Below are 65,516 nucleotides of genomic sequence, written 5' to 3' on the forward strand. Positions count from 1 at the left end.
CCGCACACAATCCTAAGGTCCCCATGTGCAATGCCAAGCATCGGCAGTAGTGGTGTAAAGCTCACCACCATTAGACTCTAGAGCAGTGGAAACGTGTTCTCTGGAGGGATGAATCCAGTGCGGTCGGTGCCATTTAAGATGAGGGAGGCCAATTTTTTTTCTTGAGCATGTTTTACAGTACATTACAGTTTTTAATAGGACCGATGGTAAAGGCAAATTACCCACTCCCTGCCGGATCCTTACAAGGCACCCAACCTTCGTCCTCGATATCTCTGTCTCTTTCTCTTGCGAATGACAGGGATGAGGGCCTTGTCGGTTGTCTGGAGTAAATCCCTCATGTCCGACTCGTTAAAGAAATAATTGTCTTTCAATGCGAGGTGAGTAATCGCTGTCCTGATTTCTAGAAGCTCTTTTCGGTCATAAGTGACTGTGGCAGAAACATTATGTACGAAATAAGTTACAAATAACACGAAAAGACACACACAATAGCACAAAAAAGTGACAGTAAAACGGTAGCCTTTCTCTCCGGCTCCATCATGATTATTTTGTACATAATGTTTCTGCCACCATCTCTTATGACCGAAAAGAGTTCTAGAAATCATGACAGCGATTACTCCAAGCACGCAGGGCCAGACGGATTACCAGGACGTGTACTCCGTGCATGCGCTGACCAACTGGCATGTGTCTTTACTGACATTTTCAACCGCTCCCTGTCTGAGTCTGTAATACCAACATGTTTCAGGCAGACCACCATAGTCACTGTGCCCAAGAACACTAAAGGGAACCTGACTAAATGACCAGCGACCCATAGCACTCACGGCTGTAGCCATGAAGTGCTTTGAAAGGCTGGTCATGGCCCACATCAGCACCATTATCCCAGAAACCATAGACCCATACCAATTTGCATACAGCCCCAACAGATCCACAGATGATACAATGTCTATTGCACTCCACACTGCCCTTTCACACCTGGACATAAAGAACACCTATGTGAGAATGCTATTCATTGACTACAGCTCAGTGTTCAATACCATGGTGCCCTCAAAGCTCATCACTAAGCTAAGGACCCTGGGACTAAACACCTCCCTCTGCAACTGGATCCTAGACTTCCTGACGGGCCGCCCCCAGGTGGTAAGGGTAGGTAACAACACATCTATCACGCTGATCCTCAAAACAGGGCCCCTCAGGGGTGCGTGCTCAGTCCCCTCCTGTACTCCCTGTTCACTCATGATTGCATGGCCAGGCACATCTCCAACACCATCATTACGTTTTCTGATGACACAACAGTGGTAGGCCTGATCACCGACAATGATGAGACAGCCTATAGGGAGGAGGTCAGTGACCTTGTCGTGTGGTGCCAGGACAACAACCTCTCCCTCAATGTGATCAAGACAAAGGAGATGATTGTGGACTACAGGAAAAGGAGCACCGAGCACGCCCCCATTTTCATCGACGGGCTGTAGTGGAGCAAGTTGAGAGCTTCAAGTTCCTTGGTGTCCACATCAACAACAAACTATCATGGTCCAAGCACACCAAGACAATTGTGAAGAGGGCACAACAAAACCTATTCCCCCTCAGGGGACTGAAATGATTTGGCATGGGTCCTCAGATCTTCAAAAAGTTCTACAGCTGCACCATCGAGAGCATCCTGACTGAATGCATCACTGTCTCTCAAACATCTCAAGGATGATCAATGGAAACAAGATGCACCTGAACTCAATTTCGAGTGTCATAGCAAAGGGCCTGAATACTTATGTAAATGTGATATTTAATTTGTTCATGTTTAATACATTTGCAAAAATGCCTAAAAAACAGTTTTTGCTTTTTCATTATGGGGTATTGTGTGCAGATTGCTGAGGATTTGTTTTTATTTAATCAGCTTTAGAATATGGCTGTAATGTAACAAAATGTGGAAAAAGGAATGTGGTTTGAATACTTTCCGAAGGCACTGTACATAAACAAACAATCAAGTTACAGGAGATGTATCGCCACTCACTACCCTCAGAAGAGGTCAGGTTTACAGACTGCTTCTCACCTTATGGTTATACAGACTGGTTTCTCAGAGACAGCAGTGACTTACTTCAGATTTATGTGTGACCACGTGTGGAACATTGGAATTTAGATATTAACTCTGCGTTTGGACCATTGGGTTATGGACAGGGCTGTACTGGCCTTCTGGCATTTCAGGCAAATGCCATACGGGCTGGTCCATTTTTAGCCCAGTGGGCCTGTCAAACTTTATTTGTTCTTGTGCAAAATTATCATTAACTGGATAATAATGGGGGCCTCAAGGAAATAAATTGGCCAGTTTCAGGGCCTTGAGGAGGAATGGACCGGGTTTTAGATTTTTGGTCCCAGTCCGCCCCTGGTTATGGATGAAGGTCTACACGGTTCTATGAATACAGGGACTGAAGGTCCAACAGTAGGAAAGCAGTCATCTTTGTTCATCAGTGGTTCAGTACATAGAATCATAGAAAATAATAGTACTGGCCCAGGACTCAAACCTTTGGGCTACCATCATTGTGTATGCATGGGGTGAATGGGTCATATAAACTCAGCAAAAAAAAAATAATCCTCTTACTGTCAACTGTGTTTATTTTCAGCAAACTTAACATGTGTAAATATTTCTATGAACATAAGACTCAACAACTGAGACATAAACTGAACAAAGGGGGTCAAAATCAAAAGTAACAGTAAGTATATGGTGTGGCCACCAGCTGCATTAAGTACTGCAGTGCATATCCTCCTCATGGACTGCACCAGATTTGCCAGTTCTTGCTGTGAGATGTTACCCCACTCTTTCACCAAGGCACCTGCAAGTTCCCGGACATTTCTGGGGGGAATGGCCCTAGCCCTCCCTCTCTGATCCAAGAGGTCCCAGACATACTCAATGGGATTGAGATCCGGGCTCTTCGCTGGCCATGGCAGAACACTGACATTCCTTTCTTGCAGGAAATCACGCACAGAACGAGCAGTATGGTTGGTGGCATTGTCATGCTGCAGGGTCATGTCAGGATGAGCCTGCAGGAAGGGTACCACATGAGGGAGGAGGATGTCTTCCCTGTAACGCACAACGTTGAGATTGCTTGCAATGACAACAAGCTCAGTCCGATGATGTTGTGACACACCGCCCCAGACCATGACGGAACCTCCACCTCCAAATCGATCCCTCTCCAGAGTACAGGCCTCGGTATAACGCTCATTCCTTCAACGATAAACGCGAATCCGACCATCACCCCTGGTGAGACAAAACCTTGACTCGTCAGTGAAGAGCCCTTTTTGCCAGTCCTTTCTGGTCCACCGACGGTGAGTTTGTGCCCTAGGCGACATTTGTTGCCAGTGATGTCTGGTGAGGACCTGTCTTACAACAGGCCTACAAGCCCTCAGTCCAGCCTCTCTCAGCCTATTGTGGACAGTCTGAGCACTGATGGAGGGATTGTGTGTTCCTGGTGTAACTCGGGCAGTTGTTGTTGCCATCCTGTACCTGTCCCGCAGGTGTGATATTCAGATGTACCGATCCTGTGCAGGTGTTGTTACATGTGTTCTGCCACTGCAAGGACGATCAGCTGTCCATCCTGTCTCCCTGTATCGCTGTCTTAGGTGTCTCACAGTACGGACATTGCAATTTATTGCCCTGGCCACATCTGCAGTCCTCATGCCTCCTTGCAGCATGCCTAAGGCACGTTCACACAGATGAGCAGGGACCCTAGGCATCTTTCTTTTGGTGTTTTTCAGAGTCAGTAGAAAGGCCTCTTTAGTGTCCTAAGTTTTCATAACTGTGACCTTAATTGCCTAAGCTGTTAGTGTCTTAATGACCGTTCCACAGGTGCATGTTCATTAATTTGATAATAAAATAATTTGATAAATATAATTTTTGTTTACTATGAGCAATTCTGGTAAGGTGTCTAATATCTTTGCTATCATACACTGTTGTTGACCTGCCTTAATCTAGTTTTCTAAAAGAAAGATTAAAGCACTTAAGCAGAGCTAGGTTTTCAATTTTCTTAGCAATCTTCACAGGCAAAAGATTGTAGGGCGGTGTGACTAGAACACACACACATACACTACCGTTCAAAAGTTTGGTGTCACTTAGAGATTTCCTTGTTTTTGAAAGAAAACCACATTTTTTGCCCATTAAAATAACATCAAATTGATCAGAAATACAGTGTAGACATGGTTAATGTTGTAAATGACTATTGTAGCTGTAAACGGCTGTTTGTTAATGCAATATCTACTTAGGCGTATTGAGGTCCATTATCAGCAACCATCACTCCTGTGTTCCAATGGCACGTTGGGTTAGCTAATCCAAGTGTATCATTTTAAAAGGCTAATTAATCATTAGAAAATCCCTTTGCAATTATGTTAGCACAGCTGAAAACTGTTGTTTTGATTAAAGAAGCAATAAAACTAGCCTTCTTTAGACTAGACAGCATTTGTGGGTTCAATTACAGGATCAAAATGGCCAGAAACAAATAACTTTCTTCTGAAAGTTGTCAGTCTATTCTTGTTCTGAGAAATGAAGGCTTTTCCAAGCGAAAAATTGCCAAGAAACTGAAGATCTCGTACAACGCTGTGTACTACTCCCTTCACAGAACGGCGCAAACTGGCCCTAACCAGAATAGAAAGAGGAGTGGGAGGCCCCGGTGCACAACTGAGTAAGAGGACAAGTACATTGGAGTGTCTAGTTTGAGAAACAGACACTGCAGAAAGCAGTGTTTCACAAACTCTGTCCTGGGGACCCCAAGGGGCGCACTTTTTAGTTTTTTTGCCCTGCACTACACAGCTGATTCAAATTATCAAAGCTTAATGTTGAGTTGATTATTTGAATCAGCTGTGTGGTGCTAGGGCAAAAAAACAAACCGAGTTTGGGAAACACTGGCATAAAATGTGTTGAATAGTTGACTCAAAGAGAGAGAAAGACAATAGTTGAACAGATTTGAACAAAATAATTTGTGCTGAAATAAAGGAGATGCAGCAGAGAAAGAGAGTGAGAGAGAGAGAGAGAGAGAGAGAGAGAGAGTGAGAGTGAGAGAGAGAGAAAGAGAGAGAGAGAGAGAGAGAGAGAGAGAGAGAGAGAGAGAGAGAGAGAGGGAGAAAGAGCTATATTTTGTTGTATTTTTATCTTTCTTAGTTTACCTTTCAATTATCTTTCAATTCAATGCTATTTCTGTTAGCTTGCTTTCTATGGCTAACCAACACGCCAACTCTTCCAAGTCAAGGTAAGCTTTCGATTTTATTAATGTATTGACATTGGGGCCACCAGTGTAACTGCTAAACTGCTTGCTGCACACTTTACTGCGTGATTGTACACATGGATTGGATTGTGGGTATACTAACACCAGTATTCTGTTACATGTATTTGAAATACGTATTTTAATTTCTTCTGAGTATTTGTTATGTTGTGTTACACTGGGCTAAACTACACTCCACTGTATTTTGTAACAAGATACTTTCGAAAGCTGTCATTTGTATTTTCGACATACAAATTCTTTATAGCATTTCACAGTTTTGTGGCCCCCTTTCACCCTACAATGGTCTCAAAAATCTGATGGCACTATGGTATGATAAGAGCTTCTACTAAATGTACTAAATCCAAATGTAATGTAAAAATTAACAATTGCAAAGCATGCTGAGTATTACTCTAATGAGCTCTGCCCCGAAAACAAGGGCAATGACAATACCCAGTGTGCTTTGCAATTGTTCATTTTCACATCCATTTACATTTTGGTAATTTAGCAGATGCTCTTATCCAGACTGACAGTGTATTCAACTAAGTTAGATAAACAACAACATATCACAGTCATAGCAAGAAGTTTCTGTAACCATTCATGAGAATGTTGTTGCTGTTTGCAGGCCATTTGCAAATGTATTATTTGTGTTTTAAAATGCAAATTACATGTATTTGAATTAAAAACAATACTTTGCAAAAGCATTTTAGATTTGATTTTGATCCTCTTTAGGGTATTTTGTAGTTCTATTTTGTAATTGTAATTTCATTGGCTATAAAGTTAATATGGTCACAACGATGTAGGTTGTGTAGTGGTTAGCGGTTATGGTATGAAGGTTTAGCTTGGAGAGATTTATGCGCCTCGTCACAGACAGCTAGTTTGTTGTGCACTGAAGTCCACAAGCGAAGGGAAAAGGTGAGAGGAGGAGAGCACGTGGCTGCATTGAAAGTGAACCGTGTGTGCAGGTGATCAGCGGTGTATTCATTCCGCTGATTCTGTTGCAAAACATTTTTTAAACAGAGGCACATGAAACGAAACGGGACCTACCTGAATTTGTCCAATAGAAACTCTTGTTTAATGATTAAACTCAGCTAGATGCAGGCAGGAGTATGCAAGGCGGTATTGAATGGGTCACTGTCTGTCACCTTCATTACTAAGTCAAGTTGTCTCTTGACCTGTGCACCTACGTTTTAAACTTTAATTCATAGGCTAGGTTGCAGAAACGTCATGATGGGTATAGGGAAAATGTGAGTATCATGTAGTATTCTAAATCTATCGATGTTACATTGACCTGGGTGAATGGAATATGAATGACAGTCATCCAATATGCTGTAATAGAAATAAGGCCTTGCTCATTAAAAAATCATCCTCCCTAACATGTAACGGCACGAGCTGTCACTGACACACACACACACACACACACACACACACACACACACACACACACACACACACACACACACACACACACACACACACACACACACACACACACACACACACAAGGGTTAGTTTGGAGCTTGGGGTTTTGGCCCTTTGCTTTTGTCACTTCCGTATTCCCTATTCTGCACATCCTATTGGCACACAGCTCTGGCTATGACTGTTCCACTGCAGCTTTGGTACTGTCTGCGAGGAATAGGAACCGCCCCTCTCACCAAAATGTGTTTAAGGCTTACTTTTCACAACAGAAGTACTATTGTAAGAGGTATTTGGGCATATCCTGTGAACGAGAAACCTGGCTATCTTGAACTATATGTTACATGTGGTATTTAGTTAGTCACTGTGAAGTCAGCTTTTATTGTGACTGGAACGCTTGGTATTGGAGCAGAATACAGCCCATGAAGTCGGCATTTCCCATTGATGTAAACAAACCCCTTACACACTACACCACAGTAAATATGCAATGTGAGTCATTGGATCTATAAAATGATACAAGGTATGACTTGTTTGACATGGTTTAGAGACAATGAATTGCTTATTCCAATTAGCCATACATTCAAAATATTAGGCTGAGATTTTTCGTTAGGAGTCAAGAAACAGGCCACATTCCTCAAAATCCATGACAGGATTTTGTCAATTTGAACTGGGGAAGTAAACCACAACCTCGATGATAGCTATTGAATCACATAAGATTACACTTTGTTTGCCTTAGTTAATCGCATATGCGTCAGCTCAATAAATATTGGGTCTGAAACAGAAAAGAAACAACTGCCCAAAACTCAAATTATGTTCTAAAAGTTATTCAGTCATTCAACATGCTTTTTAAACATTCTAAACGGATACTTTACGATGCATTTGCTGTGTTGATATGTTTCTGTAAATCGAAATCAACTGAAGAAGGAGGATTATATTTTAAAGTGGGCCTATAGAGTAGACTACTCTTTTTAAAGAGGATCTTTACAAAGCTGTCGCATTTCTTTCTAGGATCAAATAAAATTCTCGAATGAAACAGCTATTGATTAAACTTACCCACATTTGAATTTTGAATCTATTCTCTCAAATCAGTGTCAAATCTTCTGGATTGTCCATTCCAAAAATATCACGATAATATAGGCCTATTGTTGTCTGAATTTTCCGTATCCTACTGCCTAAATGGCTAGTCCTTAAGTGAAGTTATTTTAAAACTATTTTTGCCTCCTTGTAGCTTATTAAAAATACAGAAAGTTTCCGTGCAATTAACAATTATCTGAAAGCGTTGACTGACCGTACGGCTTTTGTGTATACTTTTAACAGAGGGTTGACATTCTCGTTTAGGTTTAGTGTACCTGCTGTAAACTTTATTGGTGGTATAAACGGAGCTAGCCGTTTCCGGATACTCAGTGTTTCTCTTTTTATAGTGTGCAATGTCGACTCGTCCTGCTACACGGGTACACCCAGCCCAAACTGCTTACACCCAGTATGCATGTACAAGATGCAACTTGCCTCAGTGTATGTATATCATTTATTTATATCTTAATCATAGCTGTGGAATTCAAAATATGATCTATCTTTATCATATATCATAGAGAGACTAAATGATTGCCTACTTTGTCTATGCTTAAAGAGAGGATTCGACCGATTTGGAATGACAATAGGAGGACAGCACATTTGGGTATGAACTAGGCTATTACAACAGAAACATGGAAAATGTCGTAGGGGTTTTAGCCCTTGAATCTAATAATTGAATCTAATATTCAAAAGGAATAGGCTAGTAGACATACAAAACAAACATGTTTTTATCCGATATCAAGGCGTATTCTTTTGAATAGCGCTAGTAATTTAATTGAAGTGTCACAGCATCTGGGCTTGATCTTCCCTCGTCGCTCATCTTAATTCTAACCTTTTTTAAATGACAGTATCCTAATAAAAGAGGTTTGGCGACACTGCTTTTGCTGAAATATATCTAGCCCTGTCGGATTTGCAGTTGTGCGATTTATTGCAACGTTCTGTCTAACTTTTTCTCTCTAACTTTTGTCATTCATCTTTAAAGCTTTCCACGCATATATTATGTGTGTTGTTGGTGGATGAAAGGCTTAAATTAAACTCTTGGTGAGGGAAATCTGTAACATTTAGACTGTTTTCAGTATTCCTGAGAATATTAAAAAACGATAGGCTATTGTTTTCACACTACATAGGTCGTTGTCAAATAGCGTGGTTCCTTTCGAGGTATGAGGCCTATTGTTTCTCAACGTTGCTGACAATAACTGAAGGTGAACTGTTTCTATAACCACATATTTTCTTCAACCAAATTATAATAGAAATGTCTGCATGACATGAATTATAGTGTCGTCACAGTGTCGTTTCTGTAAATATGAAGTATTGTAGGCCTGCTCATATCTTTGAAAACATAGAGGAATCGAAAGAATTGAACCTGAGCATACACATTCATTCTAGTAGGCCTATGTTCTTATTATATTGAAGATGATGATGATTGAGGGGAAAATGGACTCAAATGATATCTATTCACCTAATGTGTGTGTGTGTGTGTGTGTGTGTGTGTGTGTGTGTGTGTGTGTGTGTGTGTGTGTGTGTGTGTGTGTGTGTGTGTGTGTGTGTGTGTGTGTGTGTGTGTGTGTGTGTGTGTGTGTGTGTGTGTGTGTGTGTGTGTGTGTGTGTGTGTGTATGTATGTGTGTGTGTGTGTGTGTGTGTGTGTGTGTGTGTGTGTGTGTGTGTGTGTGTGTGTGTGTGTGTGTGTGTGTGTGTGTGTGTGTGTGTGTGTGTGTTATTCATGGTCAACAGTCATATTGGTGGATCAATTGAGATATTGTTAGATAAAGTAACATATGGGGGAATGCTGTCATATCATTGCTTTCGTTTTGTTCTTTATAAAAACCAATATTTAGGCCTAGAGAATTGTATCCTCAAGAAGGAGAGAGACAAATTCTAGGGTGTGCAACACATTCCTAGTTGTTTAGGGGAGAAATTTACAGCTGAGTAATAAAAGTTTACGACTCAATCCATTCAGGGATTGGTTGCAGCGAGCCACGTGGCACACCCGCTCTGTGAACATGAACTTTATGCCTTTGTCTATTCCTCGGACCTCACGTAATATCAGCAGCTCTCTCAGCAGGGGCATAGAAATGATTTCGCCAATAGCGTATTTTCCTAGGGTATAGATTATACAATAGTTTAGCTTTTTGATATGGAACGCGTTTCGTCTAGGCTCCATCCTCTTCCCGACGTGCTCCTGCATGCTTCGCGGTCAGAAATGGCTTCACCACAGTCACCGTCTCTACCAGCCCCTGTCTAGAGTACACCCCAGAGGAAGCACAACCCAACGGTTGCAGAAAGAGAGATAGAGAAAGAGAAAGCAGCGGACTGTAAATTACGCGGTGTTTGCCTAATTGTTAAATTCAGCTTTTTGCTCTTCCATCAATTGGCAGATTTGGGGACGTTTGCTACGCCCGGTGTAGCGGTGTAGAGGTCTATTCGTCAGCATCACCCCCATACCTTTCCGATGGGCCAGCGAGCTTGCGTCACCGTCACTATAGACAACCGGGAGAACGCAGACGCGGGTAAGAAAGCGGTTCCTTCCGTGATCCTTCCTCACTGGCTTGACTGTTAATGAACTAAACCGTATCTGTGAGAAGGGGAATTTGATACGCAATGCCATGCATGTTATATAGGGTCAGATATCCTAAGTGAGGGCAAATACATTGAATATGAATGCTATTGATCAAATCAAAGTTTATTTGTCTCGTGCGCCGAACACAACAGGTGTAGGTAGACCTTACAGTGAAAAGCTTGATTTTGTGTAGTTTGGGTGTTCGTGACCTGACCTGTAGGCTATTGTAACCTCCGTTATTTCTATAGGCCTATAGTAGGCTACCTCCAAACTTTGACAGTGCGCTGTTCAGAAAATCACTGACACACCATCGAGAATTAGATTTAATCATCAATTGTTCTAAGGTTTGGTTTGTTTATCGAAGGTAGCTTGCCTTGAGTGGCTTAATAATGTGAGATTATCTACTGGGGGGGGGGGGGCGTGTTGATTTGTGCTAAACCGTTTTAATCTTTGTTTTCCATTCTTCCAGATTATTTATATATTACATTGAACCGTGTTTTGGGCCCTCCCCATTGGTCTAAGTGGCCTTTCTTCTATGATCTATAATAATAATTGCTGACTGCATATGTAATTATCTATAGGCAACATTAGTTGCAAAAAAAGATGGGTGAGAGTATATATATCTAATCAGTGTGAAAAGTCAATGTTAGATCTTGTAGTATTATACTATGTTACACGCACACGCACGCACACACACACACACACACACACACACACACAAACAAACACAATACTGTTGTTCACTGATACTAACAGTGCCCCCTTGTGCCCACCTCTTCCACAGCGGAGTTGAGAGGTTGTGTGGGGGGAGTGATGGGGTTTGGTGACCGTTGGTCGGTGGTTGGTAGTTATGCAGGCTATATGCTACATTAGTGCGGATACAGTTTAATACATAAATGAAATATGCGGATAGAAAGATGTCTGAACATGTCATCGGGCTCCCGAGTGACTCCCGAGTGGCGCAGCATTCTAAGGCACTGCCAGAGGAGTCACTATAGACCCTGGTTCGATTCCAGGCTGTATCACAACCGGCCGTGATTGGGAGTCCCATAGGGCGGCGCACAATTGGCCCAGCGTCGTCCGGGTTAGGATACACCCGGGTACACCCCTGGGTAGGCCATAATTGTGAACAATAAGTTGTTCTTAACTGACTTCATTAGTTAAATAAAAATAGTCAGGCACGAAGCTTGGTACATCGTCTGAAATATTTCAACTGTCACGTGTGGCATGGGAATCATGTTGAATTGATGTCTGTATTGTGAGATGGCTTAAACCTGTTATTTTCTCATACAATAATGAAAACAGCTGTACACAACAAATGTAAAAAATTGAATTATGTTTATTGGAGGAACAGCAGCAACAGCAAACATGGTCAAAATCATAATACTAATATAACTATAAATCATAATCACAATAATCATCATGATCATATTTCACAACAACAATAATTTGCACACATAGGGCAAGATCTTTAATTCAGAAATCCATGCTTAACTAGCCTAGAATTTGCGCGTCGATCGGATTGCTAAGGTTTATTTACGAGCTTTGTTACGCTTTATATACGATATTTTACGCATGAACATCATCATTGTTGGATTCGCCAATAGTGTATACTGTGGTGAATGGGACGTAGGCCCTTTCCTGTGCATATTTGGTTAAATATGGCAGACACGTGTACATTCATTTACACAAAATTAACATTGAATGCATGTTTAGTGATGGCAAAGCTGTGAAAGTGTTTGTCTGTCTGTGGGGGTGGGGGGGGGTACATATTGTGTATTTAACTACATTTTTCACTATAAGTTAGGCTATAGCCTAAAGTAAAAACATTAGCTGGCAAAAATGCATATTTGATTTTTCCAAATCACTTCAGATATTGTGTGAGGCTAATTGAAATGAGATGAAGTGAATAGGCCTGTCGCAGGTGCGTTTGAGTCGTACTAGCACCTCAATGAGCTTTTGCTGCAGGTCATTGTGCGGGAACCTTTTTCCAATGGTTTCTTTTTGCACTTTGTCGCGTGGGGTACACCTTTTGCAGCTCTTCAGGTTATCCTTGAATGAGAGAGAAAGAGATCAGTAAAATGAAACACAGAAGTCATGTGCTGCCAATATGCGAAACATGTTTCCCCAATCCATCGTAACAAACGTTGCACTTCAAAACCTTCGTACAATAACGAGTGACCCAACTCAAATCGTAAAAATCCTACGAATTTAGAATTTTCCAGATGTAAGTTTGCAGATACATAGGCCTCCACAAACACGCAAATTAAGGAGGAAATAAATGATGATTCTATGCTTTATTGATACACATGAAAATAATGGACATATCAAATGCCTGCAGTGTATTTTTTCCTGGGGTTTTGAAACTTGCAATAGGACCAAGCGCTGTTCATTCAAACTTTTAATGACTAATAAACATTGCTATTGAATCATAAATCAATTTTACAAGAAGATATTTGCTTATTAACATGATTTACGATGTGTTATTTTTTTGTTGGTCTCCTTAAAACAGCCTAGTCTCTGATTAGCGTAGTGCGTAACATGAATGCAGCATAGCGCCTAGACCTAATTTGTAAATTGGCCGGAAAAGATGAACATAATTTTATAAAAGTTTGTTCAGAGCCAGCAATAAGTATGAATTCCTCATGGTCAAGTAAGAAAAAGCTGATAACAGAAAACATTGCTTCCCGGCCCACATGATCGACACATGTTCATCTCTGCTTCAAATTGTTAAACGTGGCAAACTGAACAGTGTAGGCTAATGTAGCCTAGATATTATGTGTTAGCCTATGTTGTTACAGCTTCATATGTTCACAAATTATAATTCAACCCAGTGCAGTGATGGGCTAGGCTACCATTATTAGGTCTAATTGGATTGTTCTGGAATTTCTACAACTCCTGATAATAATAATAATAATAATATTGTGTTTGGTCAAAAATAGTATTATTGTTAGTAGTAGTAGCAGTAGTAGTAGTAGTCGTAGTAGTATTATAGTTAGCTACACGCATAGGGGTAGTCATAAAGTGCAACAGTGCAGATGTTCTTCTTCAAAGAAATAAAAGAATTACGGGCCAAACGGTCTCTTTCCTCTCTGCTTCAAAAGCTGAGATGAGTCCACGTCATTTGTCTTGAGGGCTGCCAAAACACTTATGCCTACAGCTCTTTCTCCCAGCTCACATCACTATACCGCATACCAACAGCTCTTGTGAATTATGCAATGGTACTACCACAAACTCCATGATATGAAAGTAGAAATAATCATAGTGGCTTTATAAACAACCATGTCGAATAAGGGATAAAACTAAGATGTTGTAGCCTACAGAGAGGTATAAAACGTGAAATACCAAAGAGAGCATATAGCGTATAGTCAATAGTCACTGTGGTTCGCTCTCAGTCATCTCATCCGTCACAGTTGACAACACGTTGAAGTACGTGATGGTGATACGTTATGAATATTGCTGATTTCAGAAGCGCGCTCGGCTATATGGTTCTCATCAAGTGCTAGAAACCCATACTTATTTTTTGGCTTAGTTGAGTGTCGGAGAAGAATCGTAATTCTATTCGCAAAATGGGGATACAATTTATGTAGGCTGGTGAAATGCAATGTTGTGAGCATAAGGAAAGCATCTTCACTACATTGAACATTTCAAGTGAAGGACATAGGCATGGGCCTATATACCTGGTTTCTGAGAGTTATGACGCACTTTCAACTGACTTAAATGTTGTCAAATGGTTAACACCATAACACACATGTAATAATGTTTACAATGAGGCCTACAGATTTTTTTGGGGTTTTCCTATTTGGTTTTCCTATTTGTGTCATTTTTGTCAGTCTGCGGATGTAAACATATGGCGGTTAATCCAGTGGGAAGCCTTTATTGCACAACAGACGTCCTCGTCTTTCTTTCCGTTCTAGCTTTTATTGTCTGTTTTAGAACCGACAACAGAAGCCCAGCAAAATAGACCTACTATGTGCAAGTTAAAAATTCGCTTTATTGTAGACTGCATAGGCCTACGCGTAGACATCCCCATGTCAAATACGTATGTCCTACATTTGTGGTTTCAATAATGTGAATTATGTCATTGTTTTCAATACTAGACGTTGTTACTATAGATTATTGAGGGGAAAAAATCAGATCTTTAGCTAATATCGTTCTCTAACCAACGTGTTGTTATCGAATAGCTTGACGGTTGTTTGAACAATCAAATGAATCAATCTGAATGGATTTACATGCAGCTGTGTGTTGAAGCTGAAGATAGTGGTAAAAGGGTTTGCAGTAGGCTATTGTTGACTGAGTTTTTCCACACATGGAGAACAAAAGGATTCAATGTGGAATATTCATTTTTGGAATAACAGTTTTGTCGGGTTTGTACCTCAAATTGAGTAGCCTACCTTATAGAAAGGAGCCCACTTTTTTTAATCCAGGTTGCCATTCATTGATAAATTACTCTTGTCAGTCATTTTAGACAATAGGATACCTAACGTTTCCACAGCTGACTCACGCACGAGCATATGTCCCAGGCCCCCATAGCACACAATTATAGATCTATAGCTAAAGCACTGGGCTATTTCAAAATATCCACCTCTGTGTACGATGTACAGCATACCGTCGACACTAAAATTCCATTACTACCATTAATCAATGTAATCATTTTGTGAAGTCAACTCACATAACTTATATTTAGCGCAATTTGGCACTAAACAAATACCTAACTCTACATTTCTAAGATGTGATTGTATCCGTAAAGATATCGCCTTACCATCTCCATAACAGTGCTTTGTGGATACATATCCTCTGACGTAGCCTGATCAATTCTCTACTCACGGTTGATTGCTGGGTTTTCAGGAAAAGTGTTCTAAACGGTTACCACTTAGGCTAGTAACTTCAAATACAATTAAACACTAATTATCTTTTTTTTACATTGTTATTCTTCTTGCGTTTATAATCCAACGCATTCGTTTCAGAGGCTCAGGGTGTATCGTTATGTAGGCTATACACAGAGGTATTTGTTGGTGAGCTGAGAAACTTCACTTGGTTTTATTGCCCTTCACAGAAGAGACCCTAAACGCATTCTTATCACCACCGCCCTTCCCCCTAGCAATCGGAATTACCCGTTAAGAGCCGAGGCACGATAATTACCTTCATGTCATGTAATGCTAATTCATACACGATGTAAAACATGGAAAGAATGTGAAAAATTCTTGCCCAGCAAAAACACAAGAACCAACAGAGCACGCGAGCTTTATTAGAGCGCTACCACTACATAAACATCTGATTTGGATACAACCTACACTGAATATGTACACAGCGGCGAGGACAAACGATACATGATCTTACATATTACATTGTACTCTTTATTGGCTTTCACAATTTTCAAATATGTGCGTGCGAACTACATTGCCCTTGTGTGTAAGTGTGTTACACACACACACGTGCACTCACACACACACACACACACACACACACACACACACACACACACACACACACACACACACACACACACACACACACACACACACACACGCCATGCCACATAAGCAGGTAAAACATATGTAGAGGTATCAATTTAGTTATCCCATTTATAAATTTACATTAAAAAAAACTAAAATGCCAATTCAGTGACGGGATTATTCTGGTTCTGGACAGCAGTTTGATATTGCAGACATATACACGTCGCTTATATATTTATATTGTCTTGTTTTCTTGCTCAGTCCAACTAACTTAATGCATGCGTTGCTATGCCCCACTAACTTAATGCATTCGTTTTCTGGCTGCATTTTTAGAGCTATAGCTGGTTAGCTAAAAGCTACAGTTTCCTTGCTCTCAATTGGTGGAGAATGGTCAGCTGACATTGTCATATTGCCTCTCTCTGGAGCTAAGCGATCAGCTATAACACTCGGGTTTGTGAGTCTTACCGGAGATTGGAAATTAATTATATTGAAACCTCAAGCAACCGTCTATTTATACAAGCAGCGAAAGGGTGAAAGGAAGGTTTTGCAAAGGTGTGTGAGCAGCCAGCAACATATCCAGAATAAGGGAAAGGGGAAGGGGGAGCTACTGAGAGGGGAAAGTGGAGAAAAAAAGACTGATTAAGAAGTGCGGAGAGTTGAAGAAGAAGGGTTACAGGCAAGGTATGAATTCGTATTTCGCAAACCCGTCACTCTCCTGCCATTTATCCGGTGGTCAAGATGTTTTGCCAAGCGTGCCACTAAATTCCACCACTTATGACACAGTGAGACATTTTTCGTCGTATGGGGCTGCTGTGACCCAGAATCGGATATACGCAAATCCTTTCTATTCTCCCCAAGACAATGTTGTTTTTGGGCCGAGCCGGGCATCCTATGAGTATCATGGATCTAATGTGTTTCTTCAAGACAAGGATGGAGGTCTTGCCAGTTGCAGACAAACAACAAGCATGGGACTGAATGCACAAAACCACATTGCTCAGGAGTACAGTTTGGATCAAGCCAGAGGTGGATCGCAGGAGCAGAAAGCTAACGTCCAGATATACCCGTGGATGCAGCGAATGAACTCTCACAGCGGTGAGTTTTACTACAACAAATAAATTAAGTAAATGAGCCAGTTTCACGATATATCTTAGCAACAGAGCATCTTCGTTTTTATGGCCCCATAAAACATCATTGTATCGTCTCGCCCTGTAGAAGGCCTCTTTTCTGAGTGTGCGTAACTATTCCAACAGTTTCCCAAAATAACGATGATATATTTAACTATTATACATTTAGTTTAGACAATTTGCATAGGCTACGTATATTTTACAAACAGATATTGGACATGCAGATTAAGTCTCATGCATGGTTTGGAGAATCGTGTTTTTTTTATATGCGTTTCTACCCTGACCAGAAATAGGCTATTTTCTACATGAATTGCTCCCATCACATTGTCAGTACCTTTGTCATGATGTCTAATCTAGATTATGGTAATTGCATCAATTTATGTCAGAACAATTCACATAATGGCTTGACATAGACATGTAATCCAGTACATTATGATTTCTTTTCTCTGCACAGGAGTTGGGTATGGGTCAGACAGACGCAGAGGACGCCAGATATACTCCCGTTACCAAACACTGGAACTGGAGAAAGAGTTCCATTTCAACCGCTATCTAACCAGACGTAGACGTATCGAAATAGCAAACGCCCTTTGTTTGACAGAACGTCAGATAAAAATTTGGTTCCAGAATCGTCGCATGAAATGGAAGAAAGAGAGCAGCCTGACGTCGACGGTGACGGGAAGTGAATCGACAGGGGCCACGGCGGAGAAGGAACGAGACGGCGTGGAAGAGGAGAAAGAGGAGGAAAAGAAAGAGAAAGAATGAAATACATTTTACAACGAAATCATGAAACTCCACTAAACTACCTAGCCATTCAAAGACCACAAACTCCCCTGCATGATATTATTCTGCTATTTGTCCCTCTCTCTCTCTCACAAACTCGTAGCCTTCGCGCGCGTAAAAACATGCAATATTCTGCAATTCGGATCATTTTAGGCTGGAAAAAGCATATAGTTAACTGATAGCTGTTTACTTCTGGTGGCATAATGTCCTTTGTCATAGTCATGCTATTTGTGTTGTGAAATGTGAAACATTCATCATTTCCCTCCAGAATTGCCCCATTTACACTGTCAAATATATCGTTCGGATTACTTCAGTCAATTCACATAGGTCAGTGTTGGGGATGGTTTACAAACACAATAGGGCATAAGCATTCCAAATGTGAAGGAAATGCTCAGGCATACATATTTCGTTTGTGTTAATGTACTTGAATCTTTACATTCCCATGAATCCCATCGCAATATGACTCCTGCAAAATATCCTGAAAGCTCTCACGGGGTGAACTACACTACCTAAATTGTAGATATGCCTGTATATATTCTATGTATTCCCATATATACTCTGTGAGGGCTTTGTGTGCATTATGCTGCTTAAACGGATGTTCTCTTAACGATGCACTTACCACTTTTTGGCATAATAACCGTTTATGGTTACCCAAGACTACCTAATAAAAAGGGAGAAATGATACAAGAGGAATCAATCACGTTGTTTAAGGTTGTGAATTTATGTTTTGTGTATCATTGAATAAAATGTTTTCAAAACAGTTCCGTCCGTGTGGTATGTAAAATCCACAATAGACTAAGTGGACACCTGAGTGACTTTACGTCATATCAATATAATCCAGAGAAAACATACGGTCTTTTGCACAAGTTGTGTGTTTGATTGGTCATTCGTCAAGGTATCTCATGTATGAATAACCTGTTACTTGACATATTACTGTTTAAGAAAGCACCCGTATTGTTTTTAGTCATATAGCCTATCCAATTTCCAAATGAAGTTGCAACTGAAACCAATTTGGCATACCAAAATAAACGTGACCACAAGCCAGGGAAATATGATATTGTGCTATAAAAGCTGATAGCTGGTAAAACATTTAGTCTATCGGCTTTGGTGACTGTTTATTTTGCGCAATACATTTTCATATAGACACTTTGGGCACGTGGATACTCCTGGGATGACTATAAAACTACATTTAAACCAAATTAAGACAAACCTAAATATAATAATGGCTCCTCGAATAGCAAACAGTTAATTTATTGTTATTATTATTATTACTATTAATATTATAGCCTACTATAGAGCATTTTACGTTTTTATTGCTTAACAATCACGTCATTGCTCGATCAGTGTTGCTCTTCATAGTGCCTCTATGGGGCACCCCGCACCCACCCTCAACAGAGGCTGGTATGCTATATGATGCATCAAGGCAAGGGCATTATGGAGGGGGCATAGATGAGATGACCGCCCTGGCCTGCCCTATATCAGACACCAGATGACGCTCTTGTCTTAGAGTCTCGCCCTTTTCCTCACAAAGACCCCACAAGGTCCCCAACAGCCCACAGCACAAAGTTTACCGGACACGTTCCTCCTATTCATCAATATACCCCCGGGGTATCAAGCCAATGTATGACTGGCCAACATCAGCACGTGATCCTATTCAGATGCCCCATATTTGGGCAGTGCGCGTCGAATCAAGAAAAAAATACCATTCCCCCACCTATAAATCGTGCTTATTTTTTTTTTTAGGAAAGATACCCCTTGAACTTCCAAAGAGCTTCATAGGAAAAGCAATAACCAATAAAAACAACAATACAAGAGCCAAATATCTAGCCCAGGCTACTCCCAGATAAAATATTTAGGCTATAGGCTATTGCAGTTTTTACTTCATGTATCTCTTCTGCAGCGTTTTTGTGTGTTTTGTTTTTCGTATAAGATGAGTTCCTATGTAGCAAATTCAATTTTTAAGCAGCAAACGCAAGAGGCATCCTCCTGTAGCGCCATGAATAGTTTAGGCAGTTATGGCTCTCTCTCTGACTTCGATCAAGCTAATTATGCCTATAACGGAGGTCTTCATGATTTCAACGGAACATTCACCTCCTCTGATGCCACTGTAAACTCTCTAAAACGAGAAGAGATGAACTCTAGCCTGCGAGGCAAAACGGACACTCAATCTCCAACACGACCACAGTCATACTCAGCCTTGAGCTCCCGGAACTCCGTGCAGAACTGCCTCAGTGACGGTATACTGAGCAAAGGGAATGAAATGCAAATGGAGGTGGTCGAAAACCCCAGAACTACGACCGAAGAAAGCGCGATCAAAGTCGAAACTATGCAACCTGTAAAACATCAAATCCATTCGAAGAAGCACCAAGACAATCAACAGCAACCGCAGATTTTTCCCTGGATGACAAAACTACACATGATCCACGGTAAACTTATTTGTAAAATGTATATAGCCTACTACTTCCCTCACTCACTCTCTCGCCTGCTATCCTGCTTTTGTCCATTCACAGTTTTTCCTCTTGAGTTTTATTGGCCAAACGCAGTAAATAATAAAACTGGCGGTCATAAATTTTGACAAAGGCATCTATTGCTCGTAAACCTGTTCTGTTACTGTGAAGAGATGATCTGCTGTTAGATTGATTGCTGCATAATTGGATAAGAGAAACAAACAATTGAAGAAAACGATGAACGAGTATTAATGAGAGTTCTGTTGGGCTGAAAGTACTTTTCGTTTCAAAACAGGTTATTTTAGTCTAAAATGAGAGTATAGGCTAGTCTAGTTGAACTCTCGGGGGGAAACCAGTGCCCTGACCTCCGTGTGAACTTTTCACCCTGGAAAGCTCCAGATATAACTGCGGAAAGGCATTCATGTTGCCATGTCCAACATCCACTAGCTGCTCATTGGGATTTAGCCACTAAATATTAGCACTGCATTTAGTGCTGTGTTCAAGACTTCAATTATAGTTCTGCAAGTGTTCTTGTAATAATGATCTGTATTTCCCTCAACTAGGGCAACTATTTATTTTGCCAAGTGGTATTTGAAATGAACAAGTGCCAGAATATAAAAGTTTTTGCTTTCAATGAAAAATAATTAGAATAAAATTGGTTGTCATCCCAGAGATATTATCCCTTGATTTCAATTCCATTATTTAGTTTTAAAAAACACAACAAAAACGAATTTAACCTGAATTTAAATCGTTTCACTTTTGGGGATTTAGTCACAAGGCCATTTTACCATTTGTTCATTATTTGAATGGTTTTGCATTCTGTAACTCACAGGAGTCTTCATTCTCAGGTCATCCAAACCGTTTGACCTCGAGCCATATTAAAATTTTTTACGTATAAGATGTATATAATGTTCGACAGCTCTGGATTTTTTACTTCAAATGTAGGCTAACACCTATTTGTTTTTCTCTAATGCCACTTCAGAATCATCTGACGGTAAACGCTCTCGAACCAGTTACACCCGCTACCAGACTCTGGAGTTGGAGAAAGAGTTCCATTTCAACCGTTACCTCGCCCGTCGCAGGCGCATTGAGATCGCCAATACCCTCTGTCTGAACGAGAGGCAAATAAAAATTTGGTTCCAGAATCGACGTATGAAGTGGAAGAAGGATTCGAAACTGAAATCAAAGGATTCAATATAAACATGGAGTTTATGACTGATCTGGAGACGAACAGCTAAAAGAAGTAGGGCCTAAGCCTACCCTAAATAGAGAAAGAGAGACCATGATTTGAAACGTGAAGGCCGTGTTCAGAATCAGACCCTATTATGTGTTATGGACTATTACATTATTTGCATATTTCGTGTTTGGCACTTTATATGTGGACTTGTATTCTTTGCTTAATGGTTGTACAACATTTAAGATTAAAAATATATATATAATAATAAAGTAATGTGTTGTCTTAATGTAAAGATTGTGTCAGGACCTTTGGAAGAATTAGGGAGAGCTGTGGACTATAAGGCCACTCCCTCTTTCATGTTACATTCAAAAATGGAATAGACACCAAATAAACATTCTATAGCCTATACCCTTAGCATTGAGATAATAATTATGATCATGTAAATGACTGATAAGCCTACTGAGGGGTACCAATGAGAACGAGGAGACTTTATCACGAAAATATTTGATTTTTCTAAATGTTTTAAAATTCATATTCGGCCAGAGTCTTACACACGAATAAGAAAAACAGACGATATAAACAGACGGTTGACTTTTTCAATAGCAAATAGATTGTCTACACGCATAGACCAGCAGGGTCAGGGATCTGCTTGTAATTATGTCCAACCAAATATTGAAGAGTTTCGTGATGGTATTTGAGGACAGCACCCATACCAATAGGCCTGAGATGTCCATGTCCATACCCTTCAACTGAAGAACCATCGACATGCGTTTCTCCAATTTCAGATTCTTACTGATTTTGTATCTTATTGTTCACTGTAATCAATGTCCAGAGTTGTCAACAGACATGGAAATGTGTTGTACATGTCGTCTATTTCTAGTCTCTATGTAATATCAAGACTTTGGATGATTCTATAGAACTATAGAAGTACAAATATACCCTAACACTAACATTTTCCAAAACGGAGATATCAACAGTGTAGGCTACATATTGGATTATCTGAATAGCTACAAGACCTATTGTATAATTCATGGTATGTTAAAGCTTGTGATTCAATCAAAACGCTTACAGGTGTTGAGAGACCTTTTGAATAAACCTCCCATACCATATACCAGCACATTCGTGTCGCTTTTTTAAAAATCATTACATGTGTAGACACACTTGGTATTGAAAAACAGATTCGAGTCCCCGCACCGTCTATTTCAATAATTTACAGTATCCCTGTCAGACAAACGCATGCACATAAAAGTTTAAGGCCCCAATAAAACGTTATGACTAGGTATCCACCTTTCAACCACAGATAGGGAAATGGTCCCTGTTTTAACAGGATATAGAGGCACATAGCCAGCTGCTACTAAATTCTCATGGGTTGAAATGCAGACTAACTTTCTTCTCTATAGAGGCTGGCGACCTACATACGTTGATGTTTCTATGGCATTCTGGATCAAATGTAAAAGATACGGTTATGAAATGTAGGATCTTCATTTGAGCCTAGTTTGCTACCGCATGAAAATAGTCCTGCAGCAACAGGAAATGTGAATTATTATGTGGATTATAATGAATGGACATTTTTGTTCAAAGTGGAAAAATAATAAACGGTTGACTTAATGTCTTTATGTCTTGTGCTTTGAGTAGATATTCATTTCATCACGTGGGTCAATATTGTAAGCTATATTGGAGCTGCAGGCTGTGTATATAGACAAAACCATACATTGAAACAAAACTATGCATTGACCTGAATTTGACCCACTGCTGGCCTAGTGACACGTGGAACTATAATTTTAACAATAGCTTAATGAAATGGCTTAACCAAAACAATCAGGTTAACAGGGACAACAATTGTTCAGATGCCATGTCCTGTCGCAAATATCGTCTCAAATGAAAAAAATATAATTTTCACTCACCTCGCAGACAGGTAGCCTTTTTACTGCTAGGTCTATAAATGCAACAGAGCATGGACTGCTTTCTCAATGGCACTGTCGGGCCTAACCGTGCTACGTTAGCCTATGTAGGGCTATCAAATTCCCCTTTATGGTATCTCTTTCTTTTAGTATTTTAAAGTTTGGAAGGTTATTTATGCCAATTGCCTCTAGCGGGGCCTGTGAATGGTGCATACGGAGCACGTGGTGCCATTAAAGTGGGTTTTATGGCCTGGAAGAGCTGACAAACCCTCGATATATACACATCATATATAATCTTAACTGTCCGGAATCGCAGCTGCTGGCTCCTCTTATCCGAGGAAGAAAGGGCTGTGTGGCAGTTAGTGTGGATTACCTTGGCCCGGACTAGTCTGCCTGTAATGGTGGTGCTGTGCTCTCTCAGTCACAAATGGATCCTTAAACGCTCCAGTAAGTTTACAATATTTGTACTTTCCAGCATGTTGTGTCAAACTATAGCCTTTCGTTTGTATTTGGTGCTGTGGTTGGGTTTGCTTGATGTTTCCGACGAAACGGGATTTGTTTTAAAATGGTTGTGATATTCATCCCTTGTAATTTGTACACTCAATCGTTATTTTATATATCTGACTCTGTTTGCTGTTTGTTGGTCCTTAGAGGCTAAATGTATTCCAATAGATTACAAACGTGTGTCATCCATGCATGTTCCCCTTACCACTGGCAAAATGAAGCTATGGGATTAGAGTTGGGAAAGAGAGATCTGTTCCAGCTTCACTTGAGTGTGTTCTACTTATGCTACTCTTATTCATTAGGCATGCACCTTTATACAGAACGGAGTATATACTTCTTTAGATAAAGGCCAACTCCACTTTGCTGCACAATGGTCAGATGCTTTATGCTATAATATGTTACATAGTTGTCAGAGACTCAAGAGAGAGACTCTGTAGGTGTGTGTGTGAGTGTGAGTGTGTGTGTGTGTGTGTGTGTGTGTGTGTGTGTGTGTGTGTGTGTGTGTGTGTGTGTGTGTGTGTGTGTGTGTGTGTGTGTGTTGATGAGCCTATACATAGGCAACAGCTGCTATCCAAACCATTGCAGTCAGGTTCCAGAGCTTGGCCATGTGCATAACTAACTCGTTGCTACTTGAATAAATATAACAATCCGCCTTGCAGGTTTGGCTTGGTTGGGATAGGGAAGGAGGTACTGCTGAAGCAATCATACTGATGACTCAGAGACTGAAGAGTGTGTCATCATCGTCCCTGCTCAATGCTTCATCTGTCTTTAATATCTTTGCAGGGCAGCCCAGTTGATGCCTGTGACGTTAGAAGTTCAGTGGATAAACATCATCCATCCCTTAATCAATGCATGTTTGTGATTTTATGTTTGTTTTTGTAGTTGAGGAATGGATTAGGTAGTGGAAGGTGTGGAAAACGTTTCTGAAGCCAAACTGGATGTTTAGTCCCGATTGTAATATTGTATCCATCACTATTTACTTGGGAAAGTTGTGTGGTTGATATTGGTAAGATCCTCTGCTGCCTTGAGTTTTCCATGTTTGTGTGACCTGCCAATGAACTCTGGGCCCCATGTTGTAGCTTGTAATTATGGCCCAGAGTATTTCCTGGTCAGTTCACAGATGGGTCAAGGAGGAACTCTGGGCCCTGATGATGCAGTGAGTTGATGGGTTCATGTTGAGTATTTTCCCAATAATTCCTGTTAGATGAAGAGAGAGGAAGCCAATAGGGGGTGCTATTTAACATGCTCCACCTCCATATAGCGCATAAGGATGTTAAAGAGGGGATTCACCTGCATTATATTAATTGGAATGGAGTTAAGTTCTTCACTGTTCTTAAACTCAGTTATTATTTACTGTTCCGGTTCCGGTTGACTGTATTCCATCACAGTGATTGGCCAATACTCATCCAATAAGAAAACCACTGTCAAGTTTAGATAATATAAGAGTTGTGAGGCATTGAGAACGTTGCCTCATTTTTTTGTTTGTTTAGAGGAACCCACCTCCAGAAGCCAACAAATATGTATCGATGAACAGAAAACTATATTATTATGTTGTATTTGTTTGCGTACTTAACTTAATGGTTTGTTATATTGTAATATTTTCACATTACATGAATCTCACTTTATGAAATTAATTTGTTTCATTATGAGATTGAATTAAACACAATTGAGCATGCAGGCCTATGCCATTAATTGGATTTCTTAGTGTGTTCATTTCAGTGCCAAAAACAGCCCAATGTAAGACAGATGCAAAACAGAAAAAAAACGGACCCTTTTTCAACAAAGGGTCCGAATTCCAGTTGTAGAGTTTGCAAGTTTTATGATGTACAATCAAATTCGTTTATGCTTCAGGCTTGAATATACCCAATACGGTGACAAAATCTTCATTTTGACAATTGAACATTAATCAGCATGGTCTGAATCGAAGTCGAGGGATTTCTATAAATATAACTTTTGCCCAAGGAAATGCCAAATGTATAAATCCAGTTTAACGACCCCAAACCGACCTGTCCTTAATATCTCTCCTCGGCCCCAATTCTAGAAGATCACACACTTGTTATAGCTTTTTCTGGGACACCTCACCTCAATTAGAAATTAACTGGAAGGAGGGGGATGTGAGAGAAGGGGTTGGGAGGATAAAGTGGCAATGGAGAGAAAAGGATACAACAAGCAATGCAAAGTCAAGGACACTGACATTGTTGTTGTTAATGGGGAAAGTTGTAGCCTAAGCCTATGTGGCTTAGGCCACATATATATTGGACATTTCAGGGAGATTTCAGAGAGAAGAGAAATTGTCGTTAGAAAAAGGGGGACATATGACTTAATTGGTATCGATTGCTTTTCTATGACATAAAAATATTGTAATTCACAGTATTTTAGCCTTTTCAAACCTGCTAATTTATTAGATAATTCCCTCTTTTTTTATTGCGACAAAAGAACATTTCTAAACGAAAATGTCCATTGTGTTTTTTAGTTATGAAATTTGAAAATACAATACTACTATACTATCTTGACCGTCCGTGTTGTTTTTCAGGACATCATAGGCTACACTTTTTTAGGGCAGTTATTAAAACCATTCCGAATAATTTGGGATTAAATAATATATATACTTGTACAGGTTTTTTATTTAGCTAGGCAAGCCAGTTAAGACCAAATTCTTACTTACAATAACGGCCTACCCCGGTCAAACACTAACGACGGTGGGCCAATTGTGCGCTGCCCAATGGGACTCCCCATCACGGCCGGTTGTGACACAGCCTGGAATCGAACCAGGGACTGTAGTGACGCCTCTAGCGCTGAAATGCAGTGCCTTAGAGCACCGCGCCAATCGGGAGTTTGAACTCTAGTATCTCATCCCGCTCATTATCTTGTTTTTTATTGTTATTTTATTTTGCAGACAACGAAATGAGGACCGATACAGAATGAAGGGGATATGTACAGTATCGGTAAGTTGTTTATTATTTTTGCACAAACAATAGGCTACCTGCCCCATTCGGTCCCTTCCTGCAGAGCCAACAGAGAGGGCAGTGTTCCCTGATAATAGCCAAGCCAGTGAAATGCACTGGGCGAGGTGATATTAGCAAAAATATGCTATTTGCTTTCATGCTAAGAAATTAGTTTTAACTAGGCCTATGTACACAAATTCCATTCTACAACAATTACTCGTTATTACCCTATATAAACATCATAAAGATTATTTCACACATGTTGGGTTCTAATTTTCTGAAAGATATCTATTTATAACAATCAGTCAGTGAAAGAACAACGAATCTTATGTTATCCTACTATCAATGTTGTAGCCTACAGAATTTGTGTTGCATGCATATCATGTGTTACAGATATGCACTATAAAAAGGGTTATTATGAATTTGACAGTAGTTTACAGGCATCTACTGTAATATAAACCAAGTATCAAAGCAAGTACTGTGTAAGGACACACAGTACATTACCGTAAAAGAAAATGCTACCATAATCGAAATGAATGACTGAAAGAATGAGTGAATGGATGAATGAAATTAATTGAGGGGAGGAGATCGTATTTCAGAGTATTTTACTGTAATTACAAGGGATTGGTACAAGCAGGTTGACTGCTAAGTAAATTGTTTACACGTTATAGTAGACCAATTCATATCTGGGTTTTTATATTACGTACACTTCTAGAGGCCTTAACAACGGTTTCTAAACTGGCAGCAACTGCATGGAAAAACAGATCAAAATGACATGGCAAAATGCTCAACCATTTGAGGTTTAAGACTGACCGCCTCTGGGGCCCTATAACCACATTGGAGTTCAATTGGTACCGCATTCTCACTCATGGGTGCAACAAATATGGCCTCTTACAATGCACGCCTCAAAATATGTAAATGAGACAGAAACTACATTACCATGCAACCACACTAGTGGTCAAAGGGTTTTTAGTGCTCCAAAGATACGGTATGGCATACTGAGTGCCATTCGAAATACAGCAATTCTTTCCCCAACTACAACATTTTCCCACAATGCACCATAATTGACAGTATGCTGCAGTAAAACGTTTCAGAATATATTACTGTTGATAATAGCCACAATTACAGTATCATTTACAGTTTTCTGTTACAGTGTGCAGCCTATGTTTGTGAAAGAGAACATGCTGCAAGGTGTTCATGTGACGGAAAAGAAAGGTTCACCATTTTTCCCATTAACAAATGAAACATCAAATGAGTTTGCCTAAGGGCCTCATTTTTCTGTAGTTCTACATTATAACTAGTTATTGAACTAGGGGAGAGATCTGAAATCCATTTGTGGGGAGAAAGAATTCATTGCTTTTCGCCCATCAATAATCCTTGGCAGTGAACTATTGGAAGTCAAACGTGAGGGGTGAAACGCAGGTCAGGCTGTCTAACGAATATTAAAAAGCGTCCACAACACTGGAGCTGGGGTGAGATGGGAACTGGGGGCGTGCACGGGCCTGTGAAGGCGGGGGCGGGTGGTAGGGGTAGTGCGAAAACTCTAATTATAAACTGAGTGGGTCGAACCCTAAATGCTGATTGGCTGAAAGCTGGTATATCAGACCGTATACCATGGGTATGGCAAAACATGTATTTTTACTGCTCTAATTGTGTTGGTAAGCAGTTTATAATAGCAATAAGGCTCTTCGGGGGTTTGTGATATGTGTCAAAGCACTCTGCGTTGCGTCGTACGTATTAATGATTTGACCATATACCACACCCCCTCGGGCCTTATTGCTTAATCATATGCCGAGATTTGCAGATGCTAATGTTAGATAAGCAAGAAAGTGTGTATGTTTTCTTCTTCTCTTGTCTATCCTAAATGGTTACCGATTCTATTCCATTCCATTCAATGTAGGATATTATATTATATCTATAACATGATCTTGTTCACAAGTCATCTGAACATGTTCATCTTTTAATTGTGCATCAATAAAAACGTGAAGATTAAATTGGCGTTTTCCAGGCTATTCGGTTGAATATACCTATTCACCATTTCAGTAGACTATTAGATTCTTGAAACAGGTCACACTCACACCATGCACGATACATTTTTCATCTCCGTCTTCTCATTAACTTCTAGGATGGCAGCCAGAGAGGTTACCGAGCGGTCAGTATGGTAATAGCGAGGCAGGCGAGCACAAGAAATCGTTGGGGACAATAGAAACTTATTTTTCATCTGTGCTGTCACGCCGGCGCTTTGCAGGCTACCCACCGTGCACCGTGTTTGTGGCTGAATATTCATAGTTCAGAGGAGCGACTAACCTGAAAGGCAGGCTACTCTTTTCGTGTGTGTGTGTGTGTGTGTGTGTGTGTGAGAGAGAGAGAGAGAGAGAGAGAGAGAGAGAGAGAGAGAGAGAGAGAGAGAGAGAGAGAGAGAGAGAGAGAGAGAGAGAGAGAGAGAGAGAGAGAGAGAGAGAGAGAAAATAGCTACTGCAGATATTTTATTGACAGATTTTCACCTAACTGAATTCTGGCAGTTCGATATTTTATTTTCATGCTACAATGGAAAATACTCATTAGTTGTCTATATGTACCCTGTAGAACCGAATTTGTGTTAATATATTACAATCGCAAGTACGTCTCTACAGGAATACATGGGCTACTGAAATCCCACGTCTGTCAAGATAATCGTCTGCTTCAACTGTCGCTTCTATTCAGTAGGTTATAGCTGCGTTGTGTCACGTGTTAGCATGAATAATAGGGCACGAATAGCCATAAATCTCAGAAGAAGTCTGTGCAAAATATGTGTCTAACTTACAAACAATCTAAGATTGTCTAGAAGAAGCCCAGGCCCAGGCATTGTAATGACGTTCAAAGGCATATATTTGTACAGTAGGCTATCTGGAAGCAAAGGTATACTACTACAAGTCTGCCTGTACTAGTAAAACATGTAAGCAACCAGCGATCGTTTAAAGCGGACTGATTTAGGCCTACGGCGTTCTATAGCCCCATAAAACGCCTCAAACATCGCTGCCGAAAGTAATAAAAATGGCGGGCGCGCTCTACACATAAACAAACCATAAACATCTGCCCTGCTATGTTATTTTCACCAGATCATGTTGACAAATGACTAAAAGAAGACCACTACCTCGAATTTAGACGCTGATTAGCAAGCAGGTGATTGACCTCGTGTTCTGATCCTTCTCATGTTCTTATAATCCATCCCTGTCGTAGTAGGCTAGATTTATTCTAGATGTATTTTATTATTATTATTATTCGTTTTTATTATTAGTCTATTGAGCCATAAAGTTCACAGACTGATTATGTGTAGGCCTACTGTCCTGTGATAATGTGGTCTCGTGCATAATTTAAAGGATGGAATACAAAACACGAATACATTTGGCCAACAGTTAATTACAGTATAATTGCGCCTGTAACGCATCTGTGGCAAGTGATACCACTCAAAATGGACAGCTTTATCTGCAATGATTTACTTTTCTGAACACAACAGTGTATGGGGGGGGGGGGGGGGGGGTTGTAATGGATGATGTTATTTGCTCCGCATGCTAGGGCTGATGTCAAATGAATAACCTATACACGTGCACTTAGACAGCCACTTGTGTTGAAGAAGATGAAGCCACGATGGACAAAACACCTCCCTGAGACTCATTTCAGAGTAACGTAACACTGATTTGTTTACTAGTTGGATCACCATGTCATACTTATGTAGTGTCTTATTCAAATGTATGGACCTGTACATACCCAGAGAGAGAAAGAGAACGCGACGGAGAAAGGTATAAATTCATACTGCAATAATTCAACCATAATGTCAGTGATAATTGCATTATCATTAGCATCTACGTAATACTATTTTAAAGCAGTGAGATGTGTTTGACCGTGTTTGAAAGTAATTCAAATGCAAAGTATTACATGTGTACTTGTACTTCAGTATACTTCGTGATGTTGTTGTTACCTAAAAAGCTCATGTATACTGGTATACTAATTTGGTGTACCTCTGGTGTCCTCTTTCTCCTGAGTTAGGCCCAATTCTAATTTCAAAAACTCTCGCTTAGTTGGAACTGGAACGTCTGCATAACATGTACGATTTACGCGAACGTTCATGGACTGTTTGAAGGCAGCAGCCGGATATTCTTAGATAGGGTTGCCTTTATTTTTGTGAATGAGGTAATCCTGCCGCTGTTTTACTTGCAGTAAGCAACCCAATTGTTATTGAGATTTTGCGTGCGATTATCCGTTCACATATATCACTCTACCTCCATTTCTATTTCTGGATAATAATGATACTGATGATCACAATAATAATAATAGAACTGTAATGACAGGGTACACTTCACATAAGAGGTGTTTGTTTTGATCATTTGCATTGGTGACACAAATGGCGTGAGAGAGAGAGAGACAGCGAGAGAAAGAGAGAGAGAGAGCGAGAGAGAGAGAGAGAGAGAGATGATGCCCACAATGGCGACCAAAGGTACGTTCGAAAACCTTTGGTTCCTTATCCGGGGACTACCTCTCACTCTGCTATTGGGCCGTGGGGTCACGTGGTAAAAGTAACTTTACAGGGCTGCTCGCAAGTAGGAGGGCTTTATGGAGCAGAAAAACGACAAAGCTAGAAAAATTATTTTCCACTCCAGAAATTAATGATCATGAGCTCGTATTTGATGGACTCTACCTACATTGATCCGAAATTTCCTCCATGCGAGGAATATTCACAAAACAGCTATATCCCCGACCACAGCCCCGAATATTACAGCCGCGCAAGGGACCCTGGCTCTGGTTACCAGCATCACCATCAGGAGTTATACCCTCCGCGGGCGAGCTACCAAGAGCGCCAATATAACTGTGCAAGCATCCCTGAACCTGACACGCAAAGTGGACATGGACTACCCCATACTGCGCACCTGCTTGCAGGGAAAGGGCAGCCAGCCTCATGTGAGACCCCACAGCTACCCATGTCCCCCACCACCCCACCGGCTGCATCCTCCGCCTGCAACCAAGCTACACCGGAGCATCCAAACAGCTCAGCCTCCTCCAAGCAGCCCGTGGTATACCCATGGATGAAGAAAATTCACATCAGCACTGGTAGGCAACTTGTCTCTGTGTTTGTCTTTTCTCTCTCTCTCTCCACTCTCTCCTCCTCTCTCCTCCGTTCCTTCCCTTTATCGGTGCCTCTAACTCCCATCTCCTTCCCAGCCCCTGCTACGATAGGGGAGAAGCTTTTGAAATGGCACAATTGAGGCGGATTTACGACTCCGCGTCGGTAATTACACCCACCATAAATTTTATAGCCGAGGTATACTCTTGGCAGCCGTATCACCATGTGGCTTCTGCTGTTATGTAGCCTATGTGCGCGATGGAGAGAAGAGGGGGAGAGATTAAACGAAAGAAAAAAGACTGCGCTTTGTAATCTTGCATTAATAATTTAGCGCATACTTGGATGTGAGTGTCCCCTAATTACAGAGAGATAGACAAGTTCTTAACTTCCCATTTAGATTCTTTCTCACACCAGAACTACCATATCTAGCCATTTATTCTGCCCATTCCCATCATATATCCCAGTTGAGGACACTCTTGTTTACTCCCTCCTTCCCTGCTTTTCTTTCTTTCTATATACTTCTCCCCTTTTCCAGCGAACCCGAATTACAATGGAGCGGATTCCAAGCGGTCTAGGACAGCCTACACTCGACAGCAGGTCTTAGAATTGGAGAAGGAGTTCCACTATAACCGCTATTTAACTCGGCGGAGGCGCATTGAGATAGCTCATACATTGGTTCTCTCCGAACGACAAATCAAAATTTGGTTTCAGAACCGCAGGATGAAGTGGAAAAAAGACCATAGGCTTCCTAACACCAAAGTGAGATCCTCCACCACGGGCGTATCCTCCGGGTCCAACACAACCTCATCAACCGGCGCTGTCGCCACTTCCTCGGCCACTGGTGCCATTATTCCAAATGAACTTTCCGGAGGAGAGGATGGCGAGGATATTACAACGTTATAAGGCGAACAAAACAAAACACAAAAACACTTCAAGAAGGGAGATAGAGAAATGACTGATTATTTATAGAATAAAATAATCAGTCATATAGAATATATTTTGTTTTCGTAGCTATTTGTGTGGTTTCATTTAAGTCCAAAGTTATATAAAATGCATGTTATATAGCATGGATTTATGCGAATACCGATGGATTCTTTTTACGCGACACAGGGTTTAAGTTATTTCATGCTGAATCAAAATGATGTTTTTATGAGAAAATGTTTTGAATGAAGGAAAACAAATGTAGGCCTACATTTGATCTAAATGTTATGGTGGGCCATTCGTTTGCCCTGCTGCCCAAGGTGAAATGCACAATTTATTTATTTTAAGCGGAACACTGGAAGAATATCATTATTATCATAGTTATTTTTGGTAAAAATGCTGGAACATCCCGATGGGAACATCGATCTTGCAAGGTGAATTACCTCGTGTGTTTCAAAAACAGGATTTTGAATTACAATTTAGTTTGTGGTGTTTACGTTGTGTTTAGCAGGTTATTGTAAAATGCAATAAACAGAGTTTAGTGTATTTGTGATAATCATATTGGTCAATAAAACAGTGAATGTCTACTAGTTTTTTTTTCATGTTTGGATGGATTTTATTCATGACCAATCGAGGCCAAGTGTAATTTATTTTGATAACAGAAGCTCATCCTATGATGTGGTGAACGTTATTTCAAAATGTTATGAAAGTCACAATTGACCAAGTACTGTATTTCTTTTATAGTTCAGCCTAACAAAGAATTAAACATTTGTTTGGCAAAGTTGTCCGTTTGCAACGATCTCGAGGTTGGCATGTGTATCAGATTCACCATTCATATTCCCCCTTAATTTCTAATACTCCACAATAGACCTAATCCCTAATCCAATCATAATCAATGATTCTATTCCAAATAAAGGGTTATAGCCTGGCTGCATGCGTCCTACCCTACATGCTAGCTCATTAGTCTCAAGGACATTCAATTAACATGGCAAGCCATTCAACCAGGCCCTCAACCAGACTCCCTCTGTAGAATAGGCCAGTGCCTGACTTTCTGGAGCCCTGTTTCCTGCTCATTACTGAACCTATTGCTGCATATAACTCTGCAAATCAGTATCATATTGTCAAAATATGACCAAATAATCATTTGTGTTGATGGTATGGGTTGCTATTAATTCCCCCTTTGCCCCAATTACAGGTTGTTTTTCTTGTCTTCTAATAAAGTCAATAACTTGAAGTCAGATTATGGGGCCTTATCGTGGACAATAAAGTATACTATAGTTTACACAATATCATACTAGGATCATATCCACGAGCATTGCCTCAGATTTTCATAGAATATCTTGTAAAAAACAAACAATAATTTGATAATAGTTTTTTATATGCATGCACACAGGCCTTCTCAATATGCAATCAGTTCTACAGATATAAAATGGAATGTTAGTTTTCTGAGATTGTCATTATAAAAATAGCCTATGTCTGTTGGGCCCTGAGACCTCCCCGGTCAAAGTGAAGAGTATGCTTTTAAAAAGTGGCGCTCGAGCAACGTCATCGTCACCTCTGCGCTTGGTAAGTAGCCGACACTGCAAAAGTATCGTGGCGGGATTTTCCATAGGCCTATATGGCAGTGTTGTGGATTTATTGTCACCATGCAACTCTAGTAATACATAGGCTACTCATATTGTGCAATTTCTCATATTGTGCAATGATGAAAAAGACCGTTCAGTTAACAGTTTTCCAAAAAATTCTTTCATTTTGTGGAATAACTTTTTCTTATCCTGCTCAAAATGTGGTGTAAAACATGCCACGTTTGAAAAGAGCGCAAGCATTTGATAGATTATTAAAATGTGTGACTTGAATAGAAATTATAAAACGGCTTGCTAGATGGGGGGGCAGACGATCACAAAGGGGAGATGTAGTCTATTCTGAACCATCAATCTTAACGCCGCAGAGTAAAATGATTTGGGACTGAATATATTAATTTGGCAACAGCCTCCCTCACAAAGAAATAAACCCAACTCACTAACTAGCAACTTTACGAAATAAAACTACCAGGGACAAAAATGAAACTTAACACCTTGCCGAATTCCAGGAGCCTTTATGTAGCTGCCAGGGCCCGTTTTCCCAAAAGCATTTTAAGGATAATTATGAACTTAGCCTTAAAATGCTTTGAGAAACCGGGCCCTTGACAGTTGAGAGAATGTGTAGCTACTCCACAGTCTCAGCATCCCTCCAATCTCTTTCTAAAACCTGTCGCCTCCATGTCGCGAGGCTGAAAAGGTACTTTATTGAAGTTGGGGACGAACCGCGAGAAGGCCGAGTTCAGTCGGAGGGCACATTTTCTGTCCCATTAGGTCCGTTTCAGCCGGGATGGCCGACCTTTGCAACCCCTGTGACCTGACTGGCTCTCTATACGTGTACCTTCTGTGTGTGCCCTCGTAGGTGGTACCCCGTCCTTACGTGGCTTCGTCAGTGCGCTGGCCTTTGTGGGTTTTTCTGCTCGGGGCCCATTGAGGGGCCGGTGGAAGGGCACCTCTGAATGTGTTACTCTTTTGTTGCTCTCAGTGGTGACCCGAGAGTGCGGTGAACTGTCGGCCACTTCTCTTCCATTGTGTAGGACCTAGCCCCCTTGGACATCTTACACATTTGAGGGACTTCCAAGTGGTGACTTTGGAGCTTCTGATCCGTATGCATGTGAGTGTTAGGCCTGCTCATGTCGAATGCATTATTACAATTTATAGGATTCTGCATGGGAAAACGTTGTATATTTGTGAAAATGCATCCATCTTGGTGCATAACAGCTTCAATATCATTACGGGTAAACGTTACTTTTGGAATGAATATTATATAGACAAATATATAGGCTACGTTTATGTGGACATTTGCTCTTGCATTGTAGGCCTAAATTAACCATTTAATGTATTTCAATCCAAGTCATGTATTTGATTCATGCTCCCAAAAATTTAAATAAACGTTCTTAAGTTCTTAAGTCAGTTAATCACAAAATTAAGTACATGTGTTAACAGTGTGAGGCTACGAACAACCACGAACGAAAGCATTGATTTACAAAACTGATTCTGCAAGAGATCAGTCCAGGCATCTAGCCTAATTTGAGCGTATAATATTTCATCTACATTTTAACACCTACCTTGATAAAGCTCAAATAATGACAATATTATACAAGAAATGCACGTCTTCAACTTGTGGGCATTCATGGAGACAATGATAGAATGCTCCACCAGGACAGGACTGAATCCCCCAATATATACGATGGACGACGGTCTGAAGTGAATGGTCACGCAGTGCACTGTGCAGGTGTGTGAAGTTATACAGCCACATGGTGTATTTTATTAGAAGCTTTTGTACCTCGTGTACCTCTCTTTGCAGTTCACTGATTTACTATGTACTGGTCTGTTACGACCTGTCGTCGAAGTGGGGCCTATACGAATACATGAATTAAACCACACCACGGCAGCATGCATCACACTCAGTAGAGATTCTTCAACCTGTGCTGGTTAGATGTTATATGGGTTAGGTGTAGATGTGTACGAGAGTGGTCACTTGTAATTACACCATTTGTAACTATATTTAGATCATTGACGTTCAGTCGGACCTCTTAGAATTATTCGACATTGAAACCGTTTTAAAATGGCTTGTGATCATAACATGTAATTCACGATTTTAGATATAGGCCTATGCCTTGATTTGCCCCTAAAACATATATCAAACCTATGCAGTTACTGTGGTCCATGGCACAAATATGTTGTAGCAAACAGGACGCTTACACACAACAGTTCTGTAAGCGATGAACAGCTTTCACGTGCTATCGAACAGTAATTGTACCATTTATCAGCATCTCCATAAAGCCACCTCACCTGACATTTTGTGCCCTGGAGATATTTGAGAGTAGGGGTTGCACAGAGGTTATGTGTGACAGTACGTTTATTTTCACGTTGTTCAATATTATTTGAGTAAACACAAGCAGCAACACAAAAAAAACCGTTATATCTGATTGTAATTTTCATTAATCGGACATAGCCCATAGGGTGCTCCAATAGGCCGAGGACGAAAACACGTACAGTACACGGTCATTGAAAGAAAATATTATTGATACAGCACAGAAATTATGGAGGAAATGAACTTTTTCAAGTTATTTTCTTGTGATTTAAACAATCGAAGTTGTCAATTCACAGACCTTAGCCGCAACCTAATGTATTTTCAACTTGATTTGAAAGCTTACTTACGAGTTGCAGCTTTCAATCCAATCTACATGTTTATGTCATTACGAAGAATGCTAGTTTGAAAGTAGATTATATAGCCAGATACTGGTCATATAAATACATCTGAAAGTAGATTAAACACTATGGGTTTAAATGTAAAGCAATTACGCACTAGTTCAGATGTAATGTTTTATTTGTAGCTACAGGCTAAGACCTGTCTTTTCAGAATTATTTTGTATTTGTTGAATTGTTTAATTGTTTAGCTTCGTGTATTTCAATTGGTGTGATGAATTCCCAAAAAGTAAATAAAGAATATGCTGCATTTTGTACAAATGTCGCCTATATTTTTGGAGTGTAAGGCCTAATTATTTGATAACATTCCTGCAAAAGCTAAGCCATTGTGAATCTTGTCTCTTCGAAGTCTTTAGAGAATATTGAGAATGTTTCTCTCCATATGATTCCGGGGAATGCAGGCGAACATTCCACTTTGCAACATTGATTTATGGCAGGCCTCTGGCAAGGCATCTTTCTCTCTCACACTCTCTTGGCGGACGGAACCACGAAAATAAACTTGTTAAAAGAAGTGGAAATCATATATCCGAAATCCCCACCCCAAAAAACTGTTATGATGATCTTTGTGGTAATATTTGTAGATTTATATTCGTAAATTACTATGGCTACAAAAACATCTCTCCCTTGTTCAAGATGAGTGTCTTCTTCAACCAATTAATTTTTTAATGAAAGGTCTGACTCCAGGCTATTGTGATGGGGATGGTGTAGTATTTTTTGACAACTTTGACTTTCACTTCACTTACATGCCTAAAGAAAATAATGTTCTTTTTACGCCATATATTCTCCCTGACACCCACAAGTACTCTTTACATTTTGAATGCTTAGCAGGACAGAAAATGGTCCAATTCGCACACTTATCAAGAGAACATCCCAGGTCATCCCCACTGCCTCTGATCTGGAGGACTCACTAATAACAAATGCTTTGTTTTTAAATGTTGTCTTGGTGTTGGAGTGTGAAAATTGTGCATCTGGTTTGCTTAATATAATGCATTTCTACTTATTCCTACTTTTACTTTTACTTTTGATACTTAAGTATATTTTAGCAACTACATTTACTTTCGATACTTAAGTAGATTTAAAACCAAATACTTTTAGACTTTTACTCAAGTAGTATTTTACTGTGTGACTTTCACTTCTACTTGAGTCATTTTCTATTAAGGTTTCTTTACTTTTACTCAAGTATGAAAACGGAGTACTTTTTCCACCACTGATAGTCTGTTTATACAGCAGTCATGGCAGCTGCATGAAGGCGCTGAGTTGAAACAGGGGTGAAATCTCATGTTCCAGGGATAAGGGAAATAAGGCTGCTCACTCTCACATTGACCAGACTTAATTAAGGAGGGTGTGTAATAAATCCGTAAATCTAGTCTGTCCGTTCACCCCCAGAGGGGCAGATGCACCATGTCTGGCCTGTGTGCTTATGGGCATCTATGTGTGTGTGTGTGTGTGTGTGTGTGTGTGTGTGTGTGTGTGTGTGTGTGTGTGTGTGTGTGTGTGTGTGTGTGTGTGTGTGTGTGTGTGTGTGTGTGCGTGCGTGTGTGTGTGGTGAATTGATTCTCAAATCTATTATTAATTAATTATTTACAAGTAGAAAAGTTGCCATCCAAGGCTCAATATTTAAAAAGTATAGGGACTTAAAAGTTGTCAATACAATTATGGTTATTCCTTTATAAACATCATAACATATGCTACATTTAACAGTTGTAATTAGGCCTACTGCAGTTACTTATAAAGTATTTATAGATATTAGTATAACGTAATATAGCATTTTACCTAAGTTTCAGTCCCTGGTAGACAAGTGTCCAAGTATTGGTCTATATGAGACATGGATCAATGTCAGAGATGGACTGAATGCACTGGACTGCTGCCTAAATGATAAAGGGAGAGTGATTAGTTGCAATACCAAGTGAGCTACTCATAACTTCTTGTCTTCACTAGTATACCCAACAGACGTTTAATATGAATTTGATTAAATGTATTTCTCTGGACAAGTAACATACATTTCCAAGGTATTGTATAATTCTCAGCAGCCATCTGTTCTTGTCAGCTCTCCAAGTCTATGCAGGTCCATTAAATCAGGTGAGAGGTTGAGGCTTTGGATTGGGTTAAAACGTTCAATTCAGGCATTCATTCCGAATGGTTCAGTTAAGGGTTAAGGTTTGATATAGGGTTAAAACAAATATAAAATAAAATGATTGTCTACCACTGGGATTGGACACAAGACCATCTGATCCGAAGTCATGGGATTATGCCCATCCGCCACGCCTGTCCATAACACCAAGCCTATGGTAATAGCGCTCCGTGTTGCCCCTAGTGGCCGGTTTAGAAGGCATTTACCGATGTCTTCGGGACAAGTCCATCTTGAACAATCTGCCTGGTTGGACTACAAGGTTGCATTTGCTGAGTGTAGGCGAAAATGTATTTCTGTAGGATCAAAACTATGGCATTATTGCAGAACTCGATGGGTCCAATTGCATTGTAGCAGATACAGGAATCATGAAAATATTCCATAACAAATGTAGTCATTATTGATGCACAGTATATTGCCCCACCTGGACATTTTAGGGAATAATGAGATTGTGATGCTCAGATGCAAACTGGTAACAGTTCACTGCAGTATACTGTGTAGGTATCATGTGTTTTGAGAAATGGAACATAACAGTTTTAGAAGTTATATTAGCCTACTGTTGGAACGTATTGGCAGAGAATCAATCCAAAAATACTACGTAATATAGAACTTCCATCCGTTCTAGAGATTGGAGGTCCTTTGGCCATGGCCGATATCCAAGTGCATGGGGTTATTGTAACAATATTTCACTCCCAGAAGCACTCTTCTGAAATAACTGGTTGTTCAGTTTATGGTATAGGCCCTAGAGAGGGAGATACAACTGAAAAGTAGTGTTTTATGTCTATATTGGACACAAACCAACATGTTAATTTACTCAAATGTTCATGGAAATGTATGTCCAGAAACTAAGGATATATGTTGGCCAAGAAAGACAAAATAGCCAGTTTCACTTTTAATCTGTCGTTTTAATGGGTTATTATTGTTAGGAGTTGAAGCCAATGGCTATGGTTCAGTCTACAGTCTTAGAAAAAGCCTAGAACCTTTTGGTTCTTTGGACAAGATAAAATAACCTTTTACAAAAAAAGGTTCTACAGTGCCACACGGTAAAAGGTTCTACAGTGCCTTCAGAAAGTATTCAAACCCCTTGAGTTATTCTACATTTTGTTGTGTTACACACTGAATAAAACATTTATTCCATTTATTTTTTCCTCCCCACTCTACAAACAATACCCCATAATGAGAAAGTGAAAATGTAAAAAAAAAATAAACATGTATTCATTTACATAAGTATTCACACCCCTCAGTCAATGCATGTTAGAATCACCTTTGGCAGGAATTACAGCTGTAGGTCTTTCTGGGTAAGTCTATAAGATCTTTGCACATTATTATTTTTAGAATTCTTCAAGCTCTCCCTCGCCCTCCATTTGACAAATCGGACCATAATTCTATCCTACTGAATCCTGCATTACAAGCAAAATTGAAAGGAGGAAGCACCAGTGGCTCGTCAATAAAAAAGTGGTTAGATGAAGCCGATGCTAAACTACAGGACTGTTTTGGTAGCACCGACTGGAATATGTTCCGGGATTCTTCCAATGGTATTGAGGAGTACACCACATCAGTCACTGGCTTCATCAATAAGTGCATCGATGACATCATCCCCACAGTGACATACCCCCAACCAGAAGCCATGGATTACAGGCAACATCCGCGCTGAGCTAAAGGGTAGAGCTGCCGCTTTCAAGGAGCGGGACTCTAACCCGGAAGCTTATAAGAAATCCCGCTATTCCCTCCGACGAACCATCAAACAGGCAAAGTGTCAATACAGGACTAAGATTGAATCGTACTACACCGGCTCTGACGCTTGTCGGATGTGGCAGGGCTTGCAAACTAATACAGACTACAAAGGGAAGTGCAGCCAAGAGCTTCCCAGTGACATGAGCCTACCAGACAAGCTAAATTACTTCTATGCTCGCTTCGAGTCAAGAAACACTGAAACATGCATGAGAGCACCAGCTGTTCCGGACGACTGTGTGATCACACTCTCCGCAGCCGATGTGAGTAAGACCTTTAAACAGGTCAACATTCACAAGGCCGATGGGCCAGACAGATTAGCAGGACGTGTACTCCGAGCATCTGCTGACCAACTGTCAAGTGTCTTCACCGACATTTTCAACCTCTCCCTGTCTGAGTCTATAATACAAACATGTCTCAAGCAGACCACCATAGTCCCTGTGCCCAATAACACTAAGGTACAGTGGCTTACGAAAATATTCACCCCCCTTGGCATTTTTCCTATTTTGTTGCCTTACAACCTGGAATTAAAATAGATTTTTGGGGGGTTTGTATCATTTGATTTACACACTCACATGCCTACCACTTTGAAGATGCAAAATGTTTCTAATTGTGAAACAAACAAGAAATAAGACAAAAAAAAACGGAAAACTTGAGCGTGCATAACTATTTACCCCCCACCAAAATCAATACTTTGTAGAGCTATCTTTCTTAGCAATTACAGCTGAAAGTCTCTTGGGGTATGTCTCTATAAGCTTGGCACATCTAGCCACTGGGATTTTTTTCCCATTCTTCAAGGCAAAACTGCTCCAGCTCCTTCAGGTTGGATGGGTTCTGCTGGTGTTCAGCAATCTTTAAGTCATACCACAGATTCTCAAGTTGATTGAGGTCTGGGCTTTGACTAGGCCATTCCAAGACATTGTGTTTCCCCTTAAACCACTCAAGTGTTGCTTTAGCAGTATGCTTAGGGTCATTGTCCTGCTGGAAGGTGAACCTCCTTCCCAGTCTCAAATCTCTGGGAGACTGAAACAGGTTCCCCTCGTGGATTTCCCTGTATTTAGCGCCATCCATCATTGCTTCAATTCTGCCTCTCTGATTAATGCCCTCCTTGCCTGAGTTTTGGTGGGAGGCCTTCTCTTGGCAGGTTTGTTGTGGTGCCAGATTCTTTCCATTTTTTAATTAATGGATTTAATGGTGCTCCATGGGGTGTTTAAAGTTTTGGATATTTTCTCCGGCCTGTTTGAGAGCTCCTTGGTCTTCATGGTGTCGCTTGCTTGGTCTTGCCCCTTGCATAATGGTGTTGCAGACTCTGGGGCCCTTCAGAGCAGGTATATATATACTGAGATCATGTGACACTTAGATTGCACATAGGTGGACTTTACTTAACTAATTATGAGACTTATGAAGGTAATTGGTTGCACCAGATCTTATTTAGGGGCTTCATAGCAAAGGAGGTGAATACATATGCACGCACCACAATTCCGTTTGGAATTTTTTTAAATTTCACTTGACCAATTTGGACTATTTTGTGTTTGTCCAATACATGAACTCCAAATAAAAATCAATTTAAAAGACAGGTTGTATTGCAACAAAATAGGAAAAATAGCCAATGAATACTTTTGCAAGGCACTTGTAATCTGCCTAAATGACTACTGATTCATACACTCACGTCTGTAGGCATGAAGAGCTTTGAAAGGCTGGTCATGGCTCACATCAACACCATTATCCCAGAATCCTGAGACCCACTCCAATTTGCATACCGCCCCAACAGATTCACAGATGATGCAATCTCTAGTGTACTCCACACTACCCTTTCACACCTGGACAAAAGGAACACCTATGTGAGAATGCTATACCATTGACGACAGCTCAGCGCTCAGCGTTGCCCTCAAAGTTCATCACTAAGCTAAGGACCTTAGCACTAAGCACCTCCCTCTGCAACTGGGTCCTGGAAATTCTGATGGGCCGCCCCCAGGTGGTAAGGGTAGGTAACAACAAATCCGCCACGCTGATCCTCAACACGTGGGCCCCTCAGGAGTGTGTGCTCAGTCCCCTCCTGTACTCCCTGTTCACTCATGATTGCACGACCAGGCATGACTCCAACACCATCATTAAGTTTGCCGATGACACAACAGTGGTAGGCCTGGTCATCAATAACGACGAGACAGCATATAGGGAGGAGGACAGACACCTGACCGTGTGGTGCAAGGACAAAAACCTCTCCCTCAACGTGATTAAGACTAAGGCGATGATTGTGGACTACAGGAAAAGGAGGACCGAGCGCGCCCCCATTCACATCGACAGGGCTGTAGTGGAGCAGGTGCCTCCACTACAGAGCTTCAAGTTCTTTGGTGTCCACATCACCAGGACAGTCGTGAAGAGGCCACGACAAATCCCCTCAGGAGACTGAACAAATTTGGCATGGGTCCTTAGATCCTCAAAAGGTTCTACAGCTGCACCATCGAGGCCATCCAGACTGGTTGTATCACTGCCTGGTATGGCAACTGCTCGGCATCCGACTGCAAGGCACTACAGAGGGTAGTGCGCACAGTCCAGTACATCACTGTGGCCAAGCTTCCTGCCATCCAGGACCTCTATACCAGGCGGTGTCAGAGGAAGGCCATAAAACTTGTCAAAGACTCCAGCCACCCTAGTCATAGACTGTTCTCTCTGCTACCACACGGCAAGCGGTACCGGAGCGTCAAGTCTAGGTCCAAGAGGCTTCTAAGCAGCTTCTACCCCCAAGCCGTAAGACTACTGAACGTCTAATCAAATGGCTATCCAGGCTATGCCTCCCACCCTCTTTTACTCTGCTCCCCTCTGTTATTATCTATGCATAAGTCACTTTAATAACTCTACCTACATGTACAGTATATACAGATCAACTCGGAAGTTTACATGCACCTTAGCCAAATACATTTAAACTCAGTTTGTCACAATTCCTGACATTTAAAAAATTCCCTGTCTTAGGTCAGTTAGCATCGCCATTTTATTGTAAGAATGTGAAATGTCAGAATAATAGTAGAGAGAATGATTTATTTCAGCTTTTATTTCTTTCATCACATTCCCAGTGGGTCAGACGTTTCATACATGCAAATAGTAGGTGGTAGCATTGCCTTTAAATTGCTTAACTTGGGTCAAACATTTCGGGTTGCTTTCCACAAGCTTCCCACAATAAGTTGGGTGAATTTTTGCCCATTCTTCCTGACAGAGCTGGTGTAACTGAGTCAGGTTTGTAGGCCTCCTTGCTCACACACGCTTTTTCAGTTCTGCCCACAAATTTCCTATAGGATTGAGGTCAGGGCTTTGTGATGGCTGCTTCAATACCTTGACTTTGTTGTCCTTAAGCCATTTTGCCACAACTTTGGATATATGCTTGGGGTCATTGTCCATTTGGAAGACCCATTTGCGACCAAGCTTTAACTTCCTGACTGATGTCTTAGGATGTTGCTTCAATATATCCACGTAATTTTCCTTCTCATGATGCCATTTATTTTGTGAAGTGCACCAGTCCCTCCTACAGCAAAGCACCCCCATAACATGATGCTGCCACCCCTGTGCTTCACAGTTGGGGGGGGGGTGTTCTTCGGCTTGCAGGCCTCCCCCTTTTTACTCCAAACATAACAATGGTCATTATGGCCAAACAGTTCTATTTTTGTTTCATGAGACCAGAGGAAATTTCTCCAAAAAGTGCATTTGCAAACCGTAGTCTGGATTTTGTCTGGCGGTTTTGGAGCAGTGGCTGTTCCTTGCTGAGCGGCCTTTCAGGTTATGTTGATTTGGACTCGTTTTACTGTAGATATAGATACTTTCATACCTGTTTCCTCCAGCATCTTCACAAGGTTATTTGCTGTTGTTCTGGGATAGATTTGCACTCTTCGCCCCATAATACGTTCATCTCTAGGAGACAGAATGCGTCTCCTTCCTCAGCGGTATGACAGCTGTGTGGTCCCATGGTGTTTATACTTGCATGCTATTGTTTGTGCAGATGAATGTGGTACCTTCAGGCATTTGGAAATTGCTCCCAAGGATGAACCAGACTTGTGGAGTTCTACAATTTCTTTTCTGAGGTCTTGGCTGATTTCTTTTGATTTTCCCATGATGTCAAGCAAAGAGGCACTGAGTTTGAAGGTAGGCCTTGCAATACATCCACAGGTACACCTCCAATTGACTCAAATGATGTCAATTAGCCTATCAGAAGCTTCTAAAGCCTTGGCATCATTTTCTGGATTTTTCCAAGCAGTTTAAAGGCACAGTCAACTTAGTATGTAAACCTCTGACCCACTGGAATTGTGATACAGTGAATTATAAGTGAAATAATCTGTAAACAATTGTTGGAAAAATGACTTGTGTCATGTACAAAGTAGATGTCCTAACCGACTTGCCAAAACTATAGTTTGTTAACAAGAAATTTGTGGAGTGGTTGAAAAATAAGTTTTAATGACTCCAACCAAAGTGTATGTTAACTTCCGACTTCAAATGTATGTGTGAGGCTTGGGGGGGTTGAGAAAGGAGCAGACGACACATTTTTGATGTTTTATTGTATTGTTATTGTAAAGAAGTCAGCCAGAGTTGACTTAGGCCATCATTCAAACAAGGAGATACCTGCCTGGCCACCAATGCATATTTCCAAACTATGTTTGCAAATAATGACAATGCATTCTAAAAACTATGCTGGTATTCATTTGTGCTTTCATTAATTGTTTATTAAATTATATTCTGAGCTCAAAACATTGTTGGTTAATGGTAGTAGCCATAATTCATAAATGGCACCATGCAGGGTTCCATATGGTACCATTTTGTTTTAGTGAAGAAGAACCTCTAGGGTTCTGATAAAAGAACCCCATAAAATGGTTCTACATAGAACATTTAGGGGTTCCATACATAAAGCACGCAATAGAACCTTTTTGGTTCTATAAGGAACCGTTTTTTCTAAGTGTATTGCATGTACATGTCCTATTTATATAGGTCAAGACATTAACACGTGTTCTGGGAAGAAAGGAAATTGACAATGTGTGTCTTTTACTTTTCCTCATGTATAAAGTGTGCAGTGCTCAGCAAAGTCTCCGGTCCTTTCATTTCACTCTGAATTGTTTACAGCAATGTAGGGCACCGGGCCAATAAATCTCCCGCGTGCTCTGCCGAGACAGGTCCATTTGTATGCACCGTTTTAACCGACAACATCCTCTGCCCATTAACGTCCTTCCACGAGCTCTCTGTCTCCTCTTCTCTGCCCGACTCGAGCTCTGTCCGCCGAAAATACATTATGGGCATGGATGCTTTTTGTTGAGAAGAGCAGTGTGGAGAACAGTGTTTTTGGAACAAAGGGGTTCTGAATTTTGCTGCTAGTGCTAAGGCCTACATGGTAGCCATGTCAACACGAAAAAGTCCACATTAGTGGAAATGCTATATGCTGTGAGTTATGATATATTGTATGTTAAAATCCTCAATCGTTACGAAACTTTTTCAATGTTTCCTCGGCTGTTTGTGTCAGCCACCAAGCCGTGAAAAAGGGGTTGACACCCAGAGGGACTGGCGCGCGCTTTGTGCAGACAGAGAAAAATGATTTATTGCCACTTGGGCGGTTCAACCAGAGTTCACGGAGATTCGTGGTGTAGGCGCACGGATGAGCTAAATTATGTTCTTGCTGAGATAGTATATCACAGATTATATTCTATATCCAACACAGCCGAGTGTTCAACGATTTGAAACAAAGAAAACAAACGGAATTGAATTCCTTTCCTCTCATTTCTCATTTCCAGCTAAAATTAGTGATATGATGATGGTAATAATAACAATAATCATGTTATCCTTATAATTATCCTAATCCTAATACTGTACTGAGTATGTGTAGTCTATATATCGAAATTGATCATGGGTGAGTAAAATGAAAAAGTGGATTAAATGCACATGAAGCTGAAATAGGCCTATTGAGTTCCCTTATCGGCATCTGTATCTCAGGTTGGAATGAATCGTCTCGCATTCACCGCACACTCCCAACCAAGTCATATTTCATGTCGCCTAAATGGCACCAATGCGAACCCTGCTATGTGCACACTGAATGCCTCTCTCTGAAGAGCTCTGTGACAGCAATTCACTGTACTCTAAATAACAAATCGTTCTTAAAACAAGAATGATTTTGGGAAGAACAATTGAAAAAGTTAAGGGCATGAGGAGGAGTGTCTTCTGATGAGCTCCCTCTAATAGACGCAGTATAACCTGCCTGTTTAATTGTGCACAGTATACTAGGCATACCAGTTTCAAATGAAATGGCCAGAGGTAGCCTATTTGAATGTAGGCCTAATATGGTAAATAAATGCGAATATATGTCATTTTTGTATGTGCACACGTCTTATTGTTAACGTTTAATAAGAGATGGTCTGCTTATTTGTCCCAATCTCCTATATGATTCTGAAAAGGCTATGTTCTCTCTCATTACTATGAGGCTGTGAACATGACTAGGATAGGACTATGACCCATAACTCGATTTAGCTGAAATTCAAGTGGAGTATTTTGTTTATCCTGATGATCAACTGCATGCTCTCCGTGAACATTTGATGTTGCCGGAAATCCTATCTCTACCTGCGTGCTATTCTTGTTGTTCTATTATTCTAAATGATCCCGTCAAAAAAGGTCCTTTAAATAGTTTTAGCCAACAATATTGAGAACATGATATGCTCCTTCTTTATGTTCAAATAACGTATTGGCGTGAGTGTGTGACGTGTGAATGGAGGATATGAATCAGGGAGTGAGGTTACACTTGTGGCGGGGCTAGAAGGAGGGTAAACGGAAGAGGGATTAAATCAGAGCGGTGCTGTGAAGATGCTGGGTCGTCCCGGCTAGGCGATCCAGAGTGCATCATCCATCACGGTGCTGCTGGAAGACATCTATTGCGGATTCTCCTCAACAGATTTGTTATATTATATTATAGAAATACTAGTGAAAATATATTATTGTAGGCCTAGAATCTAATCAACATTTTCTGATAATATCATCCTTAGTCCACGTACACTTTAAAGCCACCAGAGCCCTAATCTCTACATGGCTCGTGCTGTAGACCATGCTCGTTTGGGTAGGGTATTTATAGCTAGCTATATAGTCAATTTTTTTATTGTAATATTTACATTGGCCTAAACATTATTGCAACAGCACACCTCCAAGTTAAATGACTAGCAAGTTCCTGAAGTCCATAGGCTATTGCTTTGGTGTTATAGCGTTGGGTTCGTATAACCCAGCCAGCCAGTCATTTTCCTCCCTCTTTGTCTGTCCGTCCATAAACACGGGTTTTATCAATGGAAAAATACCCTGTAATATGAATGTTGTTAGGCAGAGCAAAACACATCCACGTGGATATTGATTAGTAATCGCAGGTAGCCAGACATTTGAGGTAAAAAAAATAGTATTATTTTCGATATTCTTTTGTGGTCTTCTCATTCTCTTTGTGTGTGGCAATGATTGTCAAAAGCCTTTGTTTGACCACTCCCATTGACTCTATTCGAATCTATTCCAAGTCCTTTAATCTAAGTAGATAAGTGCACTGCTCACTTGGATGGTTCCCTCACTCAGTGTATTAGCATACAACCACTATGAACTGAATGCATATTCACAAGCAAATAGAATAAAGTAAATAGACAAAAGTATAGTTTTAAGCCCAAGCTTTGTATATCCAGAGAAATACCACTCACAATGGTTGGTCCTCATTTTTAATATAGTAATACCACTTCAACAAACAGCACACTCATGTTACAATAACACATTCACGAAAATTACACATTTTAGTCAAATGTCTTTTTTTTGTGTATATCTCGCGATAGCATTGATATTATCCAAGTAGGCTAACATACTACTTATTCGATAGTTTCCAACAAGGAGCATTGATATAACCTACCGGGGAAGTTTAAAAAAACGATGCAACTTTCATTGCGCTGGATTTCCATTCGAATTCTTCCCACCATCTGGTACTCTGTAAATAAAAAACGAATAGATATTTAGTTCCAAATGATACGTTCAGTTGCGTGCCTCTTTTTCTGTCTATCTCTTACTCACTTACTCTCTCTCTCTCTCTCTCTCCCTCCATCTTCCCCTCTCTCGCGTTCTAAAACTGCCTACATACACTGCTTGTCCTCTCTTACTTTTCATACACTAATTAGTTGTTTTCATCCATAGGTGAAGAAACCCGTGCTTATTGCAATGCTGCCTGAAGAATGGGAGCGGGTTCCTCCAGCGCGATTAAGTTCCTTTCGGACGGTTTGCAACTCCAGCGCGCGATTATTGGAGGACGGCCCCACGTGACTTCACGGTTTACCCCTCTGGTAATATTATTCAATACAGTCTTAAAGCTTATTTAAAGTCTTCTGCATAAAGCTTTTACATTTACGTTCGTTGTAAAAGCTATATATTTAACATGCAAAAGTGCATACCTTCCCAACATTCAGGGCGTACCCATAGTTATATTTATCAGAGTGAATTTGATGAAGTGCACCCTGCTAGGTCTATGGACCAGCACCAGTCCCTTCTCCCATGTCATCTACAGGGCGAACACAACACTGCAACCGAACCTGCTGGATGCGTCACCGGACACAGTGAGGGAGGCCACGCGCCACAATTCCGAGAGATTCCACTCTTCCAGCGTTCAGTCACCTCTTCTGCTTGTATCAGCTGTACGCCGTACCCGACTGACCCGTTATGGGGCACCCCGGACCCGGTGGATACCCGCCATGCCAAGGGCAAAGCAGTCGTCAGAGACAAGAGGTGCAGTGCATCCACTTACTTCCTCTCACCGAGGCATCTCTTCCCTTGGATGAGAGAAACTCGGCATGACCTACACCAGAGTGCATCGGACTCCAACGAATTAGGTAAATATAATGTCATATTTGAATATAGTACAGTGTCATAATGATGAATGTGCATATGACTAGCCTATATCTGCATTTACCTAGTCTTCAAACGTATTTTACAGAACATTGCACACCTTATAATTTTGGTGCCAAAAGGACATTTGTGAGTTATGACTTGCTCACATATTAACATAGAAAGAATAAGTATTAGGCAATAACTCTTGTTTTAACCTTTATTGACGTAATATAGAGTTTAGATGTTGTCTATATTTCTCTTTTTATTGACCAGAATTATGCTATGCCTACACTTTTAGAAAACAAGGGTGCTATTTAGAACCTAAAGGGGTTCATCAGCTGTCACCACAGGAGAACCCTTTGAAGAACCCTGTTTGGTTCCAGGTAGAACCCTTTTTGGTTCCAGGTAGAACTCTTTTTCACAGAGAGTTCCATGTAGAACCCTTTTTTCACAGAGGGTTTTACATGGAACCCAAAAGAGTTCTACCTGTAACCAAAACGGGTTCTACTTGGAACCAAAAATGGTTCTCCCACCCTCCTTTTCTAAGAGTGTATATACACATACATATGTTTGTGTTACATTTGAAGAAATTTGAATAATACGTTTGAACAACTCCTTATGTTAGTTCTCAATTCTAGCACACACGATCATTTCCTCCTAAGTAGGTCAGATATCCAGGTGTAAACGGGGACTTTAAACCCTGAATACAATAGTCACTGACAGGATTGTTGTGGCACATCTGACACTCTGACGGTGGTTGTTTCCAGTGGTGGTCCCAAGGCACTCTTTAAGTGATTGAGTTGACAGGTACACTACTGCCGTGTGTAGATGTGATTAATGCGGATGTAAGACGATTCCCTGAAAAACAACTTTCTCAAAACACTATCATCTGAGACAAGCTGTAACTGGTGTTAATGTCCCAGACACTTGCAGTGCATTATCAGCAAGGTATAGACGTCTTTCTCTCTTAGGCCCATGGGACAGGTCTCTCTTGGGCTAGTCATGAACACAAAGCAATTGATGCAATTAAGGAGAGATGGAAGCTTTGAAGGAAACACATGTAGCCCTTTCCTGCAGTCAATGACCAAAAGTGCCCTCTTTGGCGTTATGAGTGGAAAGTTATTCATATTCATCATCATTTCATCATTAATAAAAAAACGTTTTTTTTAAACAACGGAAATCTGGTGGTTTCTATGTCAAATAGTTTTGTTATATTTCAGGCTTCTGTGATGTATATGAAGTGTAATATTGGGATGCAACGTCACAATGTAATACATTTCAACTCTATATCTGACATGGTACAGGTGTCTTCTTTTCTTAAGTCCATGTGTGTGAGGTGTATACTTTTGTTTCAAAGTAGATTTGGTTAAGACTACCAAGAAACACTGTGTGACCCTGATTTAGCCCACTGCAGTAAAAGGTTAATTGACTCCAGAAAAAAACACTTTATCCCAGGACACTTTACAAGATGCCTATTAGGATTCCTAAGTCCCTCAGTTAAGCTTTTCCCTTTTTACGCAAGCTAGGCGGAAGCTCGCCTGGGTGCCCGCTAGCTGACTTTTAATTGACTGCTCCTTCACATGTTCCTTTTGTCATTTCCCCAGGTGATTCAGTGTGCAGTCGTAACGAGGCTGGTGGTCTCCCGAGTAGAGGAAGAGACGGAGGGCGAGACGGAGGGAGGCGAGCGAGGACGGCGTTCACCAGTACTCAGCTAGTGGAGCTGGAGAAGGAGTTTCACTTCAGCCCCTACCTATGTCGACCACGCAGGCTGGAGATGGCTGCAGGCCTGAGGCTCACAGACCGGCAGATCAAGATCTGGTTCCAGAACCGACGCATGAAATACAAGAAGGATCATAAGGAGGACAGAGGGACAGCGACTGAGACACCGTTGCCGTGCCTCTCTACCACCACACACATGCCATCCCTCAGCCCAAGGTCCTCTGTTGGAGTTGGGTACTCGGGATTCAGAAGTGCTGGTCTGGTGAGAGGGACTCGGTCTCCAAACCTTCTCCTCGTTAATTGTGATCGTACCCCGGCGTCGGGTTCTCACAGTAAGGCCAACACCAGTGACTGTTTACGTGTTACTCCCATGGACCTTCCCCAGCTCACCACCGGAACTGCGACTGACTCTGATAGTCTGCAGTCGGCCCTTACGGTTGTAGACAGCGGATGTTTGTGCCCGGGTCTCTCCAAACTCGCCCCAGGGCACCTATCCTCTTATGTTGACAGTGACATCAGTGCATATTTCAGATGTAGAGGATTCCTCTTAGACCTAGAACCCCCTACACTTACTCACCTGTAAGAGCAGGCCTATGCCACAAACCTAAACACCTAGACCTTCAAGTAATATGTGTGTGTGTAGGTGGTCAATTCAATCAAACCAGCATTGTGGAGGCTAGCTTTCGTTCAACTTTCTGATAGTGGCTCACTGAAGAATGCAGATTTATTACCTATAGGGTTTCCAGTATCCTTACAGGTTTCTAGTCCAAAAGCGACCACTACTGCCCCCTCTGTTCCTGTTACACCTTGTGGCAAAATGTTATCTTTTTGAATCAAAATGGACATGATTTATATTAGCAATAAAAAGACATCCTGCTACTGTTTTGCATGTCAAATGCATGTTTTCAACACATTCTCAATCCATTTTTGTATTTTCATGTGTCATGGCTTGTGCTTGTCGTCTATTTAAATCAGAGAGAAAGGAATTTGACTTTAAGGTATAGGTATCACGTGTTATGTTATGATCTCGTAATGATCCTGATGAAGAGAGTGTGTCTGTCGAAATGTCGGTTATTCAATTATTGCACCTGAGCTCCTAGAATGTGAGGCTCTCCTTTTCTTTTTCAAGTGTTTCTTTCGCCTCCAGAATGATCCTGTAAGTAGCGTTAACGTACTAGCGATCAGTTTTGTTTTTTCAAGAGCTCCTAATGTGTCAAATAATTGTGGCGGCCATATCTGTAAATCAGAGAGAAAGGAATTTGACTTCGGCTGTAGGTGTCCTGTGTTAGGCCATGTTTTGTGTTCTTATCATTAAATAGCTGTTCGTTCGTGTGAGTTTGTGTAAGTGTGAAAACACAGAAGCATATGTTCATATTGAATGAGGTTCTATTTTTAGTTATATATGTGTTTGTGTTGAAGCTAGAATCCCTTCGTTAAAACAATATCAACATGGCTCCCTGTCCCTGTTTCGCTAAAAAGCTAAGGGATGGGGCTGGAGAAATGTAACTACTCTCAAATTCATAGACAGCGCTATGGATGCAAGGACTGACCATCCATGATTTCAAATGTATCGTTTTAACCATGTTTTTCGAGGCTATACAGTGTTTGTTTACATTTACATTGTTGACAAACATTGGGGTAAAACAAGCTTTATGTTTGTGTTCTGATAGGGTACGACTGTTGAACTAAGCTCATGAGGCATTTATAAGTTATATTCTTCAAGAGTCAATGGGTATATGTCATTAATCTATAAATTAAAACTGGATGCAGAAACTAAGGATCATAGTTTTTTTTAAAACGTCTTTGATACTGTTCTTGATTAATGAGATGCTTAATAAATGCATTTGTGGAAAATCAATCTCAGTGGAATCATTATCTTTATTCATTTCTTATTAGAATGACTTCATTCTCCAGCAGCATTTTATTGAGATTAAAGAGTGCATTCTACTTCTGGAAAACAAGTTTTGTAATGAAATTAGCCCATACTGTGGAATAGATTCAATAAAAACTCTGTGATATTATGTTTTCATGTTACACAATCTCTGGGCACCACTTTCCCTGGCTCCTGCCTCCTGTTTACCCTACATTAATCATGGAGACAAGGCAGTGTTTCCAGCAGTCCAACCACAGGCTCTCAACCCACTAGACATCTTGACAAGAGCTGATGCCGCCTCCCTTTCATTCTAAACCCTCTCCTTTTCAATTGCTTATTTGAAGCAGGGTTGGAGCCCCTTCATTCTCAGAGGATGTGTTTGTCGCATGGCTCAGCACCCTAGTTTACAGCATCCAGTAGGACTATATGCCAAGCTTTCTACTTGTTATTACAGACAGACAGAGAGAGAGAGAGAGAGAGAGAGAGAGACGGAGAGAGAGAGAGAGAGAGAGAGAGAGAGAGAGAGAGAGAGAGAGACGAGAGAGAGAGAGCGAGAGAAAGACAGACAGACGGACAGACAGACAGACAGACAGACAGACAGACAGACACAGAGAGATAGACAGAGACAGAGAGATAGACAGAGACAGAGACAGAGACAGAGATACAGAGATTATACAGTAAATGCCAGCAGTGTTATCATCAGATATTTATGACCTGGAACCCTATGGCCTCGACAATGCAGTCTGTCTAAGATCAAAGGTACAGTATGATGAAAACGATTGAATCAGGACACAAAACAGAAGATGCATACTCAATATAAATCAGAGAAAGAGAGACAGAGACAGAGACAGAGAGACAGAGACAGAGACAGAGACAGAGAGACAGACAGAGAATAGATTAGAGAGGAGAGAGAAAACCAACTGGCGAGAGACTGAGAGAGAGAGCGAGAGAGAGAGAGAGAGAGAGAGAGACTAAATTGCAGACAGCAGTGTTGGATTCTTTGCATTCTTGTGTGTGCTGTGTGAGCAGACGTGATTTATGGTCGTAATACAGAGCATTAAATGAGGCCTGGCCCGGCATCTGAGGAGCTCTGCTTGTTCTGCTCTGCTCCATCCTAAACAGTCAGCTTTTAGACATTAAAAACCAGACACACCACACTAAACCATGCCACTACAAACACTCTCAGTGTCATTGCAGAATATGAAACAGAATCCAGGGTTGAGAATGCATCACATTATACATTCCGGAACATGAGGTCAGATCCCAGCAGACTTGCAATCCAAACCAGATCATAGATGATGTTTTTTGACAATTGGTGGTCAAATAAACAAAGACAGACTGCCCATAAAACTTTCAATGTGAGATCATTCTTGTTGACCCTTTCTTGTCTGTGTTGTTATATTTTCATTTGGCTTATTTTAGAGTAGGTATTATAAATGCATTATACTCTATTCATCTGACGATAAACAAGACACTGAACTTCACAGGTGGCCTTTAGCCAATCAAGTACAATTTACAACCGTTAACCTTATCATCCGCCTTTACACTCTCTCTTTCGCTCTCTCTCCCCCCTCCCCCCTTCCCTCTCTCCCTTCATCCCTCCACCCTCAGCAGTACGTCACACCGCTCATGCCCTTTTCCAGCAGCCTTTTTTCTTTATTTTTGTTAAGTATCAATTTCCTGTGTCAGCTTTTATGGGTTGTATTTCTATGTCCGCGCCGTGGTGCGGAACGGAGCGAGGGAGAGCATCACTCAGGTAGACGGATGACAACTCACCTGGTACTTCTCATCCATCTCCGGAATTTGACTTCCTGGTTAGCTAGACAACTGTTACCGTCATATTAAAGCATGCCGCCGTAAAGATCCATGACGTTTTAAATACATCCCAGTTAAGGGTGATCGGTGACAATGAAAAGGTGAGGCAACCGATAAAAGTGTGGCAGTCGAGGCAAGGACAGAGCAAACTGAGAGAGAGAGTCACTTACTGTACCTCGGTTGTGGTCCTGTGTGGCTCAGTTGGCACTACAGCAATGTTCAAGTCCTAGAGGAATCGCATGCTGTACAAATTGCCTTTGGTTAAGAGCGTATTCTAACTGACATTGACAGTATATCTGCCACTACAACAAATCTGACCGATTAAAGGAAATTGTAATCACACCAATCATCAAGGCTAAATGTCAACACGTTGATCGTCATTGATCGTTCAGAGAGGACAGGAGATACGATGGACAGACCCAATGGCTTTATTATACAGCTTCAATTGCATTCCACGGTAAAAACCTCAAAAAAGCACAGCCCTTAAAAGCACAGCCCTTTGTGTCACAAAAATTCTTTACCCTTATTTCATGTCCACGATAGAGGCTTTAAGCTCTAAAAACGTCTCAATGCCATGTGCTGTCTTCTCATTCTATTTCCCTGCATTCGTTGCGGTGTGAGACTGGAGACAGAGGCATATGGCAATGTGCTGCTGTGATGAACACACACACGACGCACTCACACTTCACGTTGAACCCTGCTCATTTCCCGCCAGTAAGAGCTCCGGAAGGAAACCGAGAAGTGTGCACAGCAGCTGGCGAGGAACGGTGATGACGGATGCTTTGTTGTCATGGTGTTTGGGAGACTGCCTGCTGAGCGCCTCGCTGGGCTCCTAGGATTTGTGAAGCATCATACACACATATTCTGGTGGCGCACCAGTATCTATATATTCTTTGGAAGCATGAGTATGCCAAGCTAGCGCTGTAGGCTGTATATCGCTCTATTATCCTCTCTGTGGGAATGTGGTTACATGCATCTTAGATGACCCCCTCCCCTGTCCCCCCAATCTCTCCCTCACTATAACGTGCCTCTGTCCCTTGACCTGGTAAAGTCCACAACTGAGGTTATGACTGCTGAGTGATCCCCACTGTACAGGTTGCTGAGGGCCTCACCACGTATATCGCCGAGCTGGCTTTTACTGCTCCTGTTTGTCATCTTGTGGACCCCACAGAGATCCCCGCCACTGTATAGGTTGCCCAGCTTTTACAGCTCAGCCCCACACTGCATTAATGGCCGACTGTGACCTCAGGTTGGTGGTGACAGTCATCTGTCATCGCACGGTTAATTCCCAGCGCTCCCAGGGTCGACAGATGACAAATAATGAGTCTGTGACGGTGTTCCTGGGTTAGACCAGGGCCTCATCGTGTCAGTGTCAGCACCGTCACCACGCTTCAGCCTGTAGCATCATTACCGCCACTGTCAGCAAGGTGTGTGTGTGTATGACCACTGTCAGTGTGTGTGTGTGTGTGTGTGTGTGTGTGTGTGTGTGTGTGTGTGTGTGTGTGTGTGTGTGTGTGTGTGTGTGTGTGTGTGTGTGTGTGTGTGTGTGTGTGTGTGTGTGTGTGTGTGTGTGTGTGTGTGTGTGTGTGCGTGTGTGTCCGTGTCAACAGGGTGAGGGGTCCATATAAACCCATAGGAGATAATCCCATCCATCCAGGCATGGCCACCATGATCACTGGGCCTCTGCAGCTCAGCTCCTCTATTGGCGACAGATCAGAGAGATCAGAGAATGGAGCAGAAAACAAATGAGCAGCATCAGTCAATCAATATTCTTTCTCCCTGCTGTCTGAGATAGACAACCTCACCAATAGCGTTGTTTACCTCACCTCCAATGACAACTATAGAGACAATGGGGCCATCAACAAGAGGATGGAGGGATGTGGAAATGTAATATGCATGTTATAAGGGAACATGGAATTGATTGTACAGGGTACAACAAGGTATTGTAGGTTACCCATCCAGAACAACACGTGGTGTTTGACTTTATCGCCAAATAGCATCTGAGAAGGGTTTTGTAGGAGTGCATAATTTTAATGAGGCATGTGAAGGCAAAGTCCAAATCTGACATCCATGCAGGATGTTAAATAATGCAGTGAGTTGGTTCATTTATTTTGCAGAGGGAGAGGAGATTTAGGATGGTGGTTATTGGCTGCTGGTTGGTTTCATTCCAGCTGTAAAAAAAAAGAAGGAAATGTTCTTTCTCCCTTCTTAACATTATCCCAGATTGTTTAGCATCATCTGCCCTGGTAAATGTGTCTGTTTTGGGGATACAAGCTGTTGAGAGGGAGACGAGCCAACTCAAGGTCCAGAGGACTTGTTTTACTTCCTAAGGTCAGCGTGATAATATCACTCCTGTTGCCAGGATGTTTACAACCAGGAGTGTGTTTAACATACTTATTTAAACTATATGCTAATCAAACATATGCCACTGACTGAATATATGCATGGTTGCATAGTTATTTATTTACCGATTTTTTATTCGTTGGAAACTGGGTTTATTAACTTTTTTTAATTAAAGAAGTACGTGTATTTCCATAAAGGGAGAGGAAATATTCTCATGCCAGTAGTTTTTTTATTTTTTTATTTTATTATACTGCATACCCCCCCCCCCCCCCCCCCCCCCCCCCCCCCTCTGCTGAAAGCCATTAGAGAAATACAATTTCTAATACCTCCACACAGGTCTTCGATCGACTGCAAACAAATTTATATTCAGGCGGTAAACAGAACGCTGCGGAGATTTATTTATTGAGTGTAGGGGAGAGAAACAAGCTAGCGCGTGAACCCTGGGTAACCTCGCAAGATGACAACAAGATGGATAAGTGTAGAATGCAAATGCACGGAGGGAAGGGATATATCGCACTCACTCATTCAGCACATCGCTGCCTGTAGAATTCCATTACCTCCCCCAGCTGCGACCGGGTTTCTGGGATGTTGCCTATAGAATGTTGTATGCTTTTATGAGGCCTAAATGGTTGATTATATATCATTGTTTTGTAATTACTATTGTGTAGTTGTGTGGATAAATATTGTGATCAGGTTAGTGATATGGTCTTTGATGGAAAATTATGTTACGGTGATAATAATTCAAACAAAAATTCAGACGCAAATAGAGGTTAGTTAAGAACAATAAAACATTATTCATAGCAATTTCTCTCCCCTACAATAATAATAATAGCAAAAATGATATGCCTAATAAAACGAAGTCATATAATAATAATAATAACAATAACAATAATAAATGCACGATATTTACTACAAACAATAATTACACCATTTTAAACGGATTACATTTACGCTTGTGAAACTAAAATATGTTGTCTATTGTGAAGTTGTGGCCCGGTATATGTAATATTACACTCTAATCGTATAGCAGTCAATACTACCCACAAATGTATTTGAAGAAGAACAAAACCAAAGGTCTTTGGATTCACCAACCACTTGTCTCACCCAACTCAATATCTGGACTCAACAGACATGCTACTGAATTAATAACGTTGTAATTACCTGTATCTCTAAACACGTGTAATTCCTTCAAATAATTCCTAATAAAACTGCACGCCTACCTGTAAATTCTGCTTCTTAAAAAAAATGTACGAGCTAATACTAACATTTTTTTCTCACGTTGTGTTATTTTGTTTCGTAACGTGTAGCCTCATCTGAATAGAATCAACTTTAATGTGGGCAATTAAACAGGTTTAGCTCTCCTTAAAGTGTAATAAAATGAGGATGAGCGTATAGGCCTATGCACGTAACTGGGAATTATAGCGGCCGACCAAAATGTAATTTAAAGGTTGTTGTTCAATTTGCACTGTCAACATTTCCTATGCCATCTAATTAAAAATGTAAATACAGTTTAATGGCAAGAAGAAGGCCGGCTGTATATATAATATACATGAAGATGGAAATATGCATCTGAAATCACATCGCTGAGCCTGCATTTGCAATATTGACATAGTTTGATCATTCATAGTTCTATTAGTTTATCTTCCCATTTCATAAAGCTAACTGCAGGGCTATATAATTGTCGATAAGTGGGTCCCTAAACGTGAACGTCCATCTGTCTCTCAAATGCAAAACTTTTGGGTTTTGTCCTCGGAGCTCTTTTCCTAGTTGTTCGGAGACTAATTACAGATATGCTGCCAGTGAACAGCTCAACAGCCACTGTCACGACCTTTGAACCCATTAAGTGTGCCTTTCACATGACCCTTAGCCCTGCACTGAACGCGGCCACTGCTGCTGAAGAAACCGTCATCGCAGGATAGTTGCGTAAGACCCTAACGCCAATGAATAGACTGTATCCACTTAAGCTTATAGTCGACCTTCCTACTAGTTTGTTTAGGCGTTTTACATTATGCAGGCCTATACTAATGAACGTCTTAGGCCAATATTGGCAAACATTTCAATCCAGGACCTGCAAACAAGTGTTGTTATGGTATTGGCTTGTACCTTAAAAGCAGTTATTAAATAACAGCTATAGGCCTAATCATTTTGGTAAATGATAACAACAAATCTGGCGTGATGTATATACAGAGTCACAAAGTTGGTAGATGGAGAAGGCCTGCAGCACTGTGCGCGTAAAGAGGAACACACCGATCTGCCGTCATTTTGCCTGTTTGAAATATGAGCGCGGACATTGTGATGAATGCAAGACTTCAGAAACGTTGGTCTATCGTCTCTGGGAACTTTCCTTAAATTAGGCCTACTTGCTCCTCCGTATTCCAGTCCTCCATATCCCAGTCCTCCATATCCCAGTCACAAAGTGCCACTTTATGTGTCCATTTTACGCGTAAATATTTAAACGGTCCTGTTTGAGAAAATAAAGTTACCACGAATGGTCTACACTGGCATTGCCTGCTGTACTGGAGTCCATTCATTTGGCCACCCCAAATGAGTCTACAACTTGCTTGGCTTGGCTAATCAGCGTTGTCCCGGATGGATGACAGAGATGTCCAGCTATTGGCCAAGACCAAGAGGGCACGTCATCTCCATCAATCAGAGATCGACTTTCTCCAGGGCATGCCCATCTGACTGTCCATGCATGGTCGCTGTCTTGGTCCATCCATGGGTTGTTGGGTGTTAGCTACAGCTACTTGTCTATGCGTTCTACGACCGTTTGACCGGTCCAACGATTATGGTAGGTGAATTCATATCAAGAGTTAGCGTGTAATGGGGAGGGTAACAGGGTCCGGTCAAACGGTCGTAGAACGTCGGTACGACCTGGGGAGGTCATGATACGGGACTTGGACCAGATAACTTCTCCTGAAGTTAGCGCTGGCAACTAAGGAAAAACTTCAGCAGAGATTGGCAGGGAATATTAATTGCAACACAGTTACCCATCTTTTTTCGAAACCAGTTCTGAAACAGACTGCACGGTAAGTCAGCTCCGGGTCTGCTCAGGCTCGAGCAGCCCTTCCCTTAACACAGAGTCAGGGCTTTTCCACCACGCCAGCGGCTTGCCTCCGCTACTCTCGTCTCCCCTCCTATCTCCTGGCTCACGAGCACGACTTCCCGGACTTGGATACTCCTCTTCCACACACAACACCGCGACTGAGGCGCTGGCGCGCTCCGAATTCGGGTGTGTAAATGCACACTTTCAAATCTACACTCATGATGGGCCTAAGATTCACTTTGCTGTTGTGGACAGTGGCTCTCACTCGGACCCCAAGTGTAAGGTACCTGAACTAAGTCACAGGAGCAAAACTTTTGAGTGGGTGAAAGTGAAGAGAACTCGACCTCGGACGGGTAAGTTTTGGACACGGTCGTTCACGTTCCCATTTGGAGAGACGACAGCTATCTTATTGACCAAATCATTTGTAAAAACGTTTTATTTGTTCTTGATACGAAAACCATTAGCAAGTCTTAAACGATGTATGAGTACTGTATCATTAGTTATCAATTCGTTTCTACATCTACATTTAACGTTTGGTAAACCGTTATTCATTACTCATCATATGTTGAAAAGTAGTCTGCAACAGATGTGCCATATTCTCAAATCGGCTACTGTAGGTAGGACAGTGCTGTGCTGTGCGAAAGTATAAGATAGGCTACTGTAGGCTACTGTACAACAGCCAAAACAAGTTTGACGTGCTTTTGTTCATAGCTGAAATTTCGCAAAAGTCGGTCAAAATGATCAACTACAAGACACGCATTTATTTGCATTCATGTAGCCTATTGCACCAAATGGCTTCAGAAATAAATACATCATTGTGAATGAACTTTTAACAAAAGGTAATAGGCTATAAAATATGAATAGTACAACTGAGCACTTGTAATTCCTGAATCAGTCAACCACAATAACCATACAGTAAGTGACATTTTACCTACGAATTCATCAATTCTACCCAGATTGGAAAAATTAGGATGTACTGGGGAAAAGGCAGGGGACGCTGGGCCAGGTGTAGTGGGTCTATACACAGGCATACACACATATGCCTGCCTCTCTGTACCTATTGGGGCACACAAAAGCATGGAGATATTTCTAGAAAAGAATAGAATAGTTTTTTTCTATCCACTTGTGCCTTTCTTTAATTTGCATCACTGTGCTCTGGAAAGGCAGTAGGACCTGAGGTTTCAGTGTGCACAGGTAAGTTTACTCCCAAAAACGTTAGAGCTCTCTGCCTATTGATTATCTGTCGGTATAGTAATGAGAGCCTTGTGTATTGATCTCAATGCCAAGCACCTTTACGTGTTCACCTTTTGATAGTCACATATCATCAGTCCACCAACAACACATCGGTCTTTACTGTGCATTCAGCGTATACTTTCTGATTTCGTAGAAATGAGATCGTACTTACTAAAAACTCCCGTAGAATACCTGCAGTTTCTTGACTTTGCCCATTGAAAGTAATTGATCATGTTTAAAACGACCAATAATCCTTCTGTGTGACCCCGATTTAGCCCACTGCAGTATATGGTTAATCAAAGATGGCATGCCTTCATTGTTACTTGTCTCAGAGACATCTACAATTACAACAATTTCTCATTCAAAATGTCTTGATTTAAATGGATTGTTTTTGTTGCTTGCCAGGACTAGTATCCATGTCCTCTAGCCAGCGTTTGTATATTACTGACTGATGGATTTAAGCTATCACACAAACAGCTGGGTAGATATAGGATAGACGTAGTATCATAAGAATGATTCTCGGGGTTGGAGTATATCTCATTAAGTGCTACATTCTTACCAGTAGTATGATTAGTGAAAGTAGCAGCAACGTTTTTTTTTCTGTAGGGTGTATTGTCTTGGCACGAAAACAAAGCATCCCTATATTCTCTCATGCATAAAGGCCTTCATACAACCCGTCTGCAAGTTGATCTGCTGGTACAGTGTATATACTCCCAGTGCCTCATTCTTCAATTATGCTCTGACAGCACCTGAATTACTGTGGGCAGGATGCCCAGATGGCTGAGGCAATGTGTATTGATCCTCTCTCTCTCTCTCTCTCTCTCTCTCTCTCTCTCTCTTTCTGTCTCTCCTTGGCTGGGAATACTTTCCCTCTTCGGCTTGCCCTGGCTTTGCTGGCTGGCTATTTTTAAAGCATGCGAGTCGTTAATATTCCCAGCCAAGGAGAATATTTTCAGTTTGATTCTTCATTCCTCCTGGCCAGCATCAGTTCTATTATCTTAGATGTCATTCATCAGAATGTACATGTGATGTTCTGTTCCTGAGAGCCCAGGTGCTTAATTACTTACTGTATTGTTTGGCCTGTGTGGCCTCTTCATAGTCACCAAAGGCTCTTAGTTTCTCCTAAGAGCTGACGTGTCTAAGAGGCCTCTTCTTCATAGCCTCTTTCTTCATAGCCTCTTCAATTCCTATACCTTTCCTATGAATTATGATAGAAGTTATTACATCCAATACCTGGCCTTATTGAGTCCATGGTACAGTATGGATACAGTACCAGTCAATTGACTTACCTATAATCACCATAGACAGACACCTTGATGGGGTTGGTGTCTCCATCACAAACAATCCAACACCTATAATCAGTGTTTCCAAATACTGGTCCCGAAGACCCAAAGCGGGGCACTATTTTTTTAAATGTATTCTAGCTGATCAAAATGATCAAGTCATCATTCATATGTTATGATGAAAATAAATAATTGTGCTCTACTTTAGGTCTCCAGGACCAGGATTAAGAAACACTCCAGACTAGGGATTTCATCACACCTACTCTAGCCTCAAGGATTTAGTGAGTCAGCTGTTTAAGTCTGGTTTAAGTCCAGTGTTCAGTGTGTGACTAGGGCAAAAGCCACGACGGCTACTTAATCTATCCATGTCTCAGAACCATAGCCGAATCTTGGGCACTGCAACAAAAATGTGCAACATTTTTTATTCCTCATTGCCATCCAGTGTATTGATCTCAACACAGATACACATAACCAATTCACTTAATTAATATATTGAATATGTGTTTTATAAGTCATTCTGTAATCACTTTAATCCCCCTGAAACCTTCATTCATCTCTTTCATTGGATAAGATGACTTTATGTTGCAGCCAGTGGGGTCTCCATGGTCAGTTTCAGAAACACTTTTATGCTCCTTATAATAATGATATACTTGTGTTTTAACTGTCTTTTCAGCCAAGATGCACATGGCCTGTGGATTGAGTATAGTTTCATGGGGGTCAGTATGGACAGAGGACGTGGAGGTAACCACCGATGGGCACCATCTTACTGCTAACCGGATACCAAGGACCAACTTCAAAGCAAAACAGCTCACGGAGCTTGAGAAGGAGTTCCGTGAAGGAGTACTTGACGCGGGCCAGAAGAGTGGACATCTCGAGCGCCCTGCAGCTGAGCGAGACGCAGGTGAAGATTTGGTTCCAGAACCGGCTCATGAAACACAATACATTTATGCGCGAGGGCCTTCTTCTCCCGGCGACCCATTCGGCGTCCTCGAAATGCTCAGAACGCTCACGCTCCAACAACTTGGACACCTGACCCGACCTCGTGCTCTCCCAAACACCAACTAGCAGAGGACCTGTCTCGTGCGTTACAAAACAAGGTGTGTAGGCCTAAAAATAGTGACAGTGTCACCAACCTGCAGCTGGTTTGATTCTCCGTTTGGAGGAATTTTAGTTAGCCTAATTGGTTAAATCAGGATCATGTTGTTTTGCACGAAAACCACGAAAGCAGGGTAAGTTTTGTGAACTCGAATAATTTATCGTAAAATGTTTGACTCGGTGATTCTTAGTTTTAGAGGCGCACATATTTATATTCTGTATTTATTGAACCATTATTTTACGAGGCAATATAAGCCTACCTGAGACTTTCGATTGGAGTAGGCTATTTGACTTGTTCTCCGGTGTCAGCTGTAGTAACATTAAGGCACTTTATGAGTTTATACCAAATAACATGAGTTTAATCAGACATAACTATTATTATAATATGTATTATATGTATTTGTTTATTTATTTATTGAGTTGTTAATTATTATACATTAGCCTACATGTCATTAAAGCAGCATTACAATCATTTTGTGGCCAGCTCTTTCTTCGGGAACAGCCTACCTGAAATGTTCTTGACTAAAAAGCATGTATATTTCTGTCAGGGTTTTCTCTTCGTTTAAAGGGTGACAGAACATCTAATTCATGTTTTAAAAAGCAGCATGGCTGAAATCTAATTCCAAAATAATTTACAATATTTTTGTCATTAGCCTATCTACAGTAATACATCTTCTGGTCACAAATTTGGAATAAATTAACAGTTATTTGAGTTATATTTATTATTCCGTTTAGATTTTTCATGTCCTTGAATATGAATCATTCTTGATTTTATCTTTCCACCTCTACTCAACATTGTTGTGCTCTTCTCTTCATCTTTCTGTATCTCCTGTTTCACTCTTTTTGTTTCTATCCGTTAATAGTTTGAATTATACCGCGAGCGCCGAGGGATTCATTTGGCAATTGACTGATAGATTTATTGACTAACAGGTTTAGTGTATTGATCAACGTCAATCCGAACATTTGAATCAAACATTTGAACGCGTTTCAACGGAACTGTAAATGCTAATTAATTGTAGAATCCTCTTTCCTTAACGAGTATGCTAATAGCCTCGCCATAAACATACATCAAAAAAATAAAAATCCACTTCTGAACACTTCAGTTTCAACATGTGTTCAACAATAAAACGCTATCTAAACTGTGGTGTTCCCCTGTAAATCAACCAATAGATTGACTGGGCACGACGCCACTATTCCACTGAAATGCGTTCGTTAACTGTTTGTTCACATGCCTCATAAAAACGTTATTGACGGAGTGACAGGTTATCCGTGGTGTTAATATAGGGTCTAAAGTTTGTCTCGTTTAAAGTTAAAACCATGGAAGGGATGAATCCATATTATTTTCGGAAATATCGAAAAGCCTAGTTAAGTTGAATAGCTTTTTGCATGCGTGTGTTAGGCCTATATATCACCAATAAATATGTCGCAGGGCTGAAAATTACAAAACATTTGGAAGCACGGAATTACTTCAGTTACTTATGC

At 41.0% G+C, this 65,516-nt stretch overlaps 5 protein-coding genes across 7 annotated transcripts; all 5 read left to right on the plus strand.

The window, feature by feature from the left end:
- Positions 1-9,747: 9,747 nt before the first annotated feature.
- On the plus strand, positions 9,748-53,204 carry hoxc3a (homeobox C3a). Of its 3 annotated transcripts, none has more exons than XM_020460049.2 (5): positions 9,748-10,223; positions 26,559-26,607; positions 48,941-49,086; positions 49,308-49,629; positions 51,232-53,204. In XM_020460049.2, the coding sequence occupies exons 3-5, from the start codon at positions 48,979-48,981 to the stop codon at positions 51,927-51,929; spliced, it is 1,128 nt and encodes a 375-aa protein (XP_020315638.1). In that variant the 5' UTR covers positions 9,748-10,223; positions 26,559-26,607; positions 48,941-48,978; the 3' UTR covers positions 51,930-53,204. The 3 variants fall into 3 exon arrangements, with proteins under 3 accessions (XP_020315638.1, XP_031659653.1, XP_031659652.1); XM_031803793.1 differs by lacking the exon at positions 9,748-10,223 and adding an exon at positions 23,378-23,605; XM_031803792.1 differs by lacking the exons at positions 9,748-10,223; positions 26,559-26,607 and having other exon boundaries at positions 48,946-49,629.
- LOC109869799 (homeobox protein Hox-C6a-like) lies at positions 15,983-18,468 on the plus strand. The gene is made up of 2 exons (XM_020460057.2): positions 15,983-16,821; positions 17,308-18,468. Exons 1-2 carry the CDS (start codon positions 16,413-16,415, stop codon positions 17,613-17,615), a joined length of 717 nt encoding a protein of 238 aa, XP_020315646.1. The 5' UTR covers positions 15,983-16,412; the 3' UTR covers positions 17,616-18,468.
- Positions 19,372-22,934, plus strand: hoxc5a (homeobox C5a). Its single transcript, XM_020460058.2, has 2 exons — positions 19,372-20,059; positions 21,063-22,934. Exons 1-2 carry the CDS (start codon positions 19,564-19,566, stop codon positions 21,278-21,280), a joined length of 714 nt encoding a protein of 237 aa, XP_020315647.1. The 5' UTR covers positions 19,372-19,563; the 3' UTR covers positions 21,281-22,934.
- LOC109869796 (homeobox protein Hox-C4-like) lies at positions 30,246-33,211 on the plus strand. The gene is made up of 2 exons (XM_020460054.2): positions 30,246-31,692; positions 32,241-33,211. The coding sequence occupies exons 1-2, from the start codon at positions 31,251-31,253 to the stop codon at positions 32,606-32,608; spliced, it is 810 nt and encodes a 269-aa protein (XP_020315643.1). The 5' UTR covers positions 30,246-31,250; the 3' UTR covers positions 32,609-33,211.
- Positions 53,205-60,200: 6,996 nt separating the features above from the next.
- hoxc1a (homeobox C1a) lies at positions 60,201-64,505 on the plus strand. The gene is made up of 3 exons (XM_031804341.1): positions 60,201-60,244; positions 60,364-60,776; positions 63,613-64,505. The coding sequence occupies exons 1-3, from the start codon at positions 60,201-60,203 to the stop codon at positions 64,002-64,004; spliced, it is 849 nt and encodes a 282-aa protein (XP_031660201.1). The 3' UTR covers positions 64,005-64,505.
- Positions 64,506-65,516: the final 1,011 nt, after the last annotated feature.

This window comes from Oncorhynchus kisutch, linkage group LG24 (genome assembly GCF_002021735.2).
Source record: "Oncorhynchus kisutch isolate 150728-3 linkage group LG24, Okis_V2, whole genome shotgun sequence".
NCBI classification, from domain to species: domain Eukaryota; kingdom Metazoa; phylum Chordata; class Actinopteri; order Salmoniformes; family Salmonidae; genus Oncorhynchus; species Oncorhynchus kisutch.

Coding starts and splice junctions, on each gene's coding strand:
- hoxc5a (XM_020460058.2), top strand. CDS start 19,564: ATGAGTTCCTATGTAGCAAATTCAATTTTTAAGCAGCAAACGCAAGAG. Junction 20,060..21,062: donor AAAACTACACATGATCCACG/GTAAACTTATTT, acceptor ATGCCACTTCAG/AATCATCTGACGGTAAACGC.
- LOC109869796 (XM_020460054.2), top strand. CDS start 31,251: ATGATCATGAGCTCGTATTTGATGGACTCTACCTACATTGATCCGAAA. Junction 31,693..32,240: donor GAAAATTCACATCAGCACTG/GTAGGCAACTTG, acceptor CCCCTTTTCCAG/CGAACCCGAATTACAATGGA.
- hoxc3a (XM_031803792.1), top strand. CDS start 49,179: ATGCAAAAGTGCATACCTTCCCAACATTCAGGGCGTACCCATAGTTAT. Junction 49,630..51,231: donor ATCGGACTCCAACGAATTAG/GTAAATATAATG, acceptor TCATTTCCCCAG/GTGATTCAGTGTGCAGTCGT.
- hoxc1a (XM_031804341.1), top strand. CDS start 60,201: ATGGGGAGGGTAACAGGGTCCGGTCAAACGGTCGTAGAACGTCG. Junction 60,245..60,363: donor CAAACGGTCGTAGAACGTCG/GTACGACCTGGG, acceptor ATTGCAACACAG/TTACCCATCTTTTTTCGAAA. Junction 60,777..63,612: donor GAGAACTCGACCTCGGACGG/GTAAGTTTTGGA, acceptor CTGTCTTTTCAG/CCAAGATGCACATGGCCTGT.
- LOC109869799 (XM_020460057.2), top strand. CDS start 16,413: ATGAATTCGTATTTCGCAAACCCGTCACTCTCCTGCCATTTATCCGGT. Junction 16,822..17,307: donor GCGAATGAACTCTCACAGCG/GTGAGTTTTACT, acceptor TTCTCTGCACAG/GAGTTGGGTATGGGTCAGAC.